A 72089-nucleotide genomic window follows, 5' to 3' on the forward strand; every position below is an offset into this window, starting at 1 on the left:
GAGAGAGAGCAGAAGAACAGAGAGAAAAGGACCACAGAGAGAAAAGGAACACAGAGAGAAAAGGAACACAGAAACAACAGAAGAACAGAGAGATAAGGAACACAGAGAGAAAAGGAACACAGAGAGAAAAGGAACACAGAGAGAAAAGGAACATACAGAGAACAGAAGCACAGAGAGAAAAGGAACACAGAGAGAAAAGGAACACAGAGAGAAAAGGAACACAGTAAGAAAAGGAACACAGAGAGAAAAGGATCACAGAGAGAAAAGGAACACAGAGAGAAAAGGAACACAGAGACAAAAGGAACACAGAGAGAAAAGGAACACACAGGGAGAAGGAACATAGAGAGAAAAGGAACACAGAGAGAAATGGAACACAGAGAGAGAAGGATCACAGAGAGGGAAAGAACACAGAGAGTAAAGGAACACGGAGAGAGAAGGAACACAGAGAGAAATGGAACACAGTGAGAGAAGGAACACAGAGAGAAAAGGAACACAGAGAGAGAAGGAACACAGAGGGAGAAGGATCACAGAGGGAAAAGGAACACAGAGAGAGAAGGAACACAGAGGGAAAAGGATCACAGACGGAAAAGGAACACAGAAAGAGAAGGAACACAGAGGGAGAAGGATCACAGAGGGAAAAGTATCACACAGAGAGAAGGAAAACAGAGAGAATAGGAACACAGAGAAAGAAGGAACACAGAGAAAAGGAACACAGGGAGAAAAGGAACACAGAGTGAAAAGGAACGCAGAGAGAAAAGGAACACACAGAGAACAGAAGCACAGAGAGAAAAGGAACACAGAGAGAAAAGGAACACAGAGAGAACAGAAGCACAGAGAGAAAAGGAACACAGAGAGAAAAGGAAAACAGAGAGAAAAGGAACACAGAGCGAAAAGGAACGCAGAGAGAAAAGGAACACAGTGAGAAAAGGAACACAGAGAGGGAAGGAACACAGAGAGAGACGGAACACAGAGAAAAAAGGAACACACAGAGAGAAAAGGAATACGGAGATTGAAGGATCACAGAGAGAGAAGGAACACAGAGAGAGAAGGAACACAGAGATAGAACAGAAACACAGAGCGAAAAGGAACACAGAGAGAGAAGGATCACATCGAGAAAAGGAGCACAGGGAAAGATGGGACACAGAGAGAGAACAGAAACACAGAGAGAAAAGGAACCCAGAGAGAAATGGAACACAGAGAGAAAAGGAACACAGAGAGTAAAGGAACACAGAGAGAGAACAGAAACACAGAGAGAAAATGAACACAGAGAGATAAGGAACACAGAGAGAGAAGGATCACATCGAGAAAAGGCGCACAGAGAAAGGTGGGACACACAGAGAGAACAGAAACACAGAGAGAAAAGGAACTCAGAGAGAACAGAAACACAGAAAGAAAAGGAACACAGAGAAAAAAGGAACACAGAGAGAAAAGGAACACAGAGAGAAAAGGAAAACAGAGAGAAAAGGAACACACAGAGAACAGAAGCACAGAGAGAAAAGGAACACAGAGAGAAAAGGAACACAGTGAGAACAGAAGAACAGAGAGAAAAGGAACACAGAGAGAAAAGGAACACTGAGAGAACAGAAGAACAGAGAGAAAAGGAACACAGAGAGAAAGGGAACACAGAGAGAACAGAAGAACAGAGAGAAATGGAACACAGAGAGAAATGGAACACAGAGAGAAAAGGAACACAGAGAGAAAAGGAACACAGAGAGAAAAGGAAAACAGAGAGAAAAGGAACACAGAGAGAACAGGAACACAGAGAGGGAAAAGGAACACAGAGAGAAAAGGAACACAGAGAGAGAAGGAACACAGAGAGAGACGGAACACAGAGAGAAAAGGAACACACAGAGAGAAGGAAAACAGAGAGAAAAGAAACACAGAGAGAAAAGGAACACAGAGTGAAAAGGAACACAGAGAGAAAAGGAACGCAGAGAGAAAAGGAACACAGAGAGAGAAGGAACACAGAGAGAACAGGAACACAGAGAGGGAAAAGGAACACAGAGAGAAAAGGAACACAGAGAGAGAAGGAACACAGAGAGAGACGGAACACAGAGAGAAAAGGAACACACAGAGAGAAGGAAAACAGAGAGAAAAGAAACACAGAGAGAAAAGGAACACAGAGTGAAAAGGAACACAGAGAGAAAAGGAACGCAGAGAGAAAAGGAACACAGAGAGAGAAGGAACACAGAGAGAAAAGGAACACAGAAAGAAAAGGAACACAGAGAGCGCAGAAGAACAGAGAGAAAAGGAACACAGAGAGAAAAGGAACACAGAGAGAATAGGAACACAGAGAGAAAAGAAACACACAGAGAACAGAAGCACAGAGAGAAAACGAACACAGAGAGAAAAGCAACACAGTGAGAACAGAACAACAGAGAGAAAAGGAACACAGAGAGAAAAGGAACAGAGAGAGAGCAGAAGAACAGAGAGAAAAGGACCACAGAGAGAAAAGGAACACAGAGAGAAAAGGAACACAGAAACAACAGAAGAACAGAGAGATAAGGAACACAGAGAGAAAAGGAACACAGAGAGAAAAGGAACACAGTAAGAAAAGGAACACAGAGAGAAAAGGAACACAGAGAGAAAAGGAACATACAGAGAACAGAAGCACAGAGAGAAAAGGAACACAGAGAGAAAAGGAACACAGAGAGAAAAGGAACACAGTAAGAAAAGGAACACAGAGAGAAAAGGATCACAGAGAGAAAAGGAACACAGAGAGAAAAGGAACACAGAGACAAAAGGAACACAGAGAGAAAAGGAACACACAGGGAGAAGGAACATAGAGAGAAAAGGAACACAGAGAGAAATGGAACACAGAGAGAGAAGGATCACAGAGAGGGAAAGAACACAGAGAGAAAAGGAACACGGAGAGAGAAGGAACACAGAGAGAAATGGAACACAGTGAGAGAAGGAACACAGAGAGAAAAGGAACACAGAGAGAGAAGGAACACAGAGGGAGAAGGATCACAGAGGGAAAAGGAACACAGAGAGAGAAGGAACACAGAGGGAAAAGGATCACAGACGGAAAAGGAACACAGAAAGAGAAGGAACACAGAGGGAGAAGGATCACAGAGGGAAAAGTATCACACAGAGAGAAGGAAAACAGAGAGAATAGGAACACAGAGAAAGAAGGAACACAGAGAAAAGGAACACAGGGAGAAAAGGAACACAGAGTGAAAAGGAACGCAGAGAGAAAAGGAACACACAGAGAACAGAAGCACAGAGAGAAAAGGAACACAGAGAGAAAAGGAACACAGAGAGAACAGAAGCACAGAGAGAAAAGGAACACAGAGAGAAAAGGAAAACAGAGAGAAAAGGAACACAGAGCGAAAAGGAACGCAGAGAGAAAAGGAACACAGTGAGAAAAGGAACACAGAGAGGGAAGGAACACAGAGAGAGACGGAACACAGAGAAAAAAGGAACACACAGAGAGAAAAGGAATACGGAGATTGAAGGATCACAGAGAGAGAAGGAACACAGAGAGAGAAGGAACACAGAGATAGAACAGAAACACAGAGCGAAAAGGAACACAGAGAGAGAAGGATCACATCGAGAAAAGGAGCACAGGGAAAGATGGGACACAGAGAGAGAACAGAAACACAGAGAGAAAAGGAACCCAGAGAGAAATGGAACACAGAGAGAAAAGGAACACAGAGAGTAAAGGAACACAGAGAGAGAACAGAAACACAGAGAGAAAATGAACACAGAGAGATAAGGAACACAGAGAGAGAAGGATCACATCGAGAAAAGGCGCACAGAGAAAGGTGGGACACACAGAGAGAACAGAAACACAGAGAGAAAAGGAACTCAGAGAGAACAGAAACACAGAAAGAAAAGGAACACAGAGAAAAAAGGAACACAGAGAGAAAAGGAACACAGAGAGAAAAGGAACACAGAGAGAAAAGGAACACACAGAGAACAGAAGCACAGAGAGAAAAGGAACACAGAGAGAAAAGGAACACAGTGAGAACAGAAGAACAGAGAGAAAAGGAACACAGAGAGAAAAGGAACACTGAGAGAACAGAAGAACAGAGAGAAAAGGAACACAGAGAGAAAGGGAACACAGAGAGAACAGAAGAACAGAGAGAAATGGAACACAGAGAGAAATGGAACACAGAGAGAAAAGGAACACAGAGAGAAAAGGAACACAGAGAGAAAAGGAAAACAGAGAGAAAAGGAACACAGAGAGAACAGGAACACAGAGAGGGAAAAGGAACACAGAGAGAAAAGGAACACAGAGAGAGAAGGAACACAGAGAGAGACGGAACACAGAGAGAAAAGGAACACACAGAGAGAAGGAAAACAGAGAGAAAAGAAACACAGAGAGAAAAGGAACACAGAGTGAAAAGGAACACAGAGAGAAAAGGAAAGCAGAGAGAAAAGGAACACAGAGAGAGAAGGAACACAGAGAGAAAAGGAACACAGAAAGAAAAGGAACACAGAGAGCGCAGAAGAACAGAGAGAAAAGGAACACAGAGAGAAAAGGAACACAGAGAGAATAGGAACACAGAGAGAAAAGAAACACACAGAGAACAGAAGCACAGAGAGAAAACGAACACAGAGAGAAAAGCAACACAGCGAGAACAGAACAACAGAGAGAAAAGGAACACAGAGAGAAAAGGAACAGAGAGAGAACAGAAGAACAGAGAGAAAAGGACCACAGAGAGAAAAGGAACACAGAGAGAAAAGGAACACAGAAACAACAGAAGAACAGAGAGATAAGGAACACAGAGAGAAAAGGAACGCAGAGAGAAAAGGAACACAGAGAGAAAAGGAACACAGAGAGAGAAGGAACACAGAGAGAGAAGGAACACAGAGAGAAAAGGATCACAGAGAGAGAAGGAGCACAGAGAGAGAACGACCACAGAGAGAAAAAGAGCACAGAGAGAGAAGGAACACAGAGAGAAAATGAACACAGAGAGAAAAGGAAAACAGAGAGAGAAGGAACAGAGATAGAAGAAACAGAGCGAGAAAAGGATCACAGAGAGACAAGGAACACAGAGCGAGAAGGAACATAGAGAGAGAAGGAACAGAGATAGAAGGAACACAGCGAGAAAATGATCACAGAGAGAAAGGGAACACACAGAGAGAAGGAATATAGAGAGAGACGGAACACAGAGACAAAAGGAACACAGAAGGAAAAAGAGCTCAGAGAGAGAAGGAACACAGAGAGAAAAGGAACACAGCGAGAAAAAGAACTCAGAGAGAAATGGAACACAGAGAGAAAATTAACACAGACAGTAAAGGGACACAGAGAAAAAAGGAACACAGAGAGAAACGGAACACAGGGAGAAAAGGAACACAGAGAGAGAAGGAACACAGAGAGAAAAGGAACAGAGAGAGAAAAGGAACACAGAGAGAAAAGGAACACAGAGAGAGAAGGAATACAGAGAGTGAAGGAACACATAGAGAGAAGGATCACAGGGAGAAAAGGAACACCGAGAGAAAAGGAACACAGAGAGGAATGGAACACAGAGAGAGAAATGGAACACAGAGAGAGAAGGAACACAGAGTGAAAAGGAACTCAGAGAGAAAAGGAACAGAGAGAGAGAGGGAGCACAGATAGAAAAGGAACACAGAGAGAAAAGAAGCACAGAGAGAGAAGGAACACAGAGAGAAAAGGAACACAGAGAGAAAAGGAACACAGAGAGAGAACGAACACAGAGAGAAAAGGACCACAGAGAGGGAAGGAACACAGGGATTGAACAGAAACACAGAGAGAAAAGGAGCACTGAAAGAAAATGAACACAGAGAGAAATGGAACACAGAGAGAAAAGGGACACAGAGAAAAAAGGAACACAGAGAGAAACGGAACACAGTCCGAAAAGGAACACAGAGAGAAAAGGAACACAGAAAGAACAGGAACACACACAGAGAAGGAACACAGAGTGAAAAGGAACTCAGAGAGAAAAGGAACAGAGAGAGAGAGAGGGAGCACAGATAGAAAAGGAACACAGAGAGAAAAGAAGCACAGAGAGAGAAGGAACACAGAGAGAAAAGGAACACAGAGAGAACAGAAGCACAGAGAGAGAAGGAACACAGAGTGAAAAGGATCACAGAGAGAAAAGGAACACAGAGAGAGAAGGAAAACAGAGTGAAAAGGATCACAGAGGGAAAAGGAACACAAAGAGTGAAGGATCAGAGAGGGAAAAGGATCACAGAGTTAAAAGGAACACAGAGAGAAAAGGATCACAGAGGGAAAAGGAACACAGAGAGAGAAGGAACACAGAGGGAAAAGGATCACAGAGGGAAAAGGAACACAGAAAGAGAAGGAACACAGAGGGTGAAGGATCACAGAGGGAAAAGGAACACAGAGAGAGAAGGCACACAGAGGGAAAACGAGCACAGAGGGTAAAGGAACACAGATAGAGAAGGAACACAGAGGGAGAAGGATCACAGAGGGAAAAGGAACACAGAGAGAGAAGGGACACCGAGGGAAAAGGATCACAGAGGGAAAAGGAACACAGAAAGAGAAGGAACACAGAGGGAGAAGGATCACAGAGGGAAAAGGAACACAGAGAGAGAAGGAACACAGAGATAGAACAGAAACACCGAGAGAAAAGGAAAACAGAGAGAGAAGGATCACATAGAGAAAAGGAGCACAGAGAAAGATGGGACACAGAGAGAAAAGGAACACAGAGCGAAAAGGAACACAGAGAGAAAAGGAACGCAGAGAGAAAAGGAACACAGAGAGAAAATGAACACAGAGAGATAAGGAACACAGAGAGAGAAGGAACACAGAGAGATAAGGAACACAGAGAGAAAAGGAACACAGAGAGAAAAGGAACACAGTTAGAAAAGGAACACACAGAGAGAAGGAAAACAGAGAGAATAGGAACACAGAGAGAGAAGGAAAACAGAGAGAGAAGCAACACAGAGAGTAAAGGAAGACAGAGAGAAAAAGAACACAGAGAGAAAAGGAACACAGAGAGAGAAGGAACACAGAGAGAAAAGGAACACAGAGAGAAAAGGAACACACAGAGAAAAGGAACAGAGAGAGAGAAATGGAACACAGAGAGAGAAGGAACACAGAGAGAGAAGGAACACGAAGAGAAAAGGAACACAGAGAGAGAAGGATCACAGAGAGAGAAAGAGCACAGAGTGAAATGGAACACAGAGCGAAATGGAACACAGAGCGAAAAGGAACACAGAGAGAAAAGGAACACAGTGAGAAAAGGAACACAGAGAGAGAAAAGGAAAACAGAGAGAGAAGGAACACAGAGAGAGAAGGAACACAGAGAGAGAAGGAACACAGAGAGAGAAGGAACACAGAGAGAAAAGGAACACAGAGAGAAAAGGAACACAGACAGAGAAGGATCACAGAGAGAGAAAGAACACAGAGAGAGAAGGAACACAGAGAGAGAAGGAACACAGAGCGAAAAGGAACACCGAGAGAAAAGGAACACAGTGAGAGAAAAGGAACACAGAGAGAGAAGGAACACAGAGAGAGAAGGAACTCAGAGAGAGAAGGAACACAGAGAGAATTAGGAACACAGAGAGAAAAGGAACACAGAGAGAAACGGAACACAGAGCGAAAAGGAACACAGGGAGAAACGGAGCACAGAGAAAACAGGAACACAGACAGAGATGGAACACAGAGAGAAAAGGAGCACAGAGGGAAAATGAACACAGAGAGAGAAGGATCATGGAGAGAGAAGGAACACAGAGATAGAACAGAACCACGGAGAGAAAAGGAACACAGAGAGAGAAGGATCACATAGAGAAAAGGAGCACAGAGAAAGATGGGACACAGAGAGAGAACAGAAACACAGAGAGAAAAGGAACGCAGAGAGAAAAGGAACACAGAGAGAAAATGAACACAGAGAGATAAGGAACACAGAGACAGAAGGAACACAGAGAGAGAAGGAACACAGAGAGAGAAGGAACACAGAGATAGAAGGAAAACAGAGATAGAACAGAACCACAGGGAGAAAATGAACACAGAGAGAGAAGGATCACATAGAGAAAAGGAGCACAGAGAAAGATGGGACACAGAGAGAGAACAGAAACACAGAGAGAAAGGAACGCAGAGAGAAAATGAACACAGAGAGATGAGGAACACAGAGAAGAAGGAACACCGAGAGAGAAGGAACACAGAGAGAAAAGGAACACAGCGAGAAAAGGAACACAGAGAGAAAAGGAACACAGAGAGAAAAGGAACACAGAGAGAACAGAAGAACAGAGAGAAAAGGAACACAGAGAGAAAAGGAACATAGAGAGAAAAGGAACACAGAGAGAAAAGGAACACACAGAGAACAGAAGCACAGAGAAAAAAGGAACACAGAGAGAAAAGGAACACACAGAGAAAAGGAACACAGAGCGAAAAGGAACACAGAGAGAAAAGGAACACAGTGAGAAAAGGAACACAGAGCGAGAAAAGGAACATAGAGAGAGAAGAAACACAGAGAGAGAAGGAACACAGAGAGAGAAGGAACACAGAGAATAAGGAACACAGAGAGAAAAGGAACACAGAGAGAAACGGAACACAGAGCGAAAAGGATCACAGGGAGAAACGGAGCACAGAGAAAACAGGAACACAGACAGAGATGGAACACAGAGAAAAAAGGAGCACAGAGAGAAAAGGAGCACAGAGAGAAATGGAACACAGGGAGAGAAAGAACACAGAGAGAGAAGGAACACAAAGAGAAAAGGAACACAGAGAGAGAACGACCACAGAGAGAACAGAAGCACAGAGAGAAAAGGAACACAGAGAGAAAAGGAATACGGAGATTGAAGGATCACAGAGAGAGAAGGAACACAGAGAGAGAAGGAACACAGAGATAGAACAGAAACACAGAGTGAAAAGGAACACAGAGAGAGAAGGATCACATCGAGAAAAGGAGCACAGGGAAAGATGGGACACAGAGAGAGAACAGAAACACAGAGAGAAAAGGAACCCAGAGAGAAATGGAACACAGAGAGAAAAGGAACACAGAGAGTAAAGGAACACAGAGAGAGAACAGAAACACAGAGAGAAAATGAACACAGAGAGATAAGGAACACAGAGAGAGAAGGATCACATCGAGAAAAGGCGCACAGAGAAAGGTGGGACACAGAGAGAGAACAGAAACACAGAGAGAAAAGGAACTCAGAGAGAACAGAAACACAGAGAGAAAAGGAACACAGAGAAAAAAGGAACACAGAGAGAAAAGGAGCACAGAGAGAAAAGGAACACACAGAGAAAAGGAACACACAGAGAACAGAAGCACAGAGAGAAAAGGAACACAGAGAGAAAAGGAACACAGCGAGAACAGAAGAACAGAGAGAAAAGGAACACAGAGAGAAAAGGAACACAGAGAGAACAGAAGAACAGAGAGAAAAGGAACACAGAGAGAAAGGGAACACAGAGAGAACAGAAGAACAGAGAGAAAAGGAACACAGAGAAAAAAGGAACACAGAGAGAAAAGAAACACAGAGAGAAAAGGAACACAGAGAGAAAAGGAACACACAGAGAACAGAAGCACAGAGAGAAAAGGAACACAGAGAGAAAAGGAACACAGCGAGAACAGAAGAACAGAGAGAAAAGGAACACAGAGAGAAAAGGAACACAGAGAGAACAGAAGAACAGAGAGAAAAGGAACACAGAGAGAAAGGGAACACAGAGAGAACAGAAGAACAGAGAGAAATGGAACACAGAGAGAAATGGAACACAGAGAGAAAAGGAACACAGAGAGAAAAGGAACACACAGAGAAAAGGAACACACAGAGAACAGAAGCACAGAGAGAAAAGGAACACAGAGAGAAAAGGAACACAGAGAGAACAGAAGCACAGAGAGAAAAGGAACACAGAGAGAAAAGGAAAACAGAGAGAAAAGGAACACAGAGCGAAAAGGAACGCAGAGAGAAAAGGAACACAGTGAGAAAAGGAACACAGAGAGGGAAGGAACACAGAGAGAGACGGAACACAGAGAGAAAAGGAACACACAGAGAGAAAAGGAATACGGAGATTGAAGGATCACAGAGAGAGAAGGAACACAGAGAGAGAAGGAACACAGAGATAGAACAGAAACACAGAGCGAAAAGGAACACAGAGAGAGAAGGATCACATCGAGAAAAGGAGCACAGGGAAAGATGGGACACAGAGAGAGAACAGAAACACAGAGAGAAAAGGAACCCAGAGAGAAATGGAACACAGAGAGAAAAGGAACACAGAGAGTAAAGGAACACAGAGAGAGAACAGAAACACAGAGAGAAAATGAACACAGAGAGATAAGGAACACAGAGAGAGAAGGATCACATCGAGAAAAGGCGCACAGAGAAAGGTGGGACACACAGAGAGAACAGAAACACAGAGAGAAAAGGAACTCAGAGAGAACAGAAACACAGAGAGAAAAGGAACACAGAGAAAAAAGGAACACAGAGAGAAAAGGAACACAGAGAGAAAAGGAACACAGAGAGAAAAGGAACACACAGAGAACAGAAGCACAGAGAGAAAAGGAACACAGAGAGAAAAGGAACACAGTGAGAACAGAAGAACAGAGAGAAAAGGAACACAGAGAGAAAAGGAACACTGAGAGAACAGAAGAACAGAGAGAAAAGGAACACAGAGAGAAAGGGAACACAGAGAGAACAGAAGAACAGAGAGAAAAGGAACACAGAGAGAAAAGGAACATAGAGAGAAAAGGAACACAGAGAGAAAAGGAACACACAGAGAACAGAAGCACAGAGAAAAAAGGAACACAGAGAGAAAAGGAACACACAGAGAAAAGGAACACAGAGCGAAAAGGAACACAGAGAGAAAAGGAACACAGTGAGAAAAGGAACACAGAGCGAGAAAAGGAACATAGAGAGAGAAGAAACACAGAGAGAGAAGGAACACAGAGAGAGAAGGAACACAGAGAATAAGGAACACAGAGAGAAAAGGAACACAGAGAGAAACGGAACACAGAGCGAAAAGGATCACAGGGAGAAACGGAGCACAGAGAAAACAGGAACACAGACAGAGATGGAACACAGAGAAAAAAGGAGCACAGAGAGAAAAGGAGCACAGAGAGAAATGGAACACAGGGAGAGAAAGAACACAGAGAGAGAAGGAACACAAAGAGAAAAGGAACACAGAGAGAGAACGACCACAGAGAGAACAGAAGCACAGAGAGAAAAGGAACACAGAGAGAAAAGGAATACGGAGATTGAAGGATCACAGAGAGAGAAGGAACACAGAGAGAGAAGGAACACAGAGATAGAACAGAAACACAGAGTGAAAAGGAACACAGAGAGAGAAGGATCACATCGAGAAAAGGAGCACAGGGAAAGATGGGACACAGAGAGAGAACAGAAACACAGAGAGAAAAGGAACCCAGAGAGAAATGGAACACAGAGAGAAAAGGAACACAGAGAGTAAAGGAACACAGAGAGAGAACAGAAACACAGAGAGAAAATGAACACAGAGAGATAAGGAACACAGAGAGAGAAGGATCACATCGAGAAAAGGCGCACAGAGAAAGGTGGGACACAGAGAGAGAACAGAAACACAGAGAGAAAAGGAACTCAGAGAGAACAGAAACACAGAGAGAAAAGGAACACAGAGAAAAAAGGAACACAGAGAGAAAAGGAGCACAGAGAGAAAAGGAACACACAGAGAAAAGGAACACACAGAGAACAGAAGCACAGAGAGAAAAGGAACACAGAGAGAAAAGGAACACAGCGAGAACAGAAGAACAGAGAGAAAAGGAACACAGAGAGAAAAGGAACACAGAGAGAACAGAAGAACAGAGAGAAAAGGAACACAGAGAGAAAGGGAACACAGAGAGAACAGAAGAACAGAGAGAAAAGGAACACAGAGAAAAAAGGAACACAGAGAGAAAAGAAACACAGAGAGAAAAGGAACACAGAGAGAAAAGGAACACACAGAGAACAGAAGCACAGAGAGAAAAGGAACACAGAGAGAAAAGGAACACAGCGAGAACAGAAGAACAGAGAGAAAAGGAACACAGAGAGAAAAGGAACACAGAGAGAACAGAAGAACAGAGAGAAAAGGAACACAGAGAGAAAGGGAACACAGAGAGAACAGAAGAACAGAGAGAAATGGAACACAGAGAGAAATGGAACACAGAGAGAAAAGGAACACAGAGAGAAAAGGAACACACAGAGAAAAGGAACACACAGAGAACAGAAGCACAGAGAGAAAAGGAACACAGAGAGAAAAGGAACACAGAGAGAACAGAAGCACAGAGAGAAAAGGAACACAGAGAGAAAAGGAAAACAGAGAGAAAAGGAACACAGAGCGAAAAGGAACGCAGAGAGAAAAGGAACACAGTGAGAAAAGGAACACAGAGAGGGAAGGAACACAGAGAGAGACGGAACACAGAGAGAAAAGGAACACACAGAGAGAAAAGGAATACGGAGATTGAAGGATCACAGAGAGAGAAGGAACACAGAGAGAGAAGGAACACAGAGATAGAACAGAAACACAGAGCGAAAAGGAACACAGAGAGAGAAGGATCACATCGAGAAAAGGAGCACAGGGAAAGATGGGACACAGAGAGAGAACAGAAACACAGAGAGAAAAGGAACCCAGAGAGAAATGGAACACAGAGAGAAAAGGAACACAGAGAGTAAAGGAACACAGAGAGAGAACAGAAACACAGAGAGAAAATGAACACAGAGAGATAAGGAACACAGAGAGAGAAGGATCACATCGAGAAAAGGCGCACAGAGAAAGGTGGGACACACAGAGAGAACAGAAACACAGAGAGAAAAGGAACTCAGAGAGAACAGAAACACAGAGAGAAAAGGAACACAGAGAAAAAAGGAACACAGAGAGAAAAGGAACACAGAGAGAAAAGGAACACAGAGAGAAAAGGAACACACAGAGAACAGAAGCACAGAGAGAAAAGGAACACAGAGAGAAAAGGAACACAGTGAGAACAGAAGAACAGAGAGAAAAGGAACACAGAGAGAAAAGGAACACTGAGAGAACAGAAGAACAGAGAGAAAAGGAACACAGAGAGAAAGGGAACACAGAGAGAACAGAAGAACAGAGAGAAATGGAACACAGAGAGAAATGGAACACAGAGAGAAAAGGAACACAGAGAGAAAAGGAACACAGAGAGAAAAGGAACACACAGAGAACAGAAGCACAGAGAGAAAAGGAACACAGAGAGAACAGACGCACAGAGAGAAAAGGAACACAGAGAGAAAAGGAACACAGAGAGAAAAGGAAAACAGAGAGAAAAGGAACACAGAGAGAACAGGAACACAGAGAGGGAAAAGGAACACAGAGAGAAAAGGTACACAGAGAGAGAAGGAACACAGAGAGAGACGGAACACAGAGAGAAAAGGAACACACAGAGAGAAGGAAAACAGAGAGAAAAGAAACACAGAGAGAAAAGGAACACAGAGTGAAAAGGAACACAGAGAGAAAAGGAACGCAGAGAGAAAAGGAACACAGAGAGAGAAGGAACACAGAGAGAAAACGAACACAGAAAGAAAAGGAACACAGAGAGCGCAGAAGAACAGAGAGAAAAGGAACACAGAGAGAAAAGGAACACAGAGAGAATAGGAACACAGAGAGAAAAGAAACACACAGAGAACAGAAGCACAGAGAGAAAACGAACACAGAGAGAAAAGGAACAGAGAGAGAGCAGAAGAACAGAGAGAAAAGGACCACAGAGAGAAAAGGAACACAGAGAGAAAAGGAACACAGAAACAACAGAAGAACAGAGAGATAAGGAACACAGAGAGAAAAGGAACACAGAGAGAAAAGGAACACAGTAAGAAAAGGAACACAGAGAGAAAAGGAACACAGAGAGAAAAGGAACATACAGAGAACAGAAGCACAGAGAGAAAAGGAACACAGAGAGAAAAGGAACACAGAGAGAAAAGGAACACAGTAAGAAAAGGAACACAGAGAGAAAAGGATCACAGAGAGAAAAGGAACACAGAGAGAAAAGGAACACAGAGACAAAAGGAACACAGAGAGAAAAGGAACACACAGGGAGAAGGAACATAGAGAGAAAAGGAACACAGAGAGAAATGTAACACAGAGAGAGAAGGATCACAGAGAGGGAAAGAACACAGAGAGAAAAGGAACACGGAGAGAGAAGGAACACAGAGAGAAATGGAACACAGTGAGAGAAGGAACACAGAGAGAAAAGGAACACAGAGAGAAAAGGAACACAGAGAGAGAAGGAACACAGAGGGAGAAGGATCACAGAGGGAAAAGGAACACAGAGAGAGAAGGAACACAGAGGGAAAAGGATCACAGACGGAAAAGGAACACAGAAAGAGAAGGAACACAGAGGGAGAAGGATCACAGAGGGAAAAGTATCACACAGAGAGAAGGAAAACAGAGAGAATAGGAACACAGAGAAAGAAGGAACACAGAGAAAAGGAACACAGGGAGAAAAGGAACACAGAGTGAAAAGGAACGCAGAGAGAAAAGGAACACACAGAGAACAGAAGCACAGAGAGAAAAGGAACACAGAGAGAAAAGGAACACAGAGAGAACAGAAGCACAGAGAGAAAAGGAACACAGAGAGAAAAGGAAAACAGAGAGAAAAGGAACACAGAGCGAAAAGGAACGCAGAGAGAAAAGGAACACAGTGAGAAAAGGAACACAGAGAGGGAAGGAACACAGAGAGAGACGGAACACAGAGAAAAAAGGAACACACAGAGAGAAAAGGAATACGGAGATTGAAGGATCACAGAGAGAGAAGGAACACAGAGAGAGAAGGAACACAGAGATAGAACAGAAACACAGAGCGAAAAGGAACACAGAGAGAGAAGGATCACATCGAGAAAAGGAGCACAGGGAAAGATGGGACACAGAGAGAGAACAGAAACACAGAGAGAAAAGGAACCCAGAGAGAAATGGAACACAGAGAGAAAAGGAACACAGAGAGTAAAGGAACACAGAGAGAGAACAGAAACACAGAGAGAAAATGAACACAGAGAGATAAGGAACACAGAGAGAGAAGGATCACATCGAGAAAAGGCGCACAGAGAAAGGTGGGACACACAGAGAGAACAGAAACACAGAGAGAAAAGGAACTCAGAGAAAAAAGGAACACAGAGAGAAAAGGAACACAGAGAGAAAAGGAACACAGAGAGAAATGGAACACAGAGAGAAAAGGAACACAGAGAGAAAAGGAACACAGAGAGAAAAGGAACACACAGAGAACAGAAGCACAGAGAGAAAAGGAACACAGAGAGAAAAGGAACACAGAGAGAACAGAAGCACAGAGAGAAAAGGAACACAGAGAGAAAAGGAAAACAGAGAGAAAAGGAACACAGAGCGAAAAGGAACGCAGAGAGAAAAGGAACACAGTGAGAAAAGGAACACAGAGAGGGAAGGAACACAGAGAGAGACGGAACACAGAGAGAAAAGGAACACACAGAGAGAAAAGGAATACGGAGATTGAAGGATCACAGAGAGAGAAGGAACACAGAGAGAGAAGGAACACAGAGATAGAACAGAAACACAGAGCGAAAAGGAACACAGAGAGAGAAGGATCACATCGAGAAAAGGAGCACAGGGAAAGATGGGACACAGAGAGAGAACAGAAACACAGAGAGAAAAGGAACCCAGAGAGAAATGGAACACAGAGAGAAAAGGAACACAGAGAGTAAAGGAACACAGAGAGAGAACAGAAACACAGAGAGAAAATGAACACAGAGAGATAAGGAACACAGAGAGAGAAGGATCACATCGAGAAAAGGCGCACAGAGAAAGGTGGGACACACAGAGAGAACAGAAACACAGAGAGAAAAGGAACTCAGAGAAAAAAGGAACACAGAGAGAAAAGGAACACAGAGAGAAAAGGAACACAGAGAGAAAAGAAACACACAGAGAACAGAAGCACAGAGAGAAAACGAACACAGAGAGAAAAGCAACACAGCGAGAACAGAACAACAGAGAGAAAAGGAACACAGAGAGAAAAGGAACAGAGAGAGAACAGAAGAACAGAGAGAAAAGGACCACAGAGAGAAAAGGAACACAGAGAGAAAAGGAACACAGAAACAACAGAAGAACAGAGAGATAAGGAACACAGAGAGAAAAGGAACACAGAGAGAAAAGGAACACAGTTAGAAAAGGAGCACAGAGAGAAAAGGAACACAGAGAGAAAAGGAACATACAGAGAACAGAAGCACAGAGAGAAAAGGAACACAGAGAGAAAAGGAACACAGTAAGAAAAGGAACACAGAGAGAAAAGGATCACAGAGAGAAAAGGAACACAGAGAGAAAAGGAACACAGAGACAAAAGGAACACAGAGAGAAAAGGAACACACAGAGAGAAGGAACATAGAGAGAAAAGGAACACAGAGAGAAATGTAACACAGAGAGAGAAGGATCACAGAGAGGGAAAGAACACAGAGAGAAAAGGAACACGGAGAGAGAAGGAACACAGAGAGAAATGGAACACAGTGAGAGAAGGAACACAGAGAGAAAAGGAACACAGAGAGAAAAGGAACACAGAGAGAGAAGGAACACAGAGGGAGAAGGATCACAGAGGGAAAAGGAACACAGAGAGAGAAGGAACACAGAGGGAAAAGGATCACAGACGGAAAAGGAACACAGAAAGAGAAGGAACACAGAGGGAGAAGGATCACAGAGGGAAAAGTATCACACAGAGAGAAGGAAAACAGAGAGAATAGGAACACAGAGAAAGAAGGAACACAGAGAAAAGGAACACAGGGAGAAAAGGAACACAGAGTGAAAAGGAACGCAGAGAGAAAGGGAACACAGACAGTAAGGGAACACAGAGAAGGAAGGAACACAGAGAGAAAAGGAACACAGAGAGAAAAGGATCACAGAGAGTGAAAGAACACAGAGAGAAAAGGAACACTGAGAAAAAATCAACACAGAAAGAAATGGAACACAGAGAGAAAGGGAATACAGAGAGCAAAGGAACACAGAGAGAGAAGGAACACAGAGATAGAACAGAAACACAGAGAGAAAAAAAACACACAGAGAGAAGGATCACATAGAGAAAAGGAGCACCGAGAAAGATGGGACACAGAGAGAGAACAGAAACACAGAGAGAAAAGGAACTCAGAGAGAAAAGGAATGCAGAGAGAAAAGGAACGCAGATAGAAAAGGAACACAGAGAGAAAAGGATCACAGAGAGAGAAGGAACACACAGAGAGAAGGAAAACAGACAGAATAGGAACACAGAGAGAGAAGGAACACAGAGAGAAAAGGAACACAGAGAGTTAAGGAACACAGAGAAAGAAGGAACACAGAGAGAAGGAACACAGAGTGAAAAGGATCAAAGAGAGAAAAGGAACACAGACAGTAAAGGAACACAGAGAAAGAACGAACACAGAGAGAAAAGGAACACCGAGAGAAAAGGAACACCGAGAGAAAAGGAAAACTGGCAGAGAAGGAACACATTGAGAAAAGGAACACAGAGAGTGAAAGAACACAGAGAGAAAAGGAACACTGAGCGAAAATCAACACAGAAAGAAATGGAACACAGAGAGAAAAGGAACACAGAGAGATAAGGAACACAGAGATAGAACAGAAACACAGAGAGAAAAGTAACACGTAGATTAATGGAACACAGAGAGGAAAGGAACACAGAGAGAGTAGGTACACAGAGAGAAAAGGAACACAGAGAGAGAAGGAACACAGAGAGATATGGAACACAGAGAAAAAAGGAATACAGAGAGAAAAGGAACAAAGTGAGAGAAAGAACACAGAGAGGGAAGGAACACAGTGAGAGAAGAAACACGGAGAGAAAAGGAACACAGAGAGAACAGAAGCACAGAGAGAAAAGGAACACAGAGAGAAAAGGAACACAGAGAGAGAAGGAACACAGAGTGAAAAGGATCACAGAGAGAAAAGGAACACAGAGAGAGAAGGAAAACAGAGTGAAAAGGATCACAGAGGGAAAAGGAACACAAAGAGTGAAGGATCAGAGAGGGAAAAGGATCACAGAGTTAAAAGGAACACAGAGAGAAAAGGATCACAGAGGGAAAAGGAACACAGAGAGAGAAGGAACACAGAGGGAAAAGGATCACAGAGGGAAAAGGAACACAGAAAGAGAAGGAACACAGAGGGAAAAGGAACACAGAAAGAGAAGGAACACAGAGAGAGAAGGCACACAGAGGGAAAACGAGCACAGAGGGTAAAGGAACACAGATAGAGAAGGAACACAGAGGGAGAAGGATCACAGAGGGAAAAGGAACACAGAGAGAGAAGGAACACCGAGGGAAAAGGATCACAGAGGGAAAAGGAACACAGAAAGAGAAGGAACACAGAGGGAGAAGGATCACAGAGGGAAAAGGAACACAGAGAGAGAAGGAACACAGAGGGAAATGGATCACAGAGGGAAAAGGAACACAGAAAGAGAAGGAACACAGAGGGAGAAGGATCACAGAGGGAAAAGGAACACAGAGAGAGAAGGAACACAGAGGGAAATGGATCACAGAGGGAAAAGGAACACAGAAAGAGAAGGAACACAGAGGGAGAAGGATCACAGAGGGAAAAGGAACACAGAGAGAGAAGGAACACAGAGGGAAAATGATCACAGAGGGAAAAGGAACACAGAAAGAGAAGGAACACAGAGGGGGAAGGATCACAGAGGGAAAAGGAACACAGAGAGAGAAGGAACACAGAGGGAAAAGGATCACAGAGGGAAAAGGATCACATAGAGAGAAGGAACACAGAGAGAAAAGGAACACAGGGAGAGAAGGACCACACAGAGAGAAGGAAAACAGAGAGAAAAGGAACACAGAGAGAACAGAAGCACAGAGAGGAAATGAACACAGAGAGATAAGGAACACGGAGAAAGAAGGAACACAGAGAAAAAAGGAGTCGGAGAGAAAAAAGGATCACAGAGAGAGAAAGAACACAGAGAGAAAAGGAACACAGAGAGAAATGGAACACAGAGAGAGAAATGGAACACAGAGAGAGAAGGAACACAGAGAGAGAAGGAACACAGAGGGAAAAGGATCACAGAGGGAAAAGGAACACAGAAAGAGAAGGAACACAGAGGGAGAAGGATCACTGAGGGAAAAGGAACACAGAGAGAGAAGGAACACAGAGTGAAAAGGATCACAGAGGGAAAAGGAACACAGAGAGAGAAGGAACACAGAGGGAAAAGGATCACAGAGGGAAAAGGAACACAGAAAGAGAAGGAACACAGAGGGAAAAGGAACACAGAAAGAGAAGGAACACAGAGAGAGAAGGCACACAGAGGGAAAACGAGCACAGAGGGTAAAGGAACACAGATAGAGAAGGAACACAGAGGGAGAAGGATCACAGAGGGAAAAGGAACACAGAGAGAGAAGGAACACCGAGGGAAAAGGATCACAGAGGGAAAAGGAACACAGAAAGAGAAGGAACACAGAGGGAAAAGGAACACAGAAAGAGAAGGAACACAGAGAGAGAAGGCACACAGAGGGAAAACGAGCACAGAGGGTAAAGGAACACAGATAGAGAAGGAACACAGAGGGAGAAGGATCACAGAGGGAAAAGGAACACAGAGAGAGAAGGAACACCGAGGGAAAAGGATCACAGAGGGAAAAGGAACACAGAAAGAGAAGGAACACAGAGGGAGAAGGATCACAGAGGGAAAAGGAACACAGAGAGAGAAGGAACACAGAGGGAAATGGATCACAGAGGGAAAAGGAACACAGAAAGAGAAGGAACACAGAGGGAGAAGGATCACAGAGGGAAAAGGAACACAGAGAGAGAAGGAACACAGAGGGAAATGGATCACAGAGGGAAAAGGAACACAGAAAGAGAAGGAACACAGAGGGAGAAGGATCACAGAGGGAAAAGGAACACAGAGAGAGAAGGAACACAGAGGGAAAATGATCACAGAGGGAAAAGGAACACAGAAAGAGAAGGAACACAGAGGGAGAAGGATCACAGAGGGAAAAGGAACACAGAGAGAGAAGGAACACAGAGGGAAAAGGATCACAGAGGGAAAAGGATCACATAGAGAGAAGGAACACAGAGAGAAAAGGAACACAGGGAGAGAAGGACCACACAGAGAGAAGGAAAACAGAGAGAAAAGGAACACAGAGAGAACAGAAGCACAGAGAGGAAATGAACACAGAGAGATAAGGAACACGGAGAAAGAAGGAACACAGAGAAAAAAGGAGTCGGAGAGAAAAAAGGATCACAGAGAGAGAAAGAACACAGAGAGAAAAGGAACACAGAGAGAAATGGAACACAGAGAGAGAAATGGAACACAGAGAGAGAAGGAACACAGAGAGAGAAGGAACACAGAGGGAAAAGGATCACAGAGGGAAAAGGAACACAGAAAGAGAAGGAACACAGAGGGAGAAGGATCACAGAGGGAAAAGGAACACAGAGAGAGAAGGAACACAGAGTGAAAAGGATCACAGAGGGAAAAGGAACACAGAAAGAGAAGGAACACAGAGAGAGAAGGATCACAGTGGGAAAAGGATCACACAGAGAGAAGGAATAAAGAGAGAAAAGGAACACAGAGTGAAAAGGAACACAGAGAGAGAAGGAAACGGAGAGAAAAGGAACACAGAGAGAACAGAAGCACAGAGAGAACATGAACACAGAGAGATAAGGAACACAGAGAAAGAAGGAACACGGAGAAAAGGAACACAGGGACAGAAGGAACACAGAGTGAAAAGGATCGCAGAGAGAAAGGGAACACAGACAGTAAAGGAACACAGAGAAGGAAGGAACACAGAGGGAGAAGGATCACAGAGGGAAAAGGAACACAGAGAGAGAAGGAACACAGAGGGAAATGGATCACAGAGGGAAAAGGAACACAGAAAGAGAAGGAACACAGAGGGAGAAGGATCACAGAGGGAAAAGGAACACAGAGAGAGAAGGAACACAGAGGGAAATGGATCACAGAGGGAAAAGGAACACAGAAAGAGAAGGAACACAGAGGGAGAAGGATCACAGAGGGAAAAGGAACACAGAGAGAGAAGGAAAACGGAGAGAAAAGGAACACAGAGAGAACAGAAGCACAGAGAGAACATGAACACAGAGAGATAAGGAACACAGAGAAAGAAGGAACACGGAGAAAAGGAACACAGGGACAGAAGGAACACAGAGTGAAAAGGATCGCAGAGAGAAAGGGAACACAGACAGTAAAGGAACACAGAGAAGGAAGGAACACAGAGAGAAAAGGAACACAGAGAGAAAAGGAACACAGAGTGAAAAGGATCACAGAGAGTGAAAAAACACAGAGAGAAAAGGAACACTGAGAAAAAATCAACACAGAAAGAAATGGAACACAGAGAGAAAGGGAATACAGAGAGAAAAGGAACACAGAGAGAGAAGGAACACAGAGAGATATGGAACACAGAGAGAAAAGGAACACAGAGAGAAAAGGAACAGAGAGAGAATGAACACACAGAGAGAAGGAAAACAGACAGAATAGGATCACAGAGAGAGAAGGAACACAGAGAGAGAAGGAACACAGAGATAGAACAGAAACACAGAGAGAAAAGGAACACAGAGAGAGAAGGATCACATAGAGAAATGGAGCACAGAGAAAGATGGGACACAGAGAGAGAACAGAAACACAGAGAGAAAAGAAACCCAGAGAGAAAAGGAACGCAGATAGAAAAGGAACACAGAGAGAAAAGGAGCACAGAGAGAAAAGGAACACAGAGAGTAAAGGAGCACAGAGAGAGAACAGAAACACAGAGAGAAAATGAACAGAGAGAGATAAGGAACGCAGAGAGAGAAGGAACACACAGAGAGAAGGAACACAGAGTGAAAAGGATCGCAGAGAGAAAAGGAACACAGACAGTAAAGGAACACAGAGAAAGAAGGAACACAGAGAGAAAAGGAACACAGAGAGAAAAGGAAAACCGAGAAAAAAGGAATACAGAGAGAAAAGGAAAACAGGCAGAGAAGGAACACATTGAGAAAAGGAACACTGAGAGTGAAAGAACACAGAGAGAATAGGAACACTGAGAGATAAGGAACACATAGATAGAACAGAAACACAGAGAGAAAAGTAACATGTAGAATAATGGAAAACAGAGAGGAAAGAAACACAGAGAGAGTAGGTACACAGAGAGAGAAGGAACACAAAGAGATATGGAACACAGAGAAAAAAGGAACACAGAGAGAAAAGGAACAAAGTGAGAGAAGGAACACAGAGTGAAAAGGATCACAGAGAGAATAGGAACTCAGAGAGTAAAGGAACACAGAGAGAGGAGGAACACAGAGAGAGAAGAAACACGGAGAGAAAAGGAACACAGAGAGAACAGAAGCACAGAGTGAAAAGGATCACAGAGAGAAAAGGAACACAGAGAGAGAAGGAACACAGAGAGAGAAGGAGTCGGAGAGAGAAAAGGATCACAGTGTGAAAAGAAGCTGAGACAGAAAAAGAACGCAGGAAAGTAAGGAGCACAGAGAGAAAAGGATCATACAGATTGTAAAGGAGCACAGCAGGAAAATGAGCGCAGAGAGAGAGGGAACACAAAGGGACAAGGTGCACAGAGAGAAAAGAAACAGAGAGAAAAGGAACACACAGAGAGATCAAAAAACAGAGAGAAAAGGAACACAGAGCGAAAAAGTGCTCAGAGAGATAAGGAACTTAGAGAGGGAAGGAGCACAGAGAGAAAAGCAGCACACAGAGAGAAAAGTAACACACAGAGGGAAAAGAAACGCAGACAGAAAAGGAACACAGAGAGAAAAGGAACACAGTAAGAAAAGGAACACAGAGAGAAAAGGAACACAGAGAGAAAAGGAACACAGAGAGAAAAGGAACACAGTAAGAAAAGGAACACAGAGAGAAAAGGATCACAGAGAGAAAAGGAACACAGAGAGAAAAGGAACACAGAGACAAAAGGAACACAGAGAGAAAAGGAACACACAGAGAGAAGGAACATAGAGAGAAAAGGAACACAGAGAGAAATGGAACACAGAGAGAGAAGGATCACAGAGAGGGAAAGAACACAGAGAGAAAAGGAACACGGAGAGAGAAGGAACACAGAGAGAAATGGAACACAGTGAGAGAAGGAACACAGAGAGAAAAGGAACACAGAGAGAAAAGGAACACAGAGAGAGAAGGAACACAGAGGGAGAAGGATCACAGAGGGAAAAGGAACACAGAGAGAGAAGGAACACAGAGGGAAAAGGATCACAGACGGAAAAGGAACACAGAAAGAGAAGGAACACAGAGGGAGAAGGATCACAGAGGGAAAAGTATCACACAGAGAGAAGGAAAACAGAGAGAATAGGAACACAGAGAAAGAAGGAACACAGAGAAAAGGAACACAGGGAGAAAAGGAACACAGAGTGAAAAGGAACGCAGAGAGAAAGGGAACACAGACAGTAAGGGAACACAGAGAAGGAAGGAACACAGAGAGAAAAGGAACACAGAGAGAAAAGGATCACAGAGAGTGAAAGAACACAGAGAGAAAAGGAACACTGAGAAAAAATCAACACAGAAAGAAATGGAACACAGAGAGAAAGGGAATACAGAGAGCAAAGGAACACAGAGAGAGAAGGAACACAGAGATAGAACAGAAACACAGAGAGAAAAAAAACACACAGAGAGAAGGATCACATAGAGAAAAGGAGCACCGAGAAAGATGGGACACAGAGAGAGAACAGAAACACAGAGAGAAAAGGAACTCAGAGAGAAAAGGAATGCAGAGAGAAAAGGAACGCAGATAGAAAAGGAACACAGAGAGAAAAGGATCACAGAGAGAGAAGGAACACACAGAGAGAAGGAAAACAGACAGAATAGGAACACAGAGAGAGAAGGAACACAGAGAGAAAAGGAACACAGAGAGTTAAGGAACACAGAGAAAGAAGGAACACAGAGAGAAGGAACACAGAGTGAAAAGGATCAAAGAGAGAAAAGGAACACAGACAGTAAAGGAACACAGAGAAAGAACGAACACAAAGAGAAAAGGAACACCAAGAGAAAAGGAACACCGAGAGAAAAGGAAAACTGGCAGAGAAGGAACACATTGAGAAAAGGAACACAGAGAGTGAAAGAACACAGAGAGAAAAGGAACACTGAGCGAAAATCAACACAGAAAGAAATGGAACACAGAGAGAAAAGGAACACAGAGAGATAAGGAACACAGAGATAGAACAGAAACACAGAGAGAAAAGTAACACGTAGATTAATGGAACACAGAGAGGAAAGGAACACAGAGAGAGTAGGTACACAGAGAGAAAAGGAACACAGAGAGAGAAGGAACACAGAGAGATATGGAACACAGAGAAAAAAGGAATACAGAGAGAAAAGGAACAAAGTGAGAGAAAGAACACAGAGAGGGAAGGAACACAGTGAGAGAAGAAACACGGAGAGAAAAGGAACACAGAGAGAACAGAAGCACAGAGAGAAAAGGAACACAGAGAGAAAAGGAACACAGAGAGAGAAGGAACACAGAGTGAAAAGGATCACAGAGAGAAAAGGAACACAGAGAGAGAAGGAAAACAGAGTGAAAAGGATCACAGAGGGAAAAGGAACACAAAGAGTGAAGGATCAGAGAGGGAAAAGGATCACAGAGTTAAAAGGAACACAGAGAGAAAAGGATCACAGAGGGAAAAGGAACACAGAGAGAGAAGGAACACAGAGGGAAAAGGATCACAGAGGGAAAAGGAACACAGAAAGAGAAGGAACACAGAGAGAGAAGGCACACAGAGGGAAAACGAGCACAGAGGGTAAAGGAACACAGATAGAGAAGGAACACAGAGGGAGAAGGATCACAGAGGGAAAAGGAACACAGAGAGAGAAGGAACACCGAGGGAAAAGGATCACAGAGGGAAAAGGAACACAGAAAGAGAAGGAACACAGAGGGAGAAGGATCACAGAGGGAAAAGGAACACAGAGAGAGAAGGAACACAGAGGGAAATGGATCACAGAGGGAAAAGGAACACAGAAAGAGAAGGAACACAGAGGGAGAAGGATCACAGAGGGAAAAGGAACACAGAGAGAGAAGGAACACAGAGGGAAATGGATCACAGAGGGAAAAGGAACACAGAAAGAGAAGGAACACAGAGGGAGAAGGATCACAGAGGGAAAAGGAACACAGAGAGAGAAGGAACACAGAGGGAAAATGATCACAGAGGGAAAAGGAACACAGAAAGAGAAGGAACACAGAGGGAGAAGGATCACAGAGGGAAAAGGAACACAGAGAGAGAAGGAACACAGAGGGAAAAGGATCACAGAGGGAAAAGGATCACATAGAGAGAAGGAACACAGAGAGAAAAGGAACACAGGGAGAGAAGGACCACACAGAGAGAAGGAAAACAGAGAGAAAAGGAACACAGAGAGAACAGAAGCACAGAGAGGAAATGAACACAGAGAGATAAGGAACACGGAGAAAGAAGGAACACAGAGAAAAAAGGAGTCGGAGAGAAAAAAGGATCACAGAGAGAGAAAGAACACAGAGAGAAAAGGAACACAGAGAGAAATGGAACACAGAGAGAGAAATGGAACACAGAGAGAGAAGGAACACAGAGAGAGAAGGAACACAGAGGGAAAAGGATCACAGAGGGAAAAGGAACACAGAAAGAGAAGGAACACAGAGGGAGAAGGATCACAGAGGGAAAAGGAACACAGAGAGAGAAGGAACACAGAGTGAAAAGGATCACAGAGGGAAAAGGAACACAGAAAGAGAAGGAACACAGAGAGAGAAGGATCACAGTGGGAAAAGGATCACACAGAGAGAAGGAATAAAGAGAGAAAAGGAACACAGAGTGAAAAGGAACACAGAGAGAGAAGGAAACGGAGAGAAAAGGAACACAGAGAGAACAGAAGCACAGAGAGAACATGAACACAGAGAGATAAGGAACACAGAGAAAGAAGGAACACGGAGAAAAGGAACACAGGGACAGAAGGAACACAGAGTGAAAAGGATCGCAGAGAGAAAGGGAACACAGACAGTAAAGGAACACAGAGAAGGAAGGAACACAGAGAGAAAAGGAACACAGAGAGAAAAGGAACACAGAGTGAAAAGGATCACAGAGAGTGAAAAAACACAGAGAGAAAAGGAACACTGAGAAAAAATCAACACAGAAAGAAATGGAACACAGAGAGAAAGGGAATACAGAGAGAAAAGGAACACAGAGAGAGAAGGAACACAGAGAGATATGGAACACAGAGAGAAAAGGAACACAGAGAGAAAAGGAACAGAGAGAGAATGAACACACAGAGAGAAGGAAAACAGACAGAATAGGATCACAGAGAGAGAAGGAACACAGAGAGAGAAGGAACACAGAGATAGAACAGAAACACAGAGAGAAAAGGAACACAGAGAGAGAAGGATCACATAGAGAAATGGAGCACAGAGAAAGATGGGACACAGAGAGAGAACAGAAACACAGAGAGAAAAGAAACCCAGAGAGAAAAGGAACGCAGATAGAAAAGGAACACAGAGAGAAAAGGAGCACAGAGAGAAAAGGAACACAGAGAGTAAAGGAGCACAGAGAGAGAACAGAAACACAGAGAGAAAATGAACAGAGAGAGATAAGGAACGCAGAGAGAGAAGGAACACACAGAGAGAAGGAACACAGAGTGAAAAGGATCGCAGAGAGAAAAGGAACACAGACAGTAAAGGAACACAGAGAAAGAAGGAACACAGAGAGAAAAGGAACACAGAGAGAAAAGGAAAACCGAGAAAAAAGGAATACAGAGAGAAAAGGAAAACAGGCAGAGAAGGAACACATTGAGAAAAGGAACACTGAGAGTGAAAGAACACAGAGAGAATAGGAACACTGAGAGATAAGGAACACATAGATAGAACAGAAACACAGAGAGAAAAGTAACATGTAGAATAATGGAAAACAGAGAGGAAAGAAACACAGAGAGAGTAGGTACACAGAGAGAGAAGGAACACAAAGAGATATGGAACACAGAGAAAAAAGGAACACAGAGAGAAAAGGAACAAAGTGAGAGAAGGAACACAGAGTGAAAAGGATCACAGAGAGAATAGGAACTCAGAGAGTAAAGGAACACAGAGAGAGGAGGAACACAGAGAGAGAAGAAACACGGAGAGAAAAGGAACACAGAGAGAACAGAAGCACAGAGTGAAAAGGATCACAGAGAGAAAAGGAACACAGAGAGAGAAGGAACACAGAGAGAGAAGGAGTCGGAGAGAGAAAAGGATCACAGTGTGAAAAGAAGCTGAGACAGAAAAAGAACGCAGGAAAGTAAGGAGCACAGAGAGAAAAGGATCATACAGATTGTAAAGGAGCACAGCAGGAAAATGAGCGCAGAGAGAGAGGGAACACAAAGGGACAAGGTGCACAGAGAGAAAAGAAACAGAGAGAAAAGGAACACACAGAGAGATCAAAAAACAGAGAGAGAAGGAACACAGAGCGAAAAAGTGCTCAGAGAGATAAGGAACTTAGAGAGGGAAGGAGCACAGAGAGAAAAGCAGCACACAGAGAGAAAAGTAACACACAGAGGGAAAAGAAACGCAGACAGAAAAGGAGCACGCAGAGAGAAATGGAACACAGAGATAAAAGGAGGACAGAGAGAGAAAAGGAGCACACAGACAAAAGGAACATAGAGCAAGAAGGAGGCCAAAGATAAAGGAGCACAGAGAGTAATGGAGTGCAGAGAGAAAAGGAGTACCGAAAGAAAAGAAATACCAAGAGAAAAGGAAAACAAGCAGAGAAAAGGAGCATAAGTAGAAAAGGAGCAGACAGAGAGAAAAGGAACACAGAGAGAAATGGAACACAGAGAGAGGGGCATAGAGAGAGAAGGTACACAGACAGAAAAGGAGCACGCAGACAGAAAAGGAACACACAGAGACAAAAGGAACACAGGGAGAAAAGGAACACAGGGAGAAACGGAAAACAGAGAGAAAAGGAACACACAGAGAGAAGGAACATAGTGAAAACGATCACAGAGAGAAAAGGAACACAGAGAGTAAAGGAACACAGAGAAAGAATGAACACAGAGAGAAAAGGAACACAGAGAGAGAAGGAACACAGAGAGAAAAGGAATACAGAGAGAGATGGAACACACAGAGAGAAGGAACACTGAGAGAAAAGGAACACAGAGAGACAAGGAACACAGAGAGAAAAGGATCACAGAGAGAAAAGGAATACAAAGCGAAATGTAACACAGGGAGAAACGGAATACAGACAGAAAAGGAACACAGTGAGTAAAGGAGCACAGAGAGAAAAGGAACACAGGGAGAAACGGAACACAGAGAGAAAAGGAACACAGAGAGAGAAGGAACACAGAGAGAAATGGAACAAAGAGAGAAAAGGAACACAGAGAGAAAAGGAGCACATAGAGAAAAGGAACACATAGAGAGAAGGAACACAGAGAGAAAAAGGAACACCTAGAGAAAACGAACACAGAGAGAAAAGGAACACAGAGAGAAAAGGAACACAGAAAGAAAAGGAGCACATAGAGAAAAGGAACACATAGAGAGAAGGAACACAGAGAGAAAAAGGAACACCTAGAGAAAACGAACACAGAGAGAAAAGGAACACACAGAGAAAAGGAACACAGAGAGAGAAGGAAAACAGAGAGAAAAGGAACACAGAGAGTAAAGGATCACACAGAGAAGAGGAACACAGAGAGAACAGAAACACAGAGAGAAAAGGAAAACAGAGAGAGAAGGAACACATAGAGAAAAGGAACACAGAGAGAGAAGGAACACAGAGAGAGATGGAACACAGAGAGAAAAGGAGCACAGAGAGAAAAGGAACACAGAGAGAGAAGGAACACAGAGAGAAAAGGAACACAGACAGAAAAGGAACACAGAGAGAGAAGGAACACAGAGAGAAAAGGATCACAGAGAGAAAAGGAACACAGAGAAAACAGAAACTCCGAGAGCAAAGGAGCACAGAGAGAAATGGAACACAGAGAGAAAAGGAACACAGAGAGAAAAAGGAACACAGAGAGAAAAGGAGCACAGAGAAAGACGGAACACAGAGAGAGAAAAGGAACATAGAGAGAAAATGAACAGAGAGAGAAAAGGAACACAGAGCAGAAGGAACACAGAGAGAAAAAGAACACACAGAGAGATGGAACACAGAGAGAGAAGGAACACCGAGAGAACAGAAGCACAGAAAGAAAAGGAACACAGAGAGAAAAGGAACACAGAGAGAGAAGGAACACAGAGAGAGAAGGAACACAGAGAGAACAGAAGAACAGAGAGAGAAGGAACACAGAGAGAGATGGAACACACAGAGAAGGAAAACAGAGAGAAAAGGAGCACAGAGAGAAAAGGAACACAGAGAGAGAAGGAACACAGAGAGAGAAGGAACACAGAGAGAAATGGAACAAAGAGAGAAAATGAACACAGAGAGAAAAGGAGCACATAGAGAAAAGGAACACAGAGAGAGAAGGAACACAGAGAGAAAAGGGACACAGGGAGAAAAGGAACACAGAGAGAGAAGGAACACAGAGAGAAAAGGAACAAAGAGATAAAAACGTATACACAGAGAAAAGGAACAGAGAGAGAGAAGGAAAACAGAGAGAAAAGGAACACAGAGAGTAAAGGAACACAGAGAGAAACGGAACACAGAGAGAGAAGGAACACAGTGAGAAAAGGATCACAGAGAGAAAAGGAACACAGAGAGAACAGAAACTCCGAGAGAAAAGGAGCACAGAGAGAAACGGAACACAGAGAGAAAAGGAACACAGAGCGAAAAAGGAACACAGAGAGAAAAGGAGCACAGAGAAAGACGGAACACAGAGAGAGAAAAGGAACATAGAGAGAAAATGAACAGAGAGAGAAAAAGGAACACAGAGAGAAACGGAACACAGAGAGAGAAGGAACACAGAGAGAAAAAGGAACACAGAGAGAAAAGGAACACAGAGAGAGAAAGAACACAGAGATAAAAACGTATACACAGAGAAAAGGAACAGAGAGAGAGAAGGAAAACAGAGAGAAAAGGAACACAGAGAGTAAAGGAACACAGAGAGAAACGGAACACAGAGAGAAAAGGAACACAGAGAGAAAAAGGAACATAGAGAGAAACGGAACACAGAGAGAGAAGGAACACAGAGAGAAAAAGGAACACAGAGAGAAAAGGAACACGGAGAGAGAAGGAACACAGAGATAAAAACGTATACACAGAGAAAAGGAACAGAGAGAGAGAAGGAAAACAGAGAGAAAAGGAACACAGAGAGTAAAGGAACACAGAGAGAAACGGAACACAGAGAGAAAAGGAACACAGAGAGTAAAGGAACACAGAGAGAAACAGAACACAGAGAGAGAAGGAACACAGAGAGAAAAGGAGCACAGAGGGAAAAGGAACACAGAGAGAGAAGGAACACAGAGAGAAAAGGAGCACAGAGAGAAACGGAACACAGAGAGAGAAGGAACACAGTGAGAAAAGGATCACAGAGAGAAATGGAACACAGAGAGAAAAGGAACCCAGAGAGAAAAAGGAACACAGAGAGAAACGGAACACAGAGCGAAAAGGAACATAGAGAGAAATGGAGCACAGAGAAAGATGGAACACAGAGAGAGAAAAGGAACAGAGAGAAAATGAACAGAGAGAGAAAAGGAACTCAGAGAGAGAAGGAACGCAGAGAGAAAAGGAACACAGAGAGAATAGGAAAACACAGAGAATAGGAACACAGAGAGAAACGGAACACAGAGAGAACAGAAACACGGAGAGAAAAGGAACACAGAGCGAATGAACACAGAGAAAAAAGGAGCACAGAGAGAAAAGGAACACAGAGAGAACAGAAACACAGAGAGAAAAGGAGCACAGAGAGAGAAGGAACACAGAGAGAATAGGAACACAGAGAGAGAAGGATCACAGAGAGAGAAGGAACACAGAGAGAATAGGAACACAGAGAGAGAAGGAACACAGTGAAAAAAGGAGCACAGAGAGAAAAGGAACACAGAGAGAAAAGGAACATAGGGAGTGAAGGAACACAGAGAGAAAAGGAACACAGAGAGAAAAGGAGCACTTAGAGAATAGAAACACAGAGAGAAAAGGAACACAGAGAGAAAAGGAGCACAGAGAGAGAAGGAACACAGAGAGAAATGGAACACAGAGAGAACAGAAACATCGTGAGAAAAGGAGCACAGACAGAAAAGGAACACAGAGAGAAAAGAAACACATAGAGAATAGGAACACAGAGAGAAAAGGAGCACAGAGAGAGAAGGAACACAGAGAGAATAGGAACACAGGGAGTGAAGGAACACAGAGTGAAAAGGAACACAGAGAGAAAAGGAACACAGAGAGGAGAGGAGCACAGAGAGAAAAGGAACACAGAGAGAGAAGGAACACAGAGAGAAAAGGAACACAGAGAGAAAAGGAACACAGAGAGAAAAGGAACACGGAGAGAGAAGGAGTTGGAGAGAGAAAAGGATCACAGTGAGAAAAGAAGCTGAGACAGAAAAAGAACGCAGGAAAGTAAGGAGCACAGAGAGAAATAGATCATACAGATTGTAAAGGAGTTGAAACTTTATTGCTGGAACAGCACAGCAGGTCAGGCAGCATCCAGGGAACAGGAGATTCAACGTTTCGAGCACAGGCCCTTCTTCAGATTGTAAAGGAGCACAGCAGGAAAAGGAGCGCAGAGAGAGAGAGGGAACACAGAGGGACAAGGTGCACAGAGTGAAAAGAAACAGAGAGAAAAGGAACACAGAGAGTGATCAGAAACACAGAGAGAGAAGGAACACAGAGCGAAAAAGTGCTCAGAGAGATAAGGAACTTAGAGTGGGAAGGAGCACAGAGAGGAAAGCAGCACACAGAGAGAAAAGTAACACATAGAGGGAAAAGAAACGCAGACAGAAAAGGAGCACGCAGAGAGAAATGGAACACAGAGATAAAAGGAGGACAGAGAGAGAAAAGGAGCACACAGACAAAAGGAACATAGAGCAAGAAGGAGGCCAAAGATAAAGGAGCACAGAGAGTAATGGAGTGCAGAGAAAAAAGGAGCACTGAAAGAAAAGAAATACCTAGAGAAAAGGAAAACAAGCAGAGAAAACGAGCATAGGTAGAAAAGGAGCAGACAGAGAGAAAAGGAACACAGAGAGAAAAGGAACACAGAGAGAGGGGCATAGAGAGAGAAGGTACACAGAGAGAAAAGGAGCACGCAGACAGAAAAGGAACACACAGAGAGAAAAGGAACACAGAGAGAAAAGGAACACAGAGGGAAAAGGAACACAGAGAGAAGGAACACAGAGAGAAGGAGCGCAGAGGGAGAAAAAGTGGTGAAGAAAATATTTACACTTCCACAGGACTATCCTGATGTAATCTGATCAATTATTCTCTAGTTTTATCTGTTTGTTTTAAACCATTGTATGTTCAGTTCTCAATTTATTCAAGTTTTAAGTAATATATGATATCTAATTAAGGTGGCAAAGTAAATCATCGAGAAAACTAATTTAGCATTCATCCCACCATGAAAAAGAAGCCTTTTCGTGCAGATTTTGTATTTTGTAGCTCTGTCTATAAATAAATTTAGTAAAATTTATGCATTACTAAAGAAAGCAATTTCAGCTAAGAAGGGATAATCTTATGTTCCATTTACATGAGTAACTAAATCTGCTGTTTTAAGTGATTCAGGTATCAACAGGATAAAAATTGCAATTTAGTAAAAGACTAGGAGCAAGAGTAAGCTATCCAGCCCATCTAGCCTGCTCTGTTATTTGATCATCCAACTCTGTACACTGTTCCTGCTTTCACACCATACCCTTTGATCCATTTGTCCCTTGGAAATATATTTAATCCCTTGAAAGCATCTAATATTTTGGCCGCAACCACTTTCTGTGGCAAAAAAGTCTATAGAGTCAGCACTCTGTGAGGGGGAATAATTTTCTCTTCATCTCAGATCTAAATGGCCTACCTTATATCCTTAAACTGTGATCTCCAGTTCTGGATCCCTGCTCAACAGGAACATCTTTCTTATGTTTACCCTGTCAAGCCCTGTTAGAAGTTTGTCACTTTCTATGAGATCCCTCTCATTTCTCCAAAATCCAGTGAATATAGTCCAAATTAATCTAGTCTATCTTTAGATGTCAGCCCTGTCATTCGCAGGAATCAGTAAATTTAGTAGTTAAATTTTCATTGTTGCTCTCATGATAGCTAGAAAAAAAAGTCTTAGAAATATTAAATCCAGGCATGTCAAGAAAATAGCATTTCATATCAGGATAACATACTTCCTGCACTGAGGGAAATATAATATGCAGTGATTCATGTGTGTAGTTGTGCACAGAGTTACATGGGTTTGAAATTTAAATACCATTTGGATGAGTGTAATTTCAATGCAAATGCTGCAGTAGCACAGGCTAATCCTAGTGTTTTCTATTGGGCGCTTAAAATTATACATAATCTCCAAAATCAGTACAGCAACTCTGATCAAACCAAAATTAAAACATCCATTATGATCATTCGATTCCCTAAAAGAGCCCCTTCAGCTGTACTTCACTGGAGATTCTGTGGAATTTTGCCTGTTCAATTTTCCATCAACACATCCAATATTCTCAGGTATGTTCTGCAGCTACAATCAGTTTGTATGTGCCAGCTTTAACAACTAGAGTCATAGTCTTGGAGTCCTATAGCATGGAGACAGGCCCTTTGGCCCAAACTGGTCCATGCTAACCAAATGTCCGCCCATGCTAACCCCATTTCCCTGCACTTGGCCCATATCCTTCACAAAAGATCTAACATCTATGATCGATTAAAACTAAGCTTCACTCACAATCTTGTGAAAGGGTTCTGATATGTTGGGGGTTTCTAAATAAATCATAGATTTTGTTTGTGTAAAACAAATGAACATTATCTGTTTGTGCTGCTGAAGTGAAAGCAAAAGTCTCCACAGTCCAAGGAGACCATAAGCTGTTCTCCGAGAGCGAATTAATCGGTTGTGAGTCTAACTTGTGGATTACAGACATTCAGGTGGGGGGAAGAAATTGAGAATGCGGGGCCTTCATGTTGACCCCAGTGGTGCAAGAATTAAATCCATACTGTGAGCATCTTGCCATTGTTTGAGAAGCACTCTCCACCACTGTGCTGAAAAGTCAGAATTAAGGCTAGCAGTGAAGATGGAAAGAAGACAGTGACCACCTGCGAACCTGAATCTGGGAAGAGCCTCAGCTTCTTTTCTAAAGCCCTTCTCCTCTAACCCCTCCACTCTCACGTCCAGGAATAAATACAAAGATCCCTTATGTTTCTTTTTTTCAACAAGATCTAGACCATCCAATCATATAGAATCCCTACAGTGTGGTAACAGGTCATTTGGCCCAAAAAGTCCACACGGACCCTCCGAACCTACCCAGACTCATTCCCCTATCCTATTAGTCTACATTTTCCCCTGACAAATGCACCTAACCTACACTTCCCTGAACACTATGGGTAATTTAGCATGGCCAATTCAACTGAACTGCACGTCTTTGGATTGTGGGAGTAAACTGGAGCACCCAAGGAAACCCATGCAGACACAGGAAGACTGTGCAAACTCTCAGAGACAGTTGCCCAAGGCTGGAATTCAACCTGGGTCCCTGGCATTGTGAGGCAGCAGCGCTAACCACTGAGTCATCGTGCCACATATACTTCAACCACATTCCCACTATCCCACCTGGATCATTCTCCATTGAAACAATCATCCCTTTATTGAGTTTCTTTTAGGACATGACTTGTACGGTTAATGGTAGGGCCCTGGCGAGTGTTGCTGAACAGAGAGTCCTAGGGTTGTAGATTAGATTAGATTAGATTACTTACAGTGTGTAAACAGGCGCTTCGGCCCAACAAGTCCACACCGACCCTCCGAAGAGCAACCCACCCAGACCCATTCCCCTACATTTACCCCTTCACCTAACACTACAGGCAATTTAGCATGGCCAATTCACCTAACAGGCACATTTTTGGAGTGTGGGAGGAAACCGGAGCACCCGGAGGAAACCCACACAGACACAGGGAGAATGTGCAAACTCCACACAGACAGTTCCCTGAGGCAGGAATTGAACCCGGGTCTCTGGCGCTGTGAGGCAGCAGTGCTAACCACTGTGCCACCGTGCCGCCGTACCTATTATGTAGTTACATAGTTCCTTGAACATTGCAGCACAGGAAGACAAAATGGTGAAGAAAGTGTTCAGCACAAATGCCTTCAGTCAGAGCACTGAGTAGAGGAGTTGAGATTTCATGTTAGACGTTGGTAAGGCCACATTTGGAGTATTTAATTCCATTCTGGTCATCCTGCAATTGGAAGGATGTTATTAAACTGGAAAGGGTGCAAACAATATTCTGAGTCTGGAGGGTTTGAATTTTAAGGAGAGTTTTTTGAAGAAGTAACAAAGAGGATTAATGAGGGAAGAGCAATAGATGTGACCTACATGGACCTCAGTAGGGCGTTTGTCAAGGTTCCCCATGGGAGACTGGTTAGCAAGGTTAGATCTCATGGAATACAGAGAGAACTAGCCATTTGGTTACAGAACTGGCTCAAAGGTAGAAGACAGAGGGTAGTGGTGAAGGGTTATTTTTCAGACTGGAGGCTTGTGACCAGTGCAGTGCCACAAGGATTGGTGCTGGTCCACTACTTTGCATAATTTATATAAATGATTTGGATGCGAGCATAAGAGGTACAGTTAGTAAGTTTGCAGACATCACCAAAATTGGAGGTGTAGTGGACAGCGAAGAAGGTTACCTCAGATTACAATGGGATCTTGATCAAATGGGCCAATGAGATGAGAAGTGGCAGATGGAGTTTAATTCAGATAAATGTGAGGTGCTGCATTTTGGGGAAATAAAGCTTAGCAGGACTTATACACTTAATGGTAAGGTCCTAGGGAGTGTTGTTGAACAGAGACCTTAGAGTTCAGGTTCATTGCTCCTTGAAAGTGGAGTCACAGGTAGATAGGATAGTGAAGAAGGTGTTTGGTATGTTTTCCTTTATTGGTCAGAGTATTGAGTACAAGAGTTGGGAGGTCATGTTACGGCTGTACAGGACATAGGTTAGGCCACTGTTAGAATATTGCATGCAATTCTGGTCTCCTTCCTATCAGAAAGATGTTGTGAAGCTTGAAAGGGTTCACAAAAGATTTACAAAGATATTGCCAGGGTTAGAGGATTTGAGTTATAGGGAGAGGTTGAAATGGCTAGGGCTGTTTTCCCTGGAGCATTGGAGGTTGAAGAGTAACTTTATAGAGGTTTATAAAATCATGAGGGGCATGGATAAGATAGGGTGGGGGCCAGAACTAGAGGGCATAGGTTTGAGGTGAGAGGGAAAAGATATAAAAGAGACCTAAGGTGCAACTTTTTCACACAGAGGGTGGTATGTGTATGGCATGAGCTGCCAGAGGAAGTGATGGAGGCTAGTAAAATTGCAACACTTGAGAGGCATTTGGATGGGTATATGAATAGGAAGGGTTTGGAGGGATATGGGCCGGGTGCTGGCAGGTGGGACTAGATTGGGTTGGGATATCTGGTTGACATGGACAAGTTGGACCGAAGGGTCTGTTTTCATACTGTACATCTCTATGACTCTATTAGAGGATGGGGTATTTATCCCTGGAGCATAGGTGGCAGAGGGGTGACCTTTGTAGAGGTATATAAAATTATGAGGGCCATGGATAGAGTAAGTAGATAAGGTCTATTCCCTGAGTAGGGAGTCAAAAACTTGAGTGTATGGGTTGAAAGTGAGAGGGGAACAATTTAAAAGGGACCCTAGGAGCAACTTTTCTACTCAGAGGGTGTTGCATATATGGGATGAGCTGCCAGAGGAAGTGGTAGAGATGAGTACAATTACAACATTTAAAAGGCATTTTGACAGGTACACGGATAGGAAAGGTTCAGAAGTGTATGGGCAAAATGCAAGTAGATGGGACTATTCAGTTTAGGAAACCTGGATGGCATGGATGAGATGGGCCAAACGGTCTGCTATCATGCTGTATGACACTATGACTCAAAGACCTCTGTGAGCTCTTCATGTCCAAGAGACTCCTGCTCAGCTCCTTTTTACTTCCCTGTGCTCCTTCAACGCTATTCTGAATAAACTGCTGACCACCTACCTTGTCCTCCCAGTTCCCATGTTAATGGACATTGTAAGTTTATTCCTCTCTTTAAGTGTTGTCCTCTACCCTTTTCTGATGTTGGTGTCCCCTCAGCGACAGTACTGAAACAACTTTCAAATAACATCCTATGACACTATAGCAAAGATAAGCTTTCTTGCTTCACCCTACTCAAGTTGTCTACAGCCTTTGACATTTTTTGTATATCACTACAAAGCATCTCCACTGTTGTCCAGCATAATGAAGCTGGTCTGGTTCCATCCTTATCACTCTAATCACAGCCAGAGTATCCCTTGTGAGGTTTTCTCTTCCTGCTCAGCTAGCTAATGCCCACCAATGATCTATCCTTTCTCCCCCTCCTACCTCTCAGCTTTATGTTGTCCTTGATGACCTCCTCTGAAAGGCCAATGTCAGGTTTCACATGTATGCTCACTGTCATGTCCATATCTTATGTTTATGTATTTTCTATTGTGGAGTAAAATGGGAAAATGATTGTGTTTTGAAAACCAAAGATTTGTAGAAGGGATTTCTGCTTTTTTTAAAAAAAGTGAACTGCCAACACGTACTGCAAATCCTGTTGTTGGTTCAGACAGTAGTGGGGAGGTTACTGCAAATGAGCTGAAAACCAGGGGTAGGTACAAAGGTTGGCAACAAGTAACTGATTGGTCTGAGGAGCGGTGACAGGTTGTAGATGAAAAAGGTCTTCTGCCTGCCAATAATGATGTTATTGGCTCCAGGCAGTTGAACAGCTTGTGGAATGAGGTAGCCAGAAGTTTTCAGATCTCCAGAACAGGTATTTTTACTGCAGAGTCAAGATGAAAACCTAAAACCCAAACAAAGCCAGCCTATTTTCCCTCACGTGTAGTTTGTAGCTTTTCACTAATAAGTCAGAAACTTTATCATTTGTAAACCCTGTGCCTCCAGCAAGCTAAATGAAAGTACCTAAAAAAGAGAGGTCAAGGAGCAGCAAAACTGAGCAAACTGAAACTCCTGTAACACCATTGTCTTATTCTGTCTGTACGTATGTAAGGGGAGATTTATAAGACAGTTAGAGTCTTAACCACAAGAGTTATATGTTGATAGTTCATAGCTTTTCTTTTAGCCTGTAGTTAAAATCTACCTATTTGCAATAAATATCATCTTATTAAGTGCAGCAACTTGAGCCATGCTTTCTGTTAACTGAGGTTGAAAAGGACAGGTAAATTCACAAAGTTTATAAAATCTTTTATAGAATCTTTAACCGTTATGATGACTCTAGCACAATAGGCCAGTGAAGTGTAACATGGCGATACCCAGCTCCACCTCACCACCACTTCTTGCTTCCTCCACTGATGCTAAATTATCTAACATCTTATCTAGCATCCAATAATCAGTATGCAGTGATTAAATGTTGGAAAGGCTGAAGTCATTGCCTTCAGTTACCACTCAAAACTCTGTATCCCGGAACATACTTGTTATGAAATATTAACTTATTTGGTTTTGGAATTTGGTGGGCATTCCGGTTCCTGGTAGGCTGCAGATGCTATGTGCTGCTTTCCTTTTCATTCAAAAGTCCCAGCCATCCAGGTTATCAGGAGTGTGGTGCAGGGCTGTGGAGCCCATTAAAAGCTAACCACAAGAGTGACACTGGAGCAAGAACTGGACTATGAGATGGGGTGGGAGGAGGGGCCAAGAAAGGTAAATCATATGACAGGATTGTGAGTCCATTACAGGGTGAAGATGTTACATCACCAATGGACTGCTGCTGTAGCCAACTTTAAGCAGCAAGATAAGTCCTGAGAGCCAAGTGGTGTAGCTAAGAGTTAGAGTTGGAGGCTCAGGAACTGCTCCAGGACCTGCTGGCTTAGAGGAATACTTGAGTACACCTGAGTGTGGAGTGAAGAAAGTCCACATTTAAAAGAAATAGCTTTGTGCTTATTTTTCACATAATTAAGTTTGTACTGTACCTGGAAGGTTTAACTGACATCATGAGATAAGCTCTACACATCAGAATATAAAGCACTCTTCTGTTCTGCGTTAAGCCACAGCCATCCAAGAAGAAGAAAAAACTCCAGTCAGGGAACTGAGAGTGTGTCTTTAAATAATCAGCAGCTTAAAAACACAAACAGCCAGTTAGCTTCTGTGTATATACCAGCCAGCAGTTTAAAAAGTCTGCAGAACTGATAGCAATACTGAACCTGCTTGTCAAAGATGAAAACAGCGAGAAAGAATAAAATACTGAAAAAGCTTTTGTCGACCACAGAGAGTCTTCCCAACACTATAAGAGGGAAAATTTGTATCATAAACTAACGATAAAGCTGTCACTATCAAGCAGCCAAACTTAAATCCTTTTGGGTGGGTAAAAAAGTCTTACATTAAAGGGAAGGTTCCAGGATGCAAAGCTAAACAAAGACATATATCATTAAATTTAGCAAACATATATCTGTATAATTGTTTAAAATTGTCAGATAAAGCTGGAAAAAAGCTTTGAAGAATACTCATTAAGAAAAACATGTACATTAGGAAACTAATTCAACTAATTAAAGTGAAAAGGTTGAAGGCAGAAACAGAGTTCATTAAAAAATCATTGCCTTATAGTATAAATGATTTTTATGGAACCAAAAATAATCTTAAAAATGCGTTAATGTGACTCAAGTTTCAATTTAAAATGATGTTAACCTCATGGCATTAATGCAGAATTGGTGCAAATCATCAATATTGTTAGAAAAAGGTGTGAAAACTTCTCAGAAGAAAGGGAAATGGTGTAAATTAAAAGACTTTCCCTCCATTCTTGAAATGATAAAGGTATCTTTAAGAGGCTGCTCTGGAAGGTTAGATTGCAAGGAATCCAGGGGGACCTAGCAAATTTGATACATGATTGGCTTGGTCGTAGGAAACAGAGGGTAATAGTGGAAGGATGCTTGTCAGACTGGAGGCCTGTGACTAGTAGCATGCCTCAGGGGTCAGTGCTGGGCCTGTTGCTGCTTGTTATCTTTATCAAAGATTTGGATGATAATGTACAAAGCATGATTTGTAAATTTGCAGATGACACTAAAATAGGCAGTATTGTGGACAGTGAGGAAGGTCATCAGAAATTGCAGAAGGATCTTGATCAGCTTTGGGAAGTGGACCGAGAAATGGCAAATGGAGTTTAATATAGATAAGTGTGAGGTCTTGCTTTTTGGAAAGTCAAATCAAGGTAGGAGTTTCTTTGTGAATGGTAGGGCCTTAAGGAGTGTGGTGGAACAGGGGGACCTTGGAGTTCAGATGCATGGTTTTTTGGAAGTGGAGTCATGAGTAGACAGGGCAGTGAAGAAGGCTTTTGGCGCACTGGCCTTTATCAGTCAGGGAATTGAATATAGATGTTTGGAACTTATGTGGCAGTTGTACAGGATGTTGGTGAGGTTGCACTTGGAGTATTGTGTTCAGTTTTGGTCACCTTGCTATTAATCCGCTATTAAATGTTACTAAACTGGAAAGAGTGCAGAGGAAATGTGCAAAGATGTTACCAGGATTCACAGGACTGAGGTATAGGGTGAATGTGGACAAGCGAGGACATTTTTCTTTACAGTGTAAGAGATTGAGGGGGTAGTTTATAGAAGTGTATAAGATAATGAGAGGCATGGATAGGGTGAATGCATTCAGCCTTTTTCCTAGGATTGGGGAATCAAGGACTAGAGTGTATCAGTTAGAGGGGAAAGAATAAATGGGATCCTGAGGGGCAACTTTTAACACAGAGGGTGGTACTGTTACGGACCAGGCCAGACCCCCTCGAAACATTTCAAGAAAGTTGCCCAGGCCTTAACTTTGCTAGTTGTTTGAAGGAGTAACACCAATATTCCAGGAGTGATGCAGCTGGCCCAATCACTTATTCTTAAACAAAACAGAATTTATTTGCAAGATTTCAGAATGAAACAAAAACAAAAGCAAACAGAATACAGAATAACTTAACCTTTCCGAAAACCAATAGATTATCCCAGTTTAACGATGCTTTTTCAAGTTCCTGCAACAATCCCCATAAACACCCCTTGGTACAAAAAGTAAAATCAAACACAGGATCTTACAGGAGAGAAGTCAGAAAGAGAGGTGGCAGCATGGAACACCTTCTTCCATGTAGCTGTTTCTTCGATCAGCAACCTCAATACTCTGCTGTGCTAAAACCAAACCAAACCAGAGAAAAGCTTAAATGGGAGAACTGGCCACATGCCTTTCAATGTACAAGTTATTTTTTAAAAAATAGGCTTATTTTGCCTGAAGCAGTATCTGTTGCACCAATAATCAAATTGGTGCTAAGGCACTTCAATCCCAGACCTTTGAGAATATGTGTTTTTATGACCTCCTGAAAAAATACCAAGGACAACATAACTTTGTTAAAGGAGCAGCATCATCAAAATACACATATAAAAGGAGCTGTCAATGAAGGTAGTTGAGGCGAGTAAATTAGCAACATTTAAAAGGCATTGAGACAAATCCATGGATAGGAAAGGTTTTGAAGGATAGGGACCAAGTGCAGGGAAATGGGGTTACAATGGATGGCCATTTTGGTCGGCATGGACCATAGAGTTGTAGAGATGTCCAGCATGGAAACAGACCCTTCCATCCAACGTGTCTACGCCAACCAGATGTCCTTTCTAAATCTAGTCCCATTTGCCAGCACTTGGCCAATATCTCTCTAAACCCTTCCTAATCTCTACCCATCCAGATACCTTCTAAATGTTCTAAATTGTACTAGCTTCCCCCACTTCCTCTGGCAGTTCATTCCACACACGCACCACCCTCTTAGCGAATCGCAATATGCTAAAACTGGCCCAAATACAAATCCTCAACCACCCTCTGTGTGAAAAAGTTGTCCCTTTAAAATATTTCCTCTCTCACCTTAAACCGATGCCCTCTAGATCTGGACTCGTCTATCCCAGGGAAACGACTTTGGCTATTCACCCTATCCATGCCCTCATGATTTTATAAATCTCTTTAAGGTCACCCCTCAGCCTCTGACACTCAGGGAAAGCAGCCTCAGCCTATTCAACCTCTCTCTATAGCTCAAATACTTCAACCCTGGCAATATCCTTGAAGATCTTTTCTGAACCTTTCAAGTTTCACAACATCCTTCCGATAGGAAGGAAACATAATTGCACACAATATTGCAGAAGTGGCCTAACCAATGTCCTGTATAGCCGCAACATGACCTCCCAACAGCTATACTCGATGCTTTGACCAATAAAGGAAAGCATACCAAATGCCGCCTTCACTATCCTATCTGCCTGCAACTCCACTTTGAAGGAACTATGAATCTGCACACCAAGGTCTCTTTGTTTAGCAACACTCCCCAGGACCTTACCATTAAGTGCATAAGTCCTGCCCTGATTTGCCTTTCCAAAGTGCAGCACCTTACATCTGCAACTCCTCAGTCCATTGGCCCATCTGGTCAAAATCCTGTTGTATTCTGAGATAATCTGCTTTGCTGTCCACTACACCTCCAATTTTGGTGTCATCTGCAAGCTTACTAATTATACTTCCTATGTTCATATCCAAATCATTCATATAAATGACAAAACATTTTGGCTGAAGGGCCTGTCTGCTTACTATAGGACACTATGACTCTCTATATAGTATTTCTTCATTTCAAAGCAGTTCAATGATTTTAAAATGCTTGAACTTCCTTTTCAATAGAAGTGGATGGAAGCATTCATAAACTTTTCAAATGTAATTAATAGAAATTAAAGAAGATTTCTTGAAAGAAAAATAACAAGATCTACAATAAGCAAGAAAGCTGCTTAATGACAAAGCTTTATTAGCAATTCATCTTCATTTTCTGTTAATTAAAGAAAATAATCAGGATATTTGGAAAACGTTACAACTGAAGAAGGTAACATTTTAATACACCTAAAGTATTAGTATAATGTATTACCCTGAACAGCAATATCAATTATATCTACAAAAAAATCTTAACTATCCTACAAATGCTTTCAAATAAATCATTTCAACAAAAAGAAGCAATTGCAGTTAAGTATAATGATAATACTATACCTCCAAGCAGACTGAAGATCACAGATAGTTCAGACAGAGAATTAAACTGGGCTCAAATGGAAGAAAGAACTTAAGAAATACAAATTTGCATCAGTACTAAAGAAGGAACGTGTAAAGAACAAATTAATACATTTAATTTACTCTGTATGTCCAATAGCAGATCATGTTTTAAAATGGCAGAATGTAAGGAGAGATACCTCTGGAAATATCATAAGAGCATTTCAAAATTACTTTACTTGAAGTATCAAACACATAATGGCGAGGGTAGGATTTAATAGAAGAATATAGATACCAGGAAAACCTATTGAAAACATTCTTAATGATCTTTATACATTGTCAGGATCTTGTGAATATGGAGATTTGCAACCAGAACCAATTTGCAACAGAATTGTCCTCAACAATTTTGATACATTTCTTTCCGATATGCTACAATCAAAAGAAAATCTCACTAGAAGGTGGTAGAAGCTGAAATACAAAAACAGCACAACTGAATGATAGGAACAGAAGGCAAACCAAGCTCTAGAAGATCATCAGACTTCAACAAATTTCTCAGACACAAAACACCAAAGCATGGTACGACAGGTCAGCACAAAATGCCTTCAAATCCTTTGATACTAGAACTCATTGTTCCAGCTGTAGAATTTAAAAAAAAACACGCACTGACAAAGAGAAACAATGTCCGACTTTCCTCCAAACATCTTATTTTGTGTATGATAAAGTGTTGCATTTTTAAAGTATGTGGTTAAAAACAAAGAGAGAACGCACCAGTGTAGAACCATACCCTCATTGGAACACACCTTTATAATGTGATATACTACCCATTAGAAAGTGCATCGCAACCATTCCTAGAGATAATAGCTGACTCATCTGAAACAGATATGGCAGTGAACATACAGATTACTGGTCATTAAACTTGACATTGGGTGAATGTTATTTATTGTCTAAAATCACTACATGGTCTGAGAGAATGAAACAAAACTTCTGACAGAAGGCCCATCGCCCAGGCAGAATTTCATTCAAAACCAAAGGAATGCTGAGAGCAGTCTTAAAATACAACAGACCAATAGAACATGGAACAGACAGACATCATCGGAAGCCAACACTTCTCACTTCTGAGCAGATAGGTGTTTTGCTCTTAAAATTCCACAGCATGTTGAAGAACGTCAATCAGTTTACCTTTACTCATCTCGAAGAAGGACCTCAGAAGAATGTTCACTAAACTTTGAAGAAAGTATGTACCAGTAGAGGTTAATCATATTGCTATGGGTAGCATAGTTGTTCATTGATTAACACCACTGTCTCAGAGTGCCAGGGACATGAGTTCGATTCCACCTTTGATTGACTGTCTGTGTGGAGTTTACACATTCGCCCCGTAACTGTATGGGTTTCCTCTGGGTGATCCAGTTTCGCCCTAGAGTTCAAAGATGTGCAGGTTAGGTGGATTGGCAATGCTAAATTGCCCATAGTGTTCAACAATATGCCGGCTCGGTGGATTAGCCATGGGAAATGCCGGGTTACAGAGATAGGGTAGGGAAGTGGGTCTGGGTGGGATGTTCTTTGGTGGGTCAGTGTGGACTCGATGGGCCAAATGGCCCGCTTCTACACTGTAGGGATTCTATGATATCATAATTGTTCTCAACTGAGGGATTCGAAGATACCTCAGGATTGCTGGAATTGTTCAGTTATCTTTCAACCACAAATAAACCTTCAAAATCTAATCACAGGTCATCCTTGGCACCATAACCAAAAGAAGTTAGTCATTGTCTGCTGACACAGCCAAATTAACTTTTTGGAAGAAACGGCATCAAAATAGGGCAGTCAGCGTTGCAGTTTAATTTTGAACCTGATAAAATGTCAATGTTATCCAAAATAACATGTGAGAATAGAAGAATCATGTGCTTGTCTATTCTGTTACAGTGTCAAAAGGAGATTACTTCTTTCAGAAACACAATTCCCTTCTCTGACATGATATGAGGAAACTAAAAATCCTCCAAGAGAAACACACCATCAACAGCAACATCAGCACTAAAACATGAGCTCTGCAAAAAGCATTCAGGAAATCAAAGCTCCATAGCAACCTGAAAGTTTCATTCTCAGAAACAGACTTGCAATCCAACCATCATTTACAAGATCTTGAGGAGAGATAGGGGTGTTATCTACTTTACTTATTTGAAATAATTGTCTAAAGACTACAATAACCAGAAAAAAAAGCTTTGGAAGGCGATATTGCATAAAGCAGTTAGTTTCTGAAAGGGTTAATTACCTAAGATAAGTTCTGCCTATTGGGATTGTTCCTGGGAGGAGCTAAATCATGCCCCAGTTGTGGTTGTAGCGCTAATTCTGTGTAGCTAATAGTAGAGTGTGTTTACTCTTAAGTGTAGCTGAGGTCTTGCTAAGTTGGAGGCAAAACAACTGTAGATGCTGGATCCAAGATAGACAAGCAGGAGGCTGGAGGAACACAGCAAGCCAGGCAGCATCAGGAGGTGGAGAAGTCAACAATTCATTTATAACCCTTCTTCAGGACTGGGGGTGTGTGTAAGGGGTGCTCAGATAAAGGGAATGTGGGTCAGGGGGTGGTGAGGTAGGGAAGGTGAGCACTGTTAGAGGACATGACCTGGTTTTTTGATGGAAGGAATGAATCTAGTTGGTAGCTGGAAGGAAGGGTCAGTCAGTGAAATGAAAGGGAGGGGGAGGGGCTGGAAAGGGAGTCGGGGGGATGGGAAGGGAGGTTATTTGAAATTGGAGAGCTCAATGTTGAGTCCTCCTGGCTGTAGGCTGCCCAGGTGGAAGATGAGGTGTTGTTCCTCCAATGTGCAGTGTGGTTTGTTGTGGCAGTGGAGGAGGCCAAGGATGGACATGTCAGAAAGGGAGTGGGAAGGGAAATTAAAATGGACGGTGACTGAAAGGTCCGATCGGTCCTGTGGGCCCAGCTGTGATGCTCGGTGAAATGTGCCCTTAGTTTATGTTTGGTCTCCCGATGTACGGAAGACCACATCAGGAGCACCAGATGCAGTAAACTAGTTTGGAGGAAAGGCAGGTGAACATCTGTCTCACCTGGAAGGACTATTTGGGGCCCTGGTTGGAGGTGATGGGGGTGGTGGTGGTGTGCCGGCAGGTTTTGCATCTTTTCCTGTTGGAGGGGAAGGTTACTGGGGATTCGAGGGGGGCAGGGTCGATGGGGAGAGTGGCGCAAATCAAGGATTGGTGAAGGGAACGGCCCTTGCGGAAGGCAGAGAAGGGTGAGGAGGGGAAGATGTTCTTGGTGATGGGGTCTAATTGGAGTTGGGAGAAGTGTTGAAGGATGATGTGTTGGATGCAGAAACTGGTGGGGTGGTAGGTGAGGTCAAGGGGAACCTGTCTTTATTGCGTTTGTGGGGCCGGTGTTTAGACCAGTGGAGTGGGGAATGGACGAGTTGTGGTCGAGGGCTGTCAGGATGACAGAACATGTTGCTCAAAATAGGTGGACATCTGGGACGCTTGGGAGTGGAATGCCTCCTTGTCTGAGCAGATGCGGTAGAGGAACTAGGTAAATGGGACGGAGTTCTTGCAGGATACTGGGTGGGAGGAGGTGTAGTCTAGGTAGTTATGGAATCTGCGGGTTTATAGTAACAAAAAACTCTTGTATATATCAGATGTGTTGTAACTGACTATTAAGTACTGTGTAATGAACCTTGTTTAGCAAGACTGACTCACAAGAAGAATTTGTCATAGTAAACCTCCAAGAGCATCTCTGACCATTCTGGTGGACATGACCACAACAGATGTCATAGAGCAGAACTCATACCAAACTATATGTCATGCTGACAGTGATGCGCATTTTACCACGGCATATAGATTTTACCATATAAACCATATTTTACCACATATATTTGATCTCAGAGCAACCCAAAGGCAGTACAAGTTAGTGAAGATAACAGTCTGTGGGAAAGCTGGAATTGTGCATATGTGTATGTGCTGGATTGCAGTCTCAAGAACCTAGGGGCCTGCACCCCAAAAAAAGGAGTGTAACTGACAGTATGTGAGCAGCATTGAGGCAATCCATGATGGAATGTTTTATCAATGAGTCCCAAAGTTAGGTTTAAAACAGTGAAGATTGGGAATCTCTTCTGAAGTTTGCATGTGGTCTGTTGACAAACAGTGTCATTAACAGCTGGGGAGTTGCTGTGAAATTTGTGGGATCCATCTTTAATGTATTTGCAATTGATGTATTCTGTGAAGTATTGAACAACAGGTTACCTGTTACCTAAATTTACCTCAGTTAATTCTGAATATTAGCATCTCAGTTATTAGCTTTGAATGGCAAAGATTTTTTTGTTCAATATTATGAAGTCTTATGGTTTTATTCTCTTAGTAAGTAACTGGGATATTAAACTTTATCTGCTTTTGAAAAAAAATTGGCTTCCAACGAAACTTATGTAAATTTGACAGTCTTGTCAAGGAGCGCAACAGACTTGGTCCCTCTGCAACAATCTGAGATTAAGGCAGTCTGCTCACGCTTTCGAGTCACAATTGACCCCTGATGAGCTTCTATCTTCAAACTTGCCATCTCTAAGACTGTCTATTTTCACCTCCGTAACACACTCAATTATGATCCTGTCACAATTCATCTGCTACTAAAATTAAATAGAACATAGAACAATACAGTGCAGAACAGGCCCTTCGGCCCTCGATGTTGTGCCGACCTGTGAACTATTCTCAGCTCGTCCCTCTACACTATCCCAAAATCATCCATGTACTTATCTAAGGATTGTTTAAATCTCCCTAATGTGGCTGAGTTGACTACATTAGCAGGTAGTGCATTCCATGCCTTTACCACTCTCTGCATAAAGAACCTGCCTCTGACATCTGTCTTAAATCCATCACCCCTCACTTTGTAGTTATGCCCCCTTATACACACTGTGAGGAACAAAGCTCACATATCAATAAATTTCAGTCTGAGTCAAATTCTGAAGCAGCGAATTTTATTGAAACATTCTTGCAAGACGGGTGTCTAACAAGTAGGCACACCAGTCCAAAAATTACTTCACAATTTATACAGGTTAATTGAGTCTCTCTCAGTACTTCCCCATTTATTTCCTTGGCCTAGCATATTATGCATCAAACCTATCACTATTCCTTATTGTATTCTGCCCCTGCCTGGCTGCGCTCCGCCCTTGTTTACTTCTCTCACTACTCTAAGCCTGGTGCCCCTTACTCTTGTTTGTTTTATCCCTTATTTGCAACTAACTTGGCTCATTCTGGTGCCTACGTGAAGGCAATCTGCCGAGCTGGCATGGGTCAGTGTCCTTTCATTCCTACTATCCTCCTTATCCACTTGTCCGTAACATATTCCATTGTTGCTCGTCCTAATCTTAACTAACTCCCTTCATATAGTTTCATCTTTGCACGCAAGTTTAGCTAACTCAGCTCTTTGCTGAAACAATTATACAATTGTGTAAGTTAGTTCATCACCTTGCAGAAGCAATTATAGCTGCAGAAGCAACACTGCTTTACCTGTATCCCATAACACTGATGTCATCATCCTAGAAAAAAGACTTTCACTGTCTACCCTATCTAATCATCTGATCATCTTGTATGTCTCTATCAAATCCCCTCTTAGCCTTCTTCTTGCCAATGAGAACAGGTTCAAGTCTCTCAGCCTTTCCTCATTAGACCTTCCTTCCAGACCAGGCAACATTCTGGTAAATCTCCTCTGCAACGTTTCCAATGCTGCCACATCCTTCCCGAAATATGGGGACCACTACTGTACACAATATTCCAAGTGTGGCCAAACCAGCGTTTTGTATAGTTGCAACATGATATTGCGGCTCCGGTACTCAATTCCTCTACGAATGAAACCTAACACACCGTATGCCTTCTTTACAGCATTATCCACCTGGGTGGCAACTTTCAGTTGAGGACTCTGGTCTGAACTCGTTGGAGTTTAGAAGGATGAGGGATCTTGTTGAAACTATCATTATTTCTAGACTTTAATATTTCAATATCCTTTCAGATGGTCTCACGCATTTTAGTTCCAGAAAATCTGAAATCATCCAAAACCCTGCTGATCATCTCTTATCTTGTATCAAGTTCCATTCACCTTGTAATCTTCTGCCTACTGACATACATTGGTTGTTATTAACATTTTGAAATTTTCAGTTCCCTCCATAACCTCACCGTCTCTTTCTCTCTAGGGTAACTGTACTCCTGTAATACTGGTCTGTTCAGCTCCATCATTTTTTTGTTTGCTACATTATTGGCGGCTCTGTCTTCAGGTGCCTAGATGCGTAGGTCAGAAATCCACTCTCTGTACTTCTTGACCTCTCCAACTCACATTTCTCCTGTTAAGACACTCCTTTAAATTTAGCATTTTTATCAAGCTTTTGGTTATCTTCTTACAATTGATACAGTTTCACATTTAGTTTTAAAATACACCTCTGAAAGTAAGCCTGCTCTGCCATTCAATCATGGCTGATAGAGTTCTCAGCTCCATTCTCCTGCCTACTCCCTGCAGACATTAATCCCCTAATTATCCAGAGCCTATGTCTGTCTTAAATATACTCAATGATTTTGCAACCGCACACTTCTGCAGCAATGAGTTCCACAGGTTAATCACCCTCTGGCAGAAGAAATTCCTCCTCACCTCCATTTTAAAGGGCTGTCCCATCACTCTGAGGCTGTAACCTTGGGTCCCACTTTCCTACTTGTGGAAACAACTTCTCCACACCCACTCTATCCAGGCACCTCATTATTCTGTAAGTTTCAACAAATCCCCCCCATCCTTCTAAACTCCAACAAGTTCAGACCCAGAGTCCTCAACTGCTCCTCATATGACAAGCCCTTTATCCCCAGGGTCAATCTGGCAAACCTCCTATTCACTCTCTCCAAGGACCATCATCCTCCCTTAGTTAAGAGGCCCAAAACTGCTCACAATATTCCAAATGTGGTCTGACCAGAGCCTTATAATGCCTCAGCAGTACATCCCTGCTCTTGCAATCTAGTCCTTTTAAAATGAATGCCTTCCTAACTACCAACTGAACCTACACATTCACCTTAAGAGAATCCTGAACTAGGACTCCTAGTCCCTTCGCGTTTCAGATTTCTGAAGCCTTTCTCCATTTATAAAACAGTCTATGCCTCTATGCTTCATATGAAAGTGTATAACCTCACACTTTCCCACATTGTATTCCATGTGCTATTTCTTTGCCCATGGTGGCAAAGGGGTGGTATGGTGACTCAGTGGTCAGCACTGCTGCCTCACAGTACCAGGGATCCAGGTTCGATTCCAGCCTCGAGCGACTGTCTGTGTGGAGTTTGCACATTCTCCCCGTGTCTGAGTGGGTTTCCTCTGGGTGCTCCGGTTTCCTCCCACAATCCAAAGATGTGCAGGTCAGGTGAATTGCCTATGCTAAATTGCCCTTAGTGTTCAGGGATGTGTAAGTTAGGTGCATTAATCAGGGGTAAATGTAGAGTAATAGGGTAGGGGAATAGTTTTCGGTGGGATACATTTCGGAGAGTCGGTGTGGACTTGTTGGACCGAAGGGCCTGTTTCCATGCTGTAGGGATTCTTTGAATTCACTATCCAAAGCTGTCCAATTCCTTCTGCAATTTTCCTGCTTCCTCAACACTACCTGTCTCTCCACCTATCTTTATGTCATTTGCAACTTAGAAACAATGCCTTCAGTTCCTTCAGCCAAATTGTTAAAGTATAGAATTGTTGTGGTTGCAAAACTGACACCTATGGGACTCCACTAGTCACCTGCTGCCATGCTGAAAAATATCCCTTTATCTCTACTCTCTGCCTTCTGCCAGTCAGCCAATCCTTTATCTATGCCAGTACCTTGCCCCTGAAAACATTGGGCTCTTGTCTTATTTCTCAGTCTCCTGTGTGGCACCTTGTCAAAAACCTTTTGGAAATCCAAATAGATCATTTCCACTGGCTCTTCTTTGTTTGATTTACCCATTGCCATCTCAAAGAGTTCTAACCAATTTATTAAGCATGACCTCCCTGTGACTAAGCCATGCTGACTCAGCCCTATTTTACCACCCTTAATAATGGACTCTAAAAGTTTACCAACAATGGAGGTCAGGCTAACCAGCTTGTAATTTCCTGTTTTCGGGGGTGTTACATAATGAGCTTCCAGACCTCGTGAACTTTCCCGGAGTCCACAGATTCCTGAAGGATCTCTCAAAATGCCCTCACATTCTTTTCAGCTATCTCCTTCAGGACTCTGGGGTATAGTCCATTTAGTCTGGGTGATGTTAATTTGATTTGTTATTATTGTCATACATATTTAGATCCAGTAAAAAGTATTGTTTTACATGCTATCCTGATAAAACATGCATAAGTACATCAGGGTAATAGAACACAATACATAATATAGTGTTACAGCTACAGAGAAGGTACAGAGAAAGTTCAACTCTAATACATGAGAGGTCCATTCAAAAGTCTGATAATAGCAGGGAAGAAGCTATTCTTGAATCTGTTGATACGTGTATTCAAACATCTGTATTCTCTGTCTGATGGAAGATGATGGAAGAGAGCATGACCATGGTAGAGGAGTCTTTGATTATATTGACTGTTTTCCCGAGGCAGCAGCAAGTGTAGACAGAGTAATTTATCCATCTTCAGATCTTTCAGCTTCCCCATAACCTTCTCTTTAGTGCAGACCACTACACTCACCTTTGTCCCTGACTCTCTTTGAAGCTTTGTTGTGCTGCTGGTGTCTTCCAATGGGAAAACTGATGAAAGTGTCTGTTTACAGAATCAAAAACAAAAGTTGCTGGTAAAACTCAGGTCTGGTAGCATCTGTGATGAGAAATCAAAGTTAATGTTTTGGGTCCAGTGATCCTTCCTGTTTAGTTATTCTGCTATTTCCTTGTTCCTCATTAGGTACATCTCCAGCCTCATTTTCCAATGGTCCAATGTCTAACTTCTCTTTCACCTTTTAGATATCTACAAAACTCTTACAATCATCTTTTATATTACTAGCTAGCTTATTCTCGTGTTTCATCTTCTTAGCCTTTTTTTTGAGTTGTCTTTGCTGGTTTTTAAAGGCTTCCCACTAATCTTCACCACATTGTATGCTTTCTCATTTGATCTTATGCGCTCTTTGACTTTTCTTATCAGTCATGGTTGCCTGATCCTCCCCTTAGTGTGTTTCTTCTTCCTTGGGATGAATTACTGGTGTGCCTCCTGAATTACCCCCAGAAACTCCTGTCATTGCTGCTCGACTGCCTTCCCTTCCAAACAACTCTGGCCAGCTCTTCCCTCATGTCTTTGTAGTTACCTTTACTCAATTATAATATCATTACATCTGATTGCAAGTTCTACCTCTCAAACTGCAGGGTGAATTCTATCATACTACAGTGACTGCCCCTAGAATTTCCTTTAACTTAAGCTTCCTCATCAAGTCTGCCTTATTACAGATCACCAAATCCAGAACTGCCTGTTCTCCATTGAGGTCTGCCACAAGCCGCTCCAGAAAATCATCACGTTGACATTCCATGAATTCCTTTTCTTGAGAAACCATATTGATCTGATTTTCCCAATCCACCTACATATTGAAATCCCCCATGATTATTGTAATCGTGCCTTTCTTACACATCTTTTCTATCTCCTGATTTATTTTCTTCACCACATCCTGACTACAATTCAAAGGCCTCACACAACTCCCTTCAGTGTCTTCTTTCCTTTGTGGATCCTCAACTCTACCTACACAGATTCTACATTTTGCTATCAATTTAATTTCATTTCTTACTAACAAGGCAACCCTGCCCCCTCTGTCCATCTGCCTGTCTGATGAGGGTAGGGCAGTGAATGCTGTCTACATGGAGTTTCTTAAAGCATTTGGCAGGCCCTGTCACAGCAGCTTGATCCAGAAGATTAAGTCACATGGGGTCCACAGTGAGTTGCTAAATTAGTTGCAAAATTGACTTGGTCATAGAAGACAAAGGGTAGTTGTGGAGGGGTGTTTTTCTGACTACAGGTCTGTAATTAGTAGTGTCCCACAAAGTTCAGTGCTGGGACCTCTGTTGCTTGTAATATAAAAATGATTTGAATGAAGTGATCTGGTTTGCAGACGGCATGGAAATTGGTGGAGTTATGGATGGTGAGGAATAGAGTCAAAGAAAACAGTAGGTTACAGATCAGTTGGAAAGTTGGGCTGGTAATTAGCAGATCAAGTTTAATCTGGATGTGTGAAGTAATGCCTTTGTAGAAGTCAAATGCAGTAGGAAATTACATCACAGGACACTTAGGAGTATTGATGTACAGAAGGAATCTTGGGGTGCAACTTCATAGCTCCCTGAAAGTGGGAATGCAAGTAGCCTGGTGGTAAAGAAGGCATATGGCACCCTTGCTTTCATCAGTCAGGGCATTAAAGTTGGTAAGTCATGTTGCAACTGGAAAAACGTTACTAGGCGAAAGTGAGAACTGCAGATGCTTGAGATTAAAGTCAAGAGTGTGGTGCTGGAAAAGATCAGTAGGTCAGGCAGCATCCAAGGAGCAGGAATCAATGTTTCAGGCAAAAGCCCTTCATCAGGAAAAACTTTAGTTTGGCCACATTTGGAGTATTATGTGTGGTACTGGTAACCATGCCACAGGAAGGATGTGGAGGCTTTGGCAAGAGTGCAAAAGAAGTTTATCAGAATGTTGTCTAGATTGGAGTGTATTAGCTATGAGGAGAGGTTGGGCACCCCTGAATTGCTTTTGCTGGAGTGTCAAAATATATAATTGCAGTATATAAAATTATGTGATGCATGAATAGAGTAGATAGAGGTTTTTCTCCCCCCCAGCATGGAAATGTTAAATTCTGCAGGGCATACTTTTAATGTGAAAGGAGATAAATTTAATGGAAATGTGTGAGGCAAGTGTTTTTTACACCGTGGGTTGTAGGTGCCTGGAACACACTGCCAGCGGAGGTAGTAAAAGCAGATACGTTAGCAAAGTTTAAGAGGCATTGAGACAGACATATGAACAAGCAGGGAATAAAGGGACACTGACCATGTGCAGGCAGATGGGATTAGTTTAGAATGGCATCATGATCAGCGCAGACATGGTGGACTGAAGGGCATATTCTTGTGTTGTACTGTTCTATGTTCTACTGCTTCCAATGCTTTTTCAAAGAATTCAATAAGATTTGTCAATCATGAATTTTTCTTTAGAAATCTGTGTTAATTACATTTCATTATGTATTTCTGTTTCTCGATGTTTCCTCTTATATCTTTGAGTAGAGATTCTATTATCATTCCCACCATTAATTTTAAGCTAACTGGTTTATAATTGCCTAGACTTTTCACGACATTCCTAAATGTAAGAATTACAATAGCTGTCTGCCTGTTTGGTTTTTAATTTCTTTTTATATATATTGAAAAGAGGGTTAGCTTGAAGCAACAAAGGACCATAGGCACCTCTCTTCATTAGTTGGGAAGAGACAACGAGTGGGAGAGAAGTAACTGGTAATCAATAAATCACATGGACAAGGTGAAGAAGCAAGGCTTCAAGAAGTACCACATTCAAAATAGTGCTGGAACACATCCATTGGGATCATTTTGTGTCATTATCTGGACAACTGTCACCTCCTACACAGACATACACACACACATATATGTCTAACAATGCCTCTGCAATCACTTACATTGTGTATCTTTATGCAGACATCCCTGGGTTGTAAACAGGTTCCATTCTAGAGTCCATTCAGAAATCAATTTATACACAAGTCAGAACACAAGATAAAGTAGCTGTTTTTAAGTACAGGCAACTTTCGTACGTTGGATCTTTGAAATAACACCGCTGTATAGGTTCACATGCATGAGTACAAGCATTCATAAGTTAGATGTTCACAAACTGGGGACTTATATATATGTGATATCCACATCAGTGTTTTATCTTCTCTAGGTTTGATTAATTTTACACACATTGTTTATGTTGGAATTGTAATCTGTACCAATGTGCCTCTTGGCTTGATGTAGCCATGTGACGTCTATCATGAAGCATTGACAGGGAACTGCTATCCTCCAACCAGTTTCAATAAAGTGATGGTACAGGTTGTTCAGAGAGCCCAAGACATGGTTTCAGAAGTGGAGCTGAGTTTGACTGTTGTAAAAGCACTAAAGGAAAATTTGTTACTGACATGCACAGGCATGTTTAGAATTGTGACAGCTGCTCCGAGCAACTAAAATAAATAAAACAAGAAGCAAAGGAACAAACCATGGCTGAAACACTGGATAAGATACAGTGGCTGCGCCTTATCATCTTCCAACTGCATTCAAAATGAAAGGTTGTTCTGAAGGAGGACTGATACTTTCTCCATGCGCACTGGCAAAATAGCAGAATTGAGACAAATCTGCTTAATATGCCTCAGCAGCCATTCGTCATTGCAGAGATAAGACTGTTTTGAAGTGTATTTCTAAATCTCTCCAAAGTCTAGAAATAAAAACACATTGAAGGTATGGTTCTAACGCCAAGTAAATGTAAAATATTAATGATATGTGTTCAATGTTCAGATGCATTCATTAAAACACAACTTCATTAATTCAGCTCGCAGAGTGCTGTAAATTTGCGCAACTAAAAGTGGATCTAATTAAAGACGGGATTTAATCAGAGATCCCTCAAGGAGAGCATATCTTTTGAGATGGGAACAACTTATCGCCTGGAAATTATGCATTGAGGTGTCTATCAGCCACTAAAGCATATGCATTCCAGAACAGGCCAGGTCTTACTTTGTGCAGACAGATATTCCAGGACCAAAGGCAAGGACAATCATGGAAAAAGGACTGGATCCAAATATGGCAGACGACAACATGCAAAATAAAAAAAAAATGTATGTCCAGCATGGTTAAGCTGTGTTCTCTCTGTAAGAGAAGGAAATACAAGAAGCAGGTACGGATGAACATTGGAAAGATAAGCTAAAGATTCTGACAAATCATTGTACAGACTATAGATGACAAGTAAAAAGCAGACATTTATGCAGTCATCTATGTCTGCGAGGGACTGCCAATGATGATGACCAGTGAACACCAGCTTGCAGTCACTTGCCCTTTCGTTGTGTTATGTTCTGCAGCAGATACAGAGTAAAAGTTTAAGAGATATTATCATATGTCCTCACCATATCATGCCAGGCGACCAAATGGTATAAAGGTTTCAGTCTCCATCTTACTGAGTCCTCTTGTATCATGACTTGCTGAGTGAAGCACACAACTGTACATCCACATTACTGAGCTTGAGCCCAATCACACAAATGCCTGCAAGTGTAGCATACATATATATGTAAATATGAGGAGCTGATATAAAGTTTTGGTGAATTCTGCAGTATTCTGTGACTGGCACCTTTTATGTAAGTTTCATGAGCTGTTGTAAGTATCACATCATGATAGGTGCAGAGCATCATCTATCACATCATCTTTGGACAGAGGCTCCTACAATGTTTCTAAACCTTTGGTGGTTACTAGACAAAAGCCAGAAATCCTTGCATCTTGTTCTTGCTGGTACTGGCAACAATGAGAGACTGCCAGACCCTATTTGATTGGCAGTTCTCAGCTAGAGGGGTTTCCTCTTACAAGGCACCACAATTGTGGGAGAGGGACAACAGCATTGCCTGAAGGGAATTTAATTCAATCAGGACTTCCCCAATGGAACTGATGAGCATTCCTTCCAGCTCTCTGACTGATCAATTAGACCCTGTCATCAGCCCCACAAAATCCAAGCAATGTTTCTGCCATTCATCTTTATTATCTCTGTGTTTATCTTCACTTAGTGGCCTGTACTTGTTTGCCCACATACTCTTCTATTACTTATATGGTTGTAGAATACATTAATATTCCTGTTTATGTTCCATGATAATTCAATTTTATAGTTGTTCTCTGTTTCCTTAATTACTTTATTGACTTATTTTCTGACCTCTTCATATTCCTCTTTATCATCCTATCTTTTATTGTCTGTGACGATGATTTTTTCTTTAGTTTCAATGTTACCCTTATTACTGGTCCAAAAAATTTAATTATTCAATAATTTGATCTTATTTTTGGTAGAATATATTTTTCATGGAGATGAATTAATTTTAAAAATGTCCCTTTTTTTTGCTCGTCTTTGTTAAAATTAGCAGATTTATTAATTTCTCAGTCATGATTTGAAACATAATGTTGTAATTGCAATAGCCTAAATGTTGACTTGTGCTTACATGTTTCATCTGCAGTGGATGATTTCCCATCATCCAGTCAAGAAACAATATCTCGCTGGTTGGGTTTCTTAAGCAGAATGTGAGAAATTAGTCAAGAATTCACTGTAAATCACTCTAGGAAGCTCCATTCCTTTTCACCGCTCCCAAACTCTTGTCATTTTGTTTTTGGTGGTAGCAGCAATCTCCTGTTATTATTGGCCCACGTCTTTAATCATATCAAAGATTTATTTATATATTTCTGCCATCACTTACCCTCCACTAATACGTGGTCTGAAGGAAATCCCAACTGGCAAGTTATCCTGATTTCTCCTTATTCTTTATTTCAATACATATAAATAATATATCTAATTTAATGTCAATTATGCCCCTTTGTTCTCCTCCCACATGTTAACTCAAAAATTTATTCCACTATCCCCATTCTTCCAAGATACATGATATCTGATAATAGGTAACTTGCAGTCATTTCCTTATTAAACAATTCTTCTGTTCATACTCCTACATCCTACCTTGCTACAAATTACTGCTTCAAATCTCCCCATTTTTGTTTCAAATATTATGCAGGCAATTTAGTTCATTTTAATTAACTCTTTCACCCATTGTTTTTACAAGTCATTTTGTACAAATGTTCGATTCTTTACCTGTTTATATTATCCTTGCTTCATGCATTGTTCTGAACATTACTCTCATGTCCTATTTATTTCATCCTCAGTTTTATGATAATTTCACAATATTCATTCCCTGTACCTGACTGTGTAAAACCTTATCCATAGTTGTATTTATTCTTTCAAGTCAGACTCTGAATGTATTCTGATCCTAGTGGAACATATCCTCGTGGTACAGTTTCTTTCTGTGGTAGTACAGGTGCCAATGCCTCACTTTCTTGTTGGAATGTTAGCAGCCTGATTGACTTTCAAAACACTCTACAGCCGTCTGTATTCATATCAACAAGTATCTTTTATTTACAGACTTTCTATTCACAGAGTTAGAGTTCTATGTGACCTTAGAGTATCTCCTACGTAAGATATCACTCTGGACTCTCTGTCTTTCTCCAGCTATGTGACCTTACAACATCCATTACATTGTGATCTCTTAGACTCATGTTATCAATCCATGTTATGATCCCAGACCAGACCGCCAACACTAAGCTACAATCTGGCTGGGGGCCTGTATTTATGGGCAGAATCTTACACGAACCTGAATGGTGAGGGCTATTGTAAGAAATTTGGCAGAATCATAAGAGAGTCTAGCTAGGCTAATAATGGCATCTTGTTAACTGGTTGCTGCATCTTTTAACTAAGATCCTGGGTGTCAAGGTGACGATTCATGATAGGATAGGTACGATAAGGTTGTTCTTCTTGTCGGTGAGTCTAGGATCAGAGGGCCTAATTTCAGAGTAAGGATTAAGAAAGGAGTAAGATTAAGGAGTAAGAAAGATTTCTTAGCAACATTCGAAACAACACTGAAGGACAACAATCTCACAGAAGAAACCAGCAAACCATCAGACAGACAGTCCCACCAACATTAAGCAGGGAAAAGGAAGGAAGCACAGTCAGTACACAATAAAGGAAAGCATTAGAAGGACCCAAAAAAGATAAAAGTATTGCTATCCTACCTGCAGACAAAGGACGCTTGACAGTCATTTTCAACCGAACAGATTACATTGAGAAAGGGAGCGCACCACTTGCAGATACCAACACTTACCAACAGGTAGCGATAGACCCAATCCCACAACGAGAGAACTGAATCACAGCCATACTCAAAAAACTTTAGAAATCTGGAGAATTAAATAAGACAGACTTTCAAAAAAACAAAACCAGATGGATCCAACACACCACTCTTCTACAGATTACCCAAAATTCACAAACCAGGAGCCACCCTCAGCCCCATAGTCTCACTACCTGGAACACCAGTGTAAAAATTAGCCAAGGAGCTACACCAAAGACTAAAACACTTAAAAGAAGACTCGCATCACTCCATCCGCTCCACACAAGAATTCCTGAACACCAAAGACACCAGGATAGAAGAGGATGAAAAAATGGTCTCATTTGACGTAACAGCCCTATTCTCATCCATCAACATCAACCTGGCCGAGGAAACACTGACAATGCAATTAGAAAAACCAAAGACACATACACTAAACACCACCAACTTCATCACCAAGGACAATAGCATTAAGCTAGTGGACCTATGCTTTACCACCCACTTCACTTTCAACAACAAAACCTACAGACAAACCAATGAAACAGCCATGGGATCTCCGATATCAGGGTTCTTAGCAGAGGCAGAGTGTAATGCAGAGACTCGAACAAACTGCTCTGCCAACCATCCAACCCAAATTTTGGGTCTGCTAGATGGATGACACCTTTGTCATCACCAAATGAAACAAATCGGAAGAAACCTTCAAGAACATCAATAATATCATTACTGGCATAAAATTCACGAAAGAGGAGGAAAACAACAACAAACTGTCAATGCTAGATTTCGCAGCAGAGCAAACAGCCAATGGGGAACTTCAAACCAGCATCTACAGGAAAACAACACATACAGAACTACAGCAGCAATCATCCCAACACCCACAAACAACGCTGCATGAGAACATTATTTCAATGAGCCACCACACACTGCAGCACAGAGGAACTGCGAAGAGTAGAGGAAAATCACCTGTACCGTGTATTCAAAAAGAATGGGTACCCAATGAGCACAATCCACTGATTTCTCAGCAACAAACCCATCAAGCAGACAAAACCTGTACAGAAACCCTAGCCACTCTCCCCTACATCAAAGACATCTCAGAAATGACTGCCAGATTACTCAGACTTCTTGGCATCATGGTAGCCCACAAACCTACCAACACACTAAACAGCAGCTAATGAACTTGAAAGACTCAATACAGACAATAAGCAAGACTAATGTCATTTACAAAATACCTTGCAAGAACTGTAACAAACAGTACATTGGACAAACAGGCAGAAAACTGGCTACCAGGATACATGAACATCAACTAGCCACAAAAAGACATGACCCACTCTCACCATAATCTTTACATACAGATGAGGAAGGACATCACTTCAACCGGGACAACACATCAATCTTAGGACATGCCAAACAGAGACACGCACAAGAATTCCAAGAAGCATGGGATTCCAACCGGAACTCTATCAACAAACACATCGATTTGGACCCCATTTACTCCCCTTAAATGACATCACAGCTGCAAATGACACCATCACAGAAAATTACATCACTAATCCAAGAAAACCTTAATACGTAAATAGAACACCAGTGCTTCACTGGAGGTTCACTGACGATGTTTTGAAAATGAACCTTCCAGCTCAGCAAGCAAACTTGCATTCAGAGTAAGGAGTCATCCATTTAAGTCAGAGATAAGAAGGAGACTCTTCTTTTATAGTGTAGGGAATCTATGGAATCCTTTACTATAGAGAGCTGTGGAAGCTGGATCTGTAAGTATATACAAGGTTGAGATACAGATCTATAATCAGTAAGGGAATCAAGGGTTATGGGACAAGGCAGGAAAATGGAGTGGAGGATTACTAGGTCAGCCAGAGTCTCATTGAATTGCAGAGCAGGCTTGATGGGCTAAATGGCCAACTTATGCTCCGACATCTTGTGGTCTTATTCTCACTCGGCAGAGGCAAGCTGCATTTAAGGGTGATTACTGCTTGTTAACTAGCCTCATCACTGCAGATCTCCTTGCATTCATATGCAGCTTTCTATTGTTTCACCTGCCATGAACAACCTGGATGTTGAGAATTCTCAACATGGAAGTCAGAGCAGGTACCTGGTGGCTTCAGGTCGCCACTTGCTCCAAATGACCCCCACATTGGACACCTGGCATTGACATCTCAGGGCACACTCCATGGGCACCAGCCACATGCACTCCACATCCACTGGCATCCAACATGTGCCAGCATTTAATAACCCTCATGGCACATCCCCAAGCCACCTACACTACATTTCTGAACATCAGTGCTGCATCACAGGGCACAACGATAACTATCATTGTCATATTGCAAAAAGGACACTGTGCACTCAGAAACGTGCATCCATCTCATGGGCCAGTATCTGGCCAGTTCATTAGCTCTCTTCCTGCTCACTCACATTGAGCCTACCCAGATGCTTACAGCATCACCTTTTTACATCTTGCCCCTCACTCAGAGATACCAGGCTCATGGTACAGCTCTCTCACCATGCTGTTTGGAGCAGACACAAGGCTAGAAGCTTGTCCAGGTTCACAGCAGCCCTCAGTCATTTCAAAGGAAATAACTTTTGATCAGGGAATCCCATTGCGGTAAATCAAGGGCAGCGACTGATACTGGTCCAGGGGCCTGGGTACAATTAGTCTTTCACTCAGGATGACCAGAATCAGGATTTTCTCATAAGGGATGTGGAGCTGAATGCTAGGCACCATCCCCACCCCGGGCCCCACCTGTCTTGTCTCTGTTACCCCATTTTTGGAATAGATAAGAGGTAGATATGAAGAGAGATGAAAGTGGGTGAGACAGATGTTACTTTTGGTGTAGGTAGTGAGATGTTCCATGTGAGATCATGCCGCACTGTCAGCAGTAAGTGAGGGAAGATGTTTCAGGCAATAGTAAGAATGGTAGAGGCATGATGGAAGATGGGTGCAATAACAAAGATAGAGTGAGGGTGAGCTATCAGAAAGAGACAATTGTGGCATTTACATTGGTTGAGTAGAGACTGTCACTGACCTTCCCCCAACATGGTTGTGTATTCGCTCAGTTGGCTACATTTCTGGCCAGTTCATTCGGTCTCTTCCTGACTGAGCTGCCCTGAGTGCTAACCTCAGACCATGCTGGCACAAACTGTGTGTCATCGACTCCGCTGCTAGTTCTGGAGACAGAGAAAGACCTGCTTCTGCACGCTCCCATCCTCCAGGACTTCCAAGGTTGCTGCCCACTAAGTGTGGTGCCAATTTTCCCTGTCTGTCATGTCCAGGGCAAATGTCAGGAACTGTGCAGAGCAAGCCCGGTTTGACAGTGCTTGCCTGGGTGTAGTTTGAGTTTTTAAAGAAGGTGACAGTGCTAGAGAGGCCAGTCAATTCTGTGATATCCAGCAGTGGTACATTGTCCAACTCCTCTGGATATTCAGGACAATGGACAGCGTCACCTTCCTCCAAACCATGTCCACTTTGTCCGCCTTGTACAACTGCTCCTGCTTCCTCCATTCCCTCAGCATCCAGGATATAATCTTGTTTCCTGCTCCACTTGTGCAGAGCACACCACACCAAGATGATGCGGGCATATTCTGTCCAGTCTACACTGAAGGGGTCTCTGAGACTGCTTTGAGCAGAGGGACAACATCTTCAGTAGTTCTATTGACTACTCCACCAGGGCCCTGTGGAGTATATCTGTGCTCCACATTTATAGGAGGTTCTATAAAGAGATATATTCACAGTGATAACACTTGTTTCCCCAGTAACGAGCCTAGTAGCACACTTTATTTTCACAAAAATTTGCTTTATTCATGAAAATGATCTTTATGACATACAAAAGGTACGAACACAGATCTGCACAGTCTTTGCAAGGGAAGGAAACAAACACAATGGAATTTGACATTCCTCATGGCTTCTCTGCAGTTGCAAACAAAGGCATTTTCAATTCATGCAGCACACTATTTACATTTATTTTGAGATAATATGAGTATCTGACAACTGGATGAACCCCATTGTACTTTGGCAGAAAGATCCGAGGTGGCAGTCTTTCCCCATTGTGCCTTGGCAGCAGCTGTCCCGAGTTTTAGTGTGTCCCTGGACCTTGGAATGTGCCTGCCTGCAACATTCGGTCAGGGTCATGAGGTCAGCTCTTTACACTGGAAAACCAACAAGTTTCAATCCAATCAAAGAGCGTCTTCCACCAAGGTGATGGTCCTCCAGGTGCAGTCAATTTTTTGTCTCGGTGTACATCCCAGAGAACAGACAGTAAAGCACAGAGTCTTGCATCACGGAGCTGCTCGGGCTGAACCTCAACAAAAATAACTACTGTATCTCTCTCCAGACCTTCTTTACAAAGACACATTCCAGAAGGAGATGTGTGACAGTCTCCACCCCATGTAGCTGCTTCGAGGTCAGTGTACAGTGGCACAGAGAGTCTGGGTGTGCATGTAGGATCTCACAGGTTGTGTCCTTCTCACTACCAGCCAAGCTACGTCTTGGCGCTTATTGAAAACGTTCTTGTGATAAGGCATTCTGCCAAATGCCTTTGACATTCTGCTCAGGAACCACATGACAGGATTACCCCTCTCATTTCTCCTGCAGGCTCTTGAGGATGTTATGTGCTGACCACTGCATGATGATCTTGTGGTCAAAGGTATTTTCCTTTAAACATTTTTCCATGAGGTACAGGTGATATGGAGTAGTCCAACTACTGGGAGGGTTCCACCGCACCAAGGCATGGCCCATCCTTTGCAACACTGGGGACAGGTAGAACATCATTACATAGTCTCACTTTGTGTTTGCATAATAGAGATCTACACACAGTTTGATGCAGCCACACAGAAAGATGAGGGATGAGGACAGCATTGATATGCCCTTCTCCCCCGTATCTAGATCTTTGCTTTTTTTTTTGCATGATAATCCAGCAAAGACAGTCCATCTTTGACCTTCAGATGAAGTGGAAGATGGCTCAAGTGACTGAGGTGGCGCAGGCTCAGGGAATTGGCCAGACCTGTGCTACCTAATACAAAAACAATACTTGCTCATACCTGACAACAGGTTGTTACCTGCAATGGAGAGGGAGGGGTGCTCCCATCTGTCCAATTTCTACCTCACCTTGGCACCTTCAAATGCACTGCATGCGTGAAAGCTCTCCAGCATAGCAGCTGTCAACGCAATGTACACACACCTCCAGGAAGTGGTCAGTCATCACCTTCCCTGCTGAGGAATGCAACAGTGTTGTGTTACGGCCCTCTCAGTGCTATGTGTATGCATGCGAATGCACCCTGCATCTGCAGAAACCTAGTCATGTTTCCGGGGCTGCTGCCCTGACCTCAACATCAGGAAATGACAAGCATTGGTGCGACCTTGCACAGACATCATTGGTCACTGTCCTAATGTATTTGTGTGTGCACAACTGAGAGATCCCATACAGGTCACCATTGCTCCATGGAAAAGGCCAGGTTTTGCGGAAGATCACAGCGGTTGTGACCTTCACAGTCAGGGTGGTCTCTCACTCCTGCAGCCCTCAGGTTCCACTCCAGAAACCAGCATAAGTCTGTCATAGTCACACAGAGCGTGTACAAAACTCCAGGTCTCTTACAGATCCCACACATCTTGACTTCTCCCTCAGCTGAATGCTCCTCACTTTTCTGTCTACTGTTGCGTGCTATTGACTCTGTCCTGCTGTAACCAACTTCATCCTCTTAGGAAGGCAGCTACAACTACCAGCAACAGGATACAGGACTCACAATGGAAGTGACCTACATTGGAAACACAAGGAGCAAAAGAGATTTTTGGATGTCAGAAGCATCATAAGTGGCATACCCGACAGATAAATGCTGAGCACATCTCTCCATTTAGTGGGAAACATGCAGCACCCCTGAAACAGATGTAGAACATAATACATCTGTAATGTACAGAAAATAACTGGTCTTCCTGTAGTAAAACTTAGCTGAAAATGTGTTGCTGGAAAAGCGCAGCAGGTCAGGCAGCATCCAAGGAACAGGAGAATCGACCTTTCGGGCATAAGCCCTTCTTCAGGAATGAGGAAAGTGTGTCCAGCAGGCTAAGATAAAAGGTAGGGAGGAGGGACTTGGGGGAGGGGTGTTGGAAATGCGATAAGTGGAGGGAGGTCAAGGTGAGGGTGATAGGCCGGAGTGGGGTGGGGGCGGAGAGGTCAGGAAGAAGATTGCAGGTTAGGAAGGCGGAACGTTTCAGAGAACACCTCTAGGACACCCGGACCAACCAACCCAACCACCATGTAGCCCAACACTTCAACTCCCCCTCCCACTCCACCAAGGACATGCAGGTCCTTGGACTCCTCCATCGCCAGACCATGGCAACATGACGGTTGGAGGAAGAGCGCCTCATCTTCTGCCTGGGAACCCTCCAACCACAAGGAATGAACTCAGATTTCTCCAGTTTCCTCATTTCCCCTCCCCCCACCTTGTCTCAGTCAAATCCCTCGAACTCAGCACCGCCTTCCTAACCTGCAATCTTCTTCCTGACCTCTCCGCCCCCACCCCACTCCGGCCTATCACCCTCACCTTGACCTCCCTCCACCTATCGCATTTCCAAAGCCCCTCCCCCAAGTCCCTCTTCCCTCCCTTTTATCTTAGCCTGCTGGACACGCTTTCCTCATCCCTGAAGAAGGGCTTATGCCCGAAACGTCGATTCTCCTGTTCCTTGGATGCTGCCTGACCTGCTGCGCTTTTCCAGCAACACATTTTCAGCTCTGATCTCCAGCATCTGCAGCCCTCACTTTCTCCCTGTAGTAAAACTTAAACTACCTGAGACAGATCCATTAACTGCAACTCCACATAAACGTTTGCTGCCTACTTTTCACAGCTCCTTCTGTCTATCTTTCTCTGATAACTTCAAAAGCACTTGTAAAGTAACCAAACCCTGCCAGATAGAGCCCAGATCAAGTAGCTTCTGGCTCCCGAGCTATTGCCAAGTGGACTAGAATAATTGATGTCTTGAGTGCCTCTACAATTCTAATCAATGCCTTCCCTTGATGCGCAAGACAGAAGGAAGTCACGATAATGTTGATGCAGAAAACATAAATCTTGCACTCAGCATCAGGTTCAAAGAGGTTGGACTGATCTTTCAGCATGGTGTTTCCTACTGATCTAAATATCAAGTTGCCAAACTCCAGATTGAATAGTTCCAAAAATATGATATTAAGGGAAAATATTTACGACAAAAAGTAAGATGTCTGCAAATGATCATACATCAATAGTTTCAACTCAAATTACAAAGAAGATCATTGCAGATTATCAACGCTATAGAAGTTTATTTCTTCCAATATCTAATGGAAATGGTAATCTATATATTACCTGAGAAAACTCAATAAAATTGAGTACACACAATCAGACAACAGCACAAATAAAAAGAAAAAAGAAACTATAAATGTTGGAATTTTGAAACAAGACAGAAAATTTACAGTAACTTCTTTGAATTTGTAAAGAAACAAGAAATAATCTCTGTTAAAACAAATAGCAGTTTCTTAGGGTCATACAGCTGTTCTGCATGGAAACAGATTCCAGTTCAACTCGTCCATGCGACCAAATATCCTAAATTAATCTCATCCCATTTCTCAGCATTTGGCCGAATCCTTCTAAATCCTTCCTATTCATATACCCAGCCAGATGACTTTTAATGTTGTAATTGTACCAGCCTCTGCCACTTCTTCTGGCAGCTCATTCCATACAAGCACAACCACCTGCATGAAAAAGTTGCTGCTTAGGTCCCTTCAATATCTTTTTCCCTCTCACCTTAAATCTATGCCTTTTAATTTTGGACTTCCCCAGCCCTTGGAAAAAGACCTTGCTTATTTATCCTATCCATGCCTCTCATGACTTTATGAAACTCTGTAAGGTCACCCCACAGCCTCTGACACTCCAGGGAAAACAGCTGCAGCATACTCAGCCTCTCCTTTGACCTGTTCATTTTCTTTCACGTCTGAAGTACCTGTTGTCATTTTTCATGATTCACCATTTTCTTCTTATTCATTCTATAATGGGATTTTCTTATATTTCTGTTTTCGGGTTTGAGGAACGAAAAACCTTGCAAATATTTCCAGCACTTTCTGTATGTTCTCGTAATGGCAGAGTTAGCCCACAATACAAACCAGATTTTAAATTATGAAATAAAACCAGAAAGTGCTAGAGAAACTCAGCAGCTCTGGCAGCCCCAGGGAAAGAGAAATAGAATTAATGTTTCAATTCCAATGGCCCTTCTTTGGATTTGAAGACGATTCATCCAGGACTCCAAGTGCTATTTCTCTCTCAACAAATGCTGCTAGACCTGCTGAGTTTCTCCAGCACTTTCTATTTGTCTTTTTAAAAATGATTGTCCACTTTAAATCAAATACCTTTCTGTTAGTTTTACTCAAATACTCATTACAGAATAAAATTGTAACATGAGATTTTAGTCACAATTACTTTCAATACTTTTATTTTGCATGTCAATCTATTCTGACATAAATTTTAACATAAAACTGAGCAAAACAGTCTAACTCAAAGCTCAGTCATTTCTTAGATATATAATAGGATTTATAAGTTAGCTGACATGATTAGCCAACTTAGATTATTTTCAAAGGCTCTTGATAAATTCTGGCAAGATAGGAAGCTTTTGATTGCAACAAAGTGATGCTAAGGTATTCCATTTTCTGCGCTATTCAACTGAGTTTTGAAAGATATTGAGACGTATCTAGGAAAAAAAAATGCTTTCTTCATTGCTTTACCAAGTTCTAATGCTCATTCCACTCAAACGGAATTAATTTTGTATCAAGCCTTTGTTGATTGAATAGAAATATGAAAATATATTATGACTAGACTGGCCTTGCAAAGTAACACTGAGTTTCAATATGTATTTATTTAGTATTTAATGATATATGAGCTATAATTGGCCCTGTTGTTTTCTCTATTTTACCAGGCAGGAGCAAGGCATTGATATTGGATAAAGCCTCATATCACTTTTAGGCTTTAAAAGGAAATAATCTGCATTTATAATGGAACCTTTCTTGACTTCAAGGCATCCCAAAATATTTTGCAGCCAATTAAATACTTTTGAAATGTAATCATGATCTGGAGATGCCGATGTTGAACTGGGGCTCACAAAGTTAAATATCAGGTAGGTAAAAACAATGACTGCAGATGCTGGAAACCAGATTCTGGATTAGTGGTGCTGGAAGAGCACAGCAGTTCAGGCAGCATCTGAGGAGCAGTAAAATCGACGTTCCGGGCAAAAGCCCTTCATCAGGAATAAAGGCAGAGAGCCTGAAGCATGGTCTCTCCACACTTCCGGCTCTCTGCCTTTATTCCTGATGAAGGACTTTTGCCCAAAACGTCGATTTTACTGCTCCTCAGATGATGCCTGAACTGCTGTGCTCTTCCAGCACCACTAATCCAAAGTTAAATATCACATAACGCCAGGTTATAGTCCAACAGGTTTAATTGGAAACACTAGCTTCCACCACCTGATGAAGGAGCAGCGCTCCGAAAGCTACTGCTTCCAATTAAATCTGTTGGACTATAACCTGGTGTTGTGTGATTTTTAACTTTGAAATGTAGTCAATGTCATAGAAAATACAGTGTAAATATGCACATACATTTGTCCTACAAAGAGAGATCTAATAGTGATCAGTTAAACTGCAGCAATGATGTCAGCCAAGGGATAATAATTGCACAAGACTCCAGTGAGAAGGCCCCTGCACTTATTCAAAACAATGTTAGGGATCTGCGAGAGCTGGAGTTTAAGTGTGCGAGGAAAGTGTAGCACTCTCACAGGTGAGCTCAGATGAGTCAATCATTCCCTTTGGATTTGCTTTTCTTGCATTGGTCCTCAACTACATCCTGCTCTCACCTGCAGTTCCAAATAGGTTCTAATATGCAATTAAGGCAACACCATTGAAAGCCAAGTAAGGAGTAGCTGTTGGATCTCCTGTCCCTGGCAACTTAGGAATTTGTCTACTCTGGAAAGCAGAGGTTGTTTCTGACAGCATGAGTAGATGACATCATTCTAAGATCTGTAGGGCTTGTAGGCCACCATTCAGCACCACACCATGAAACATAGAGTTTGACATGACACCAAATACATCCTGGACACCATTGCAACCAGATGGAGTTCCAATTGTCTAGATTTGTCACATCACTTCACCAAGACAGGTGAGATCAAGGACAGTAAGGCTGATGATGCATACACAACATTTTCTCACTATAATTTAATACACATGCAAGTCAAAGAGTCATAGAGAGTAATAAAGTTGTCATGACACAGATAAAGGCTATTCACCCCAATGTATCTGCCCCAGTCATCGAACATCAATATATTTTCACACTTGGGCCATAGTCTTCTATCTAAATCCTTCTTGGATATCTTGAGGTTTCCTACCTCTACATTTTTTTAGACAGTGAGTTCCAGATAGCCACCATCCTCTGGGTGAAATAATTTTTTCTTAGGCCTCCTGTTCCTTACCTTAAAACTTTGTCCGCTGATAACTGACCCCTCTACTAAGGGGAGACGTTTCTTGCTGTGTATCCTATTTATGTCCCTCTTAATTTTGTGCACCTCAATAAGATCTCCCTCAGTTTCCTTTCTCCCTTTATAGCTGGATCACTTCAGCACAGACAACATCCTGGTGAATCTCTTCTGCACCCTCTTTACTACAATCACATCCTTCCCTAGTGAGGTGACCAGAACTTATACACTTAATGGTAAGGTCCTAGGGAGTGTTGCTGAACAAAGAGACCTTGGAGTGCAGGTTCATAGCTCCTTGAAAGTGGAGTCGCAGATAGATAGGATAGTGAAGAAGGCGTTTGGTATGATTTCCTTTATTGGTCATAGAATTGAATACAGGCGTTGGGAGGTCATGTTGCGGCTGTACAGGATATTGGTTAGGCCACTATTGGAATATTGCGTGCAATTCTGGTCTCCTTCCTATCGGAAATATGTTGTGAAACTTGAAAGGTTTCAGAAAAGATTTACAAGGATGTTGCCAGGCTTGGAGGACTTGAGCTACAGGGAGAGGCTGAACAGGCTGGGGCTGTTTTCTCCTGGAGCGTCGGAGGCTGAAGGGTGACCTTATAGAGGTTTACAAAATTATGAGGGGCATGAATAGGGTAAATAGGCAAAGTCTTTTCCCTGGGGTCAGGGAGTCCAGAACTAGAGGGCATAGGTTTAGGGTGAGAGGGGAAAGATATAAAAGAGACCTAAGGGGCAATTTTTTCACACAGAGGGTGGTACATGTATGGAATGAGCTGCCAGAGGAAGTGGTGGAGGCTGGTACAATTGCAACATTTAAGAGGCATTTGGATGGTATATGAATAGGAAGGGTTTGGAGGGATATGAGCCGTATGCTGGCAGGTGGGACTAGAATGTGTTGGGATATCTGGTCAGCATGGGCTGGTTGGACCAAAGGGTCTGTTTCCATGCTGTACATCTCTATGAACTCTATGATTCTGTGTACAGATGCATCATAACCTCCTTACTGTTATGCAATGCTTTGATTAATAAAGTATCTTATATACTTTTTGATTAGATTACATTACAGTGTGGAAACAGGCCCTTCGGCCCAACAAGTCCGCACTGACCCGCCGAAGTGCAACCCACCCATATCCCTACATTTACCCCTTACCTAATACTATGGGCAATTTAGCATGACCAATTCACCTGACCTGCACATCTTTGGACTGTGGGAGGAAACCGGAGCACCCGGAGGAAACCCACGCAGATACGGGGAGAACGTGCAAACTCCACACAGTCAGTCGCCTGTGTCGGGAATTGAACCCGGGTCTCTGGCGCTGTGAGGCAGCAGTGCTAACCACTGTGCCACCGTGCCACCCACACCTTCTTAATCACTTTATTTATCCACCCTGTTGCCTTCAAGGATCTATGGACGTGCGTACCAATATCCGTCTTTGTACTATCTAGGGTCCTAGCATGCAAAAGTATTCCTTTGTCTTGTTGGTAAAGGTTTGTATGAGAAAGAAGAGGAAGCTTAAGGCTGGAACCAAAGGCTCCAAACAATGAATTGAGGAATGAGGTACTACTATCAGAGTTAAATCTCCCCTTTGTATTTCAGGATGTCATCTTCTCCAAAAACAGAGAGAAATCCTTTAAATGTGGAATTAATGCACACAACCCATGGCCTCATGATGTCACTGCTGCCTGGTGACTCCCACCTCTGGTGTGGGCAATGGGATCTTGGGCATTGCGGAAAAATTCAAGCTTCCATCTCACTGTCAGGAGGGCTACAATGTTTGGGTGGAAAACTGTAAATCATTGGTCATGCAACATGGATACAATGATAAAGCTTGTATTTGTACAGATTTTCCATTTTTCACTGTTTGACATATATAGTTATTATTTTGTCGAGCAAACGAGCCAATTTGCACAAAGTAAACTGAAAAGTAAACAAATGTAAATAAATGATGAGGTAATATGCTTTTAAGGAGCTGTCCATGAGCTGGGAATTCTCAATACTTTAAGGCCATAATATGTAGTTGCAGAAATAGGCTATTCAGACCATTGAGTCTTTTTGACCATTCAATCATGGTTGGTAGGTTTCTTAACCCCATTCTCCTGCTTTCTCCCTGTAATCTTCAATCCTCTTACTAAGCAAGGATCTATCTGACCCTGTCTTAAATACACTCAATGACTTGGCTTCCACAGCACGCTGTGACAAAATAAGTTACATAGATTAACTACCTTCTGGCTGAAGACATTCCTCCTCATCTCAGCTACTGAAGGTTGTCCCTTCTCTCAGAGGCTGTGGCCTCAGGTTCTAGTCTCTCCTATTAGTGAAAACATCTTCTCTACATCCACTCTATCCAGGTGTCTCAGTATTCTGTAGGTTTCAATCTCTCCACCCACCTCAACCTTCTCAACTCCATCAAGTACAGAGTCAGAGTCTTCAACCACACCTCATATGACAGGGATCATTCTTGTAATCTCTTTCTGGAACCACTCCAAAGATAGCACATCTTTCCTTAGATATGGGACCCAAAACTGCTAACATTATTCCAAATGTGGTTTGACCAGACCCTTACACAACCTTAGCAGTACATCCCTGCTCTGGTAGTCTAGCCCTCTAGAAACGAATACTAACGTTGCATTTGTGTCCCTGTTGGGTTCTTTCCCAGACTGGTGAATAGGAACGAGATGGAGACCGGGCAGGAGTCTTAAAAGTTGTCTTTATTGAAAGCATGTCTTCTTCTAGAATGTCAGATTCTGGACCGACTATGCTCATCTTCTTTGGATCACACCATACAGATTATTACTTTCACCCAAGGACTTTTAAATCAAGGAGTCCTTATCTCGTAGGTGCTAGTAGAGTGAAATGAGAGCAATGGAGTTGCTCGGGTGTC

The sequence above is a fragment of the Chiloscyllium plagiosum genome, unplaced genomic scaffold, assembly GCF_037043375.1.
Source record: "Chiloscyllium plagiosum isolate Xiang-an unplaced genomic scaffold, Cpla_swu_hap1 HiC_scaffold_22, whole genome shotgun sequence".
NCBI lineage: Eukaryota > Metazoa > Chordata > Chondrichthyes > Orectolobiformes > Hemiscylliidae > Chiloscyllium > Chiloscyllium plagiosum.